Source organism: Agelaius tricolor, unplaced genomic scaffold, assembly GCF_023055355.1.
Source record: "Agelaius tricolor isolate 1412-34295 unplaced genomic scaffold, bAgeTri1.0.p SCAF_22, whole genome shotgun sequence".
Lineage (NCBI taxonomy): Eukaryota > Metazoa > Chordata > Aves > Passeriformes > Icteridae > Agelaius > Agelaius tricolor.
The window spans coordinates 6,240,422-6,297,819 of NW_027269282.1; the positions used below are offsets into that span (position 1 = coordinate 6,240,422).

Here is a 57,398-nt window from a genome sequence, read left to right on the forward strand (position 1 = left end):
AGTTTGCACAGTGCTAAATGCAGATAATTAATGTCACATATTGGCTGATTCATAACACTTACAGAGATACAATATGGAAATTACATTGGTACAGTAAATTCTGGTAGGATGTGTGAAGTTGTCTGCCCACATATGATAAATAAATGTCCTAACACTTTACAACACATTGTATGCTGCAAAACACCTCATTTTCTCCTAACACAGCCCCTCCTTGTCCTGCAAAGATTACCTGTAACTTCCCAGTAATATGCAGCTGAGTCACTTAACAGCCCATTTTAAAAAACCTACACTTAAATAAAGATTTAGGTTGTTTCCCTGGCTGCTAATTTGTGGCAGGTTCCTATGCTGCTCTCACTCATTAGTGGCTGCTAATATTTCCCATGGATTCCCAAACTTGACTCATGCTCTTTCTACCCCAGCATCTAGGAAGATGGAAATTGCCCAGGAGAAAAGCAAATCCTGGAAAAGAGATAAAGTTAGGTAAGGGAAGTCTCTATATTGATGTGAGGTCATTGAAGTTAAGAAAAAAGCCCATTGAACAGAAAGCACAAACCAGGGCACACAACCTCCACTTTTCTCCCAAGGGCAACACTCCTGAGAGCTGGGCTTGGAGCAATAAAGTGATCAAGAGAGCAGAGGTCCTGCAGGAGAATGGGTCCAGCCAGGGAAGGTTATCTGTGCAGTGTCCACCCTGAAGTGAGCCAGAGACAAGCTCTGTGTAATGTTTAATTCTCTTTTAGAGTCCCTTCAGCCTGGGGATTGGAGGGATATCTGTATATGTAATAGGGACATCTAAATAAATACCTATAAATTTAACAGGGGTATCTAAATAACAACCAGACATACTTCAGTGTGGCAGGAATTTCTGCAAAGGGAAGCAAAGAGGAGCAGCTGCAGCAAAGGGGAGTGATGATACCCTGCCCTCTGCAGAGAGAGTGCATCCGTGGTGAGCTGGGGACACCAGGTGCTTCATCTGTGTTTTGCCCCAGATTTCCTGGTGACCTCAGGAGGGCCATTTCCTCACACACACTCAGTAAAATTCAAGGAGTGGTTTCAGACACATTTGCAATTGTGCTGTCTCTTACCATGAATGTGATCTCCAGCACCACATTCTACACTAGGAGTTGCTTTAGCTCCCAGAAAATTCCCGGAGAAGCCTCCATCAGACCTGTATGTTACAGGCATGGGGTGGGTTCATCCATGCCCTGTGCTATGGGGAGGTGCTGCTGTGCTGGTTCCACGCCAGGGGAGAAGCCACCCTTGATGTCCTGCAGGAGCTGGCTCACCTGAGTCCCTCCAGGCACCTGTCCTGAGGGAATGTGGGCTGATGCTCCCACTGCCCTGCAAGGAACTGGCTCACATCACCTGTGCTGCTCGTGGAAAGCTGCACTGCAGGGATGTGGAAATCCTCCCAGCCACAGGGAATCCTCCAGCATTTCAGGCCCTTTAGGGGACACGCTGATACTTACAAAGGTGTTTCCCTGCTGGTGCTCCCTTGGTCAGAGCAGGGGCTGGAAAGTGCATGTGCTGTCTGGTTGGGTCTCTGGAGATGACAGGGTAATCTGAGATGCTCCAAGGGCTTTCTTTGGTTTGTTTCCCAGGGATGAGCACTCCTTCCATGCACATGCCTCACCACAGCCAGGCACTTCCCTCCTGCAGGCCGGCCAGCAAGTCACTGCAAGGAGCTTGGGGCATGCCAGACAGTTCCTAGAAATGCCACTGGAATTTGGAATGTTCCTTTTGGCCCCTTACCACCTTCTCATTGATTGCATCCCTTAAAGAAGTGGAGAAGCCAGACAAGGTTGATACAAATCTTTCATTCAGGAAAATCACTTTAAATGAAGCCATCCCTTCACTGTGGGGACCCTCAGTGACCAGGAGCTCTTTGCTTGCTGCTGACAGCTCCTTGGTGGCTCCATCTTAGAGCAGGACCAGCACTTTGGGGGGCACCAAGCTGCTCTGGTGACAGCAGGCCTGGTCTTGCCTCAGCAAGTGTCTGGCCATGTTCAGTTTTTCATCCTGAGTTGATCTGTGCCTGAGAATTTGTTTTGTTTATAACCCAGCAGTGGAGGATGAAATTGAAGCATTGGTGGGAGCATTAAGATCACAGCTATCAGTGGTGCTAATCTCCTTTTAAAATGTTGGATGTTTGTGATGTTCATCAGTAGGGACATCACTGAGCTACATCCTTTTTTATTTCCTGTCTCTGTAAGTTTTCCCAAGAAATCTGCTTCTGTTTCTGTCTGTGCCTGTAAAACATAGCATAAAGCCATGGTTTATGCCTCAAGGCTGTTGGAAGGATACTCCCTCCATCAGTGATGAGGGTTGCCCAATTTTTTTAACTAGGAGAAGCCAATGTTTTCAAGTAGTTGCTCCTCAGCAGCATCTACTGATCAGTCACATATTCTACACCAGGAAACTTTTTGCCAAAATAATCTCATTTATATGCTAAATGTCCTGAAAGTAAGTGCCCTACAGGAATTCTGGCCTTCTGTCCTCCAATTTGCCCCCCTTCTATTTTATTCAATGTCCAAAGTCATTCTTCACAGATGTCATTTTGCTTCCAAGCAATTGCCCTCGTGCTCCAGTTTCTAAGAATAAAAGTGAATTCTGGCAGCCTAACATTTCTGAGAAATCCCCAGTAGTGGAAAAGTAGCTGGGGGGGAGAACAAAGAGGAAGGAAAACTCAGTCATGAGGAACAACTATAAACAGCAAGAGGGACTGTGGATAGGGAAAAAAATATGTCAAAGATGGTAAAACAGGAGTTCTCTGCTGTAAGTACATTTTTGTTATATGTGGTGTTTTTTTTTTTAAAAAAAAAAAAAAAGTCTGCTTCAGGTTATTTCCCAGCATCAGACAAGTGGCTGTAAGCAGCACCTTCCCTCAAGGTCAGCTAAAACATTGAAAAAACCCAGGGTAAATATGTGTGCAGTCTCTCTGGCACTGGGATGAAACATCCCCTGCCCAGGGCTCTGCTCACCTGGGGCCTCTCCATCCCTTTGTGTTTTTAGGCTCTGCCAGTGCAGATGGTCCCAAGGCTGGGGTGATGACAGTGCAGGGGTGTTCTGGCACTGCAGCCAGGAGACAGGAGGGGTCTGTGCCTGCAGGACGGGGTGGCCCCTGCTGCCATCCCTGGAGGGGACCCACACCAGTGACACACAGGTGTCAGTGGGCTGTGGCACCTCGTGGTGATGTGAGCTGCCCCTTTGGTTGTGTTTGGTGTGGAAAATGGGTGAATGAGCCCATTGGAGCCCCTTTCAGAGCCCTCACAGCTGCTCCCACAGCTTGAACTGACCCTTTCTGGAGAAGTTCATGGCAGGTTCCTGCCCTGCTCCTCCAGGAGGGCCAAAGCCACAACACTGCCAGGGAATGGTGCCCAGCAAGGAGGTTTAGAAACGTTCAGAATGACAACATTCCCCTGAGTCACTCCAGCTGGAGTGGTGGGGGCTCTGCTGGTGTGGGCAGGGGGGATGCAGAGCCCCAGCTCCCCCTGACAGCAGCTCCAGAGCCATTCCCTGCTTGCCTCCCACCCTGCTGTCCTCAGCTTGACTTTTTCCATGTTCTGAGGCATCCCTGCTGCCCCTCACCTCACTGATCTGTTTGGGTAGTTAATAATTCCCTAATGAGCTGTCACTACCTGCACCACTGTCCTGCTGCATGCACCCCTCTCCTCAAGGCCACTCCTTGGTCAAATACAGAATATTTTGGGCTTATATGGCAGAAAATCAGGAACCTTCACATACTACTGGGAATGTTTGTCATGCCCTGGAAGCCCATAAAAGCCCTGCCATGGCCCACTGCCCCCCAGGCTGTCAGTGCATGCCCCAGCCCTTCTGTGGGTGCCAATTGCCCCTGCCTGGCTGCTGGCCCCACAGGTGAGCTCCAAGGAATGAGCTGGGCTGTGATCATGAAGGTGTTAGTGCAAAACCAGGCTCCTGCTGTGCTGCAGAGCTCAGTTCCTCAGATGGTCGCTGGGTAGCAGCACAAAGAACAGAATTTCAGCTTTACCTCCCTCGTTCAGGCAATAGATGCGACCGAGAGCAGGGCAGAGAGCCAAGTAAATAACAAGGTCTCAGTAACAAGAGAAATCCAGCCTGCCTTTCTCTGATTGAAGAAGCCCTGCTGAGATAAATGCTCCAATCCATCTCTTCTCTGAAACAGGAGCTGAAAAGTGGGTCAGATCCTGCTGCTGGCAGTGCTGCATTTGGGGAGGTCTCTGCCAGGAGCTGACAAACGACTGGAGCGATCAGAAAAAAATCAACTTTGCTTCTCACAACAGAGTGCACTGAAATCATGGCTTCTGCAGGGAGGAAGATTGTGGTGGACAAGGAGGAGGGGTGAGAGGCAGCAGGAGGCAGCACATGTAGAACCCCACAGCCAGCCCTGGTCTTGCTGAACTCCAAAGTCACCACTGCTGGCATTTGTGTCCTCGTGTCACCTTTTCTTCCAGGACATTGTTTGTCTCTTCTTCCCTGAGGTGGTGAACTTTCTTCCTCTCCATCCCTAACAAGCAAGGCAATGTACAGAAGCAAAAGGTGAACAAAGTTAATCTGAAATGCCCCAATGGGAAAGCTTAGAGGTTTTTAAGACTGCTTGGTTTATATAAGAACTTATTGGAAACTGGCACAAACAAGTGCCTATCTACTCTGAGATACCGGAGCAGATGTGACAGAGTGGAAAAGCCTTTTCCCTGCCAGAGTATTTGCTGGAGATTTGATAACAAGGTGCCATTGTACAACAGTGGGTAAAGGTCCAGAGTAGAAAGGAGAGAGAAGAGGCCTCCAGGCAGTGCAGGGCTCTGCCTGTGTGGGCTGCAGCTCCTGCACCGACCCTCCTGCCTGCAGACAGCAGGGAGAGCTGGTTGGATTCAGTGGGCAGGCAGCAGGCAGCTCTCCTGTGTTGTTTTCCTTCTCTGCAAGCCCTGACAGACTGTCTTATCCCTTCATTTCTGTTAGAGGCTGAAATCTCCTAGCTTTTCTCTGCACTGCTGGGGAGAACATTAAATTCAGCAATCCAAATGCACATTTATAATCTGTGCCACAATGTGAAACTTAAGTACAAGATCTTCAATTTTTAATATTGGTACTGACAAATTTCAGTATTTCCTGTGAATTTCATTCATGCTGGTCGTAATTCCCACTATATACTAATACTGTGTGGTTCACAAACATGAATACTGAATGTTTTTGCAAACACATGTGGTTTGGAATGGTGGCTATTGAATAAAATTTCAAATTGCATCATTTCACTATAAATCCTTAACACATGAAGAAGCCTGTGACCCACCCTTAAAAGTAATGGCCTTATTTGTCTTGGTTCTGAAATGACAAGCAGCTGGTTTTCTGTAGCCAAGGGAGGATGGGAATATTTGGGCTGCATTCTCTTGTTCTCAAAATTCACCTGCAGCTTTTTTTTCCCTCTACCAAAGAAAACTCAACAAAAGTCATTCAGACACAGAAAACATATCAAAGCAATAACTGCATCTTTACCCTGACATGGAAATAACTCTCCCACAATCCTCCCAAAGAACTTAAATGGCAATTTATCCTAAAAACCTTTACAAAGCTCATAGGAGCAGACAGGTTTGATCAAATAAGAGAAATATCCTTTAACCGTGTCAATGGGATCCCAGTTCCTTTCTCCACTCCAAGTTGCTATCAATTGTTATTTCACATCAAGGTTTAGAGAGATACCAGCACCTTGAAGTTCCCTTTAGCTGCTTGTATTCTGCAATATAATTTATTCTTCACATGTGCCTTCCCAGCTCCCTCCCCAGTGGTGGCCACAGGCTGTGGGTGCTTTCATTTATCACAGCCAGCCTGAAACCCAGTGCCAGAGCCAGAACAGGCAGGAGCTGCTCTCCTCATCTCCCCTCTCCCCTCCTGCTACCCTTTTCCAACAGAGTTGCTTTTAGCTCATTTATCTGCCTGTTGGGGTGATATGTAATCAGAGCAGGAGTCCTGATGGGAAATACAAAGTGATCCTTCAGAGGGGCTGCCTTTGGAAGCCAATCAAGCAAGTGCTGCAGCTGCCCCTGTCACTGGCTGTGCCCCCTGCCCTGAGCCTGGCAGCCCCAGACAAACAGGAAGAGCCTCTGGGATGCTCACAGCCCATCTTGCTTTAGTGAAATCTCACAGTATTTGTGTCAGTACAGGCTGACTCCTCCACCCCCCTGTCCAGGGGACCCTGGTTTAGTGTTTCCACAGAGGTCTAAGTCCCCGCCACTGACTGGGAAAAGGTGGCACCTTTGCTGTAGTCAGAACCCCCACTCTCAACCAAAATAAAAATTGCTTTAATTCGTCCATCTCTAATGCCAGCACTGCCCAAAGACTGAAAAAAAAATCAATTCTTCATTAGGAAAAGTAGAGCCAGACTCAAAGTCCTAATAAATGACATCTGTACAATAACATGGAAACCTGGTTTATCCCAGGTCTGCTCTCCCCAAAGGATTTAAACTGCTGAGATCAGAGAGATGTCCCTTGGAACCACCAAGACAAGGCAAAAGGTCACATCTTCCCACAAAATTCTTGTTAGTTATAGTTTTCCACATCTGTTTGTATGTCCTCCCACTCAACCTAAACCTGGAACTAATCTTATTATAAAGAGAACAAAACTCATTTATTCCCAAGTTTGGATTCTGAAAACAAGTTTTTTCCACAAAAAGGAGGCCAAATAAGTAGGCAAGATGGAGATCTCCTACCCTGAAGGTGGATGAAATGCTGTAGAATTCATCTACACACAAAAACCAGCTGGTGGAAGTGCAAATACAAACCAGAGAGGGAGGAATGAAAGCACCCAGTGGGCCCAGGCAGGAATACCTACAGCAGAGCAGGGAACTGGGAAAAGCCTCCAGCACTAAAGCCCTTCTGCTTTGCTGGCCAACGTGAGCCTGTGAGCACCTGCTTCATATCAGGGCAGGATTCACAGGGTCAGTCCAGCAGATGCCAGTGCCAGTTTCACCATTCCTGGGGTTAGTTTCAGAAATCAGTTTGCTTTTTAAAGAAAAAAGACCCAACCCCTCATTCTAGGTGACAGGCTAGAAACTGATAGCAGGAGGTCAAGAGGCACAGAGGGGTAACAGGTGCCTCACACTCATCAGGCTGCACTGAAAGTTGAATTTTTTGGGTTCAGGGTTACCTGTGGCACAAATGAGGGAATGCAGAACCAGGAACAGCATCAGCTCAGTGGGAGCCCCCCCACCACACAAACACACTCATTCTCTGTAGGAGCAGACATTCTTGAAAATGCAACTATGGAAGCAAGAAGATGTTAGAATTGTGACTAAGATTTGACTCTGGGGTGCTTATTCCAGCCTCTCATAGTCTGTGTAAAAATTAGGAAAAAGACCCTGAAGGCAAAAAAACCCCATGCATAATTCCTTAACAATCAACTGGTAAAATATTGCCTGCCAAATAGGATCCCCAAATTTGCTCTGATTTGTACAAGGCATTCATTCAGGTTTGGTTCTTGCAAAAGCCATAAAAGATCCTTCTTCATACACCTCCACAAAGGAGTGGAATCCTAGGAATGAGCACTCCAGTCCAAGACAGTTACCAGTCCTAGTGACAGCCAGCTAGCACTATGCATGATGTAAAACAAAAACTTCAGATTCCTTTAAATGCTTGAATTAAACTGAAGTATTTACAGTGCCTTATGTCAGTGAAATACTCATTCACAATTCTTTGAGTACAAAGAATCTTTTTGCCATCAGTTCCTCACTTATTTCTCTCACAAGACAAATAAAACAAGTGACTTCACATTACAGAGCTCGTCACTCAGAGACAAGGATCTGTTTATACTTGCATTGATCATTAAAAAAAATGTTCTTACAACATAAAATAGCACTGAGGATTCCAGACAAGCTACTCTGAGGGGCTGGGGAATGACTCTTTACATGTGATTCCACCCTGGAACTTTGGAAGAGTTTTTATTTTAGTGATTAAAATTTTACTAGGGTGCCTGCATGCATCCACACACTTCAGTACATAAACACCAGGCAGATGCAAAAAAAAGCAGCACTGGATAATCTGGTAGGAATTAGGGCAAAAAATGCAGAGTGAAATTTACCTTTCTGCTGCCAGTGCTAGTATTTGCCTTTCTTGTTTTTCCAGAGTTCAGGTGACAAACCTGTATATAAACAACCTGCAAACCCCAGTGTTTATATACAACCTGTATACAAACAACCCTGCAAACCCCAATGGAGATTCCAGGGTGAGGAACCACTCCTGTGCTCTGAACACCTGCTGAGAACTGGCACTGCAGAGGACACAGGAGCAACTTCAGACAAGCAACATACACAGCACATTCACCAAGGACAGTGCAGACAGGTTGCTCAGGTTAGCAACTCTGGCTCTGAAAGGAAATGCTTTTTGCTCAGAAAGAACACATAGGCATAAGATATATTCTTTATTTTAAAAAAGATCACTAAAAAAAAGAGCAAAAAACCTTGAGCAGAATGTAGAAGTGTCTTTTGTAAACAATTGTCTGAAGTACATATGCTGCAGGAGCCCACGTCAATACTCTCTCATAAGGTAAGTTTTTTTAACAATATTTAAATCACAATAGTCAGTTCTGCCTCATGAAATGAGCTTCTCTGAGGCCTGAGTAGACAGCATGTGACATAAGCTCAATATTGTCTCATTTATTACAATAACTTATTTTCAGAAATTATCCTGGAGACTGTTGAATCCCCAGCATTACACATCTGAGCATCTCCACAACCTGAGGAAAATTAAGAACAGGGGAAAGGGAGTAAGACAAATAACCTAAAATATGAACTTGCAAAAATGGTATGTTATGGGGAAGAAAAAAGTAGTAGATACACAAGAAAGCAAGGTGCCTTTTTTTCTTTTCCTAAATTTATCTTTCTTCAAAGAATGGCAGTTTAGTCCTCCCTAAAGAAAGCTTAATGGAAAAGGGAGATAAATAAAACTCAGGAACTCAATTCCCATTCCAGCCTACTTCCTTTGCAACATACATTCTTCTTCATATTTATTTTTGCCTATTGCCCTCGGTCATCCAGTCTCTAAAATGCATTTCCATCAAGCTTCTGTCTCTCCAGTCACCAACATTGACAGTGGGGATGATTTTCTGTGGCTTCAACCACTGAACAAAACGCTTCATTTCCAGGTAACTGCTGTGCTCACTGTAAGGAATCCCTGAAATGAAAACAAATCACAGCCATCTGTCAGGCCACTGAGCTTCCTCCAAGCCTTCCAGCTAAGAAATACTTTAGATAAAAGGGTTTTTTTCAATTCCTATTTGGGATCCAAAGTTTATAGCTAAGGTAAAACACCTCCCTCCCTCCTCCCTCCAATTTTCCCTTCTAGGAAAATTACCTTGCATTAAGTCACCAAGTCATTCATCAGTACAAGCTAAGCAACATCAGTGACCTGGTTAAAGGAATGTTAAGGGTTTTAGCTCCACCCACCAATAAGAACTGAGAGGAAGACACTCTCTCAGAAACAAGACACAGAATGAAATCTTGGCTCTGGAACTACACTGCCACCAGCATCACTCAGGCCAAGACTCCATCCCTGAAGTCTCTACCCATATCAGGTGAAACTTTTTATTTGCATAACAAGGACAGGTGCAAAATGTATGTAAAAATCTGCATTTAAGTTGTTCTTGATTACTCATTTCACAGATCTCTCCTGAAGAGATCTGTTGTTTCTCAATGAGTTACCAGAAAAAGCAGCAGTTACAAATTCAGTAGGAGTTTCCAGAATAAAAATAGGAAAAGCATCCACACAAAGCCAAATGTACTGAATCTTTGCCACTCTTATACCATATATAGTGATTTTTCCTCTTGTCTGAGGCTTGATATCCTCCAGAGAAAGGCATGAATCAGAGTAGGTCCACCCCGTAGGTTTGAAAGCCAGAATTTGATCAAAATTCTCAGAAAACTTATTCAAGTGATCTTGCAAGCTCTGTGGGGAAAAAAAAAAATAGCATATACTTAATCCCATTAAATAGCTAATTAGACTAAAGATTTGCCATTTCATGATGGAGAAGATTCAGACTACATTTTCTTTTCATGCGCTGGCATTTTTTAATTTTAATGAGCACCTACCTTGCAATTATTAATGACAAATACTGACATTTGCAAAAGAACTGGTCCCTTAGGATCTCAATTTCTTCATCTGAATTAGGAACATATGAACAGCTTTGCATTACAGATCAGAACACATAAGGAATAATCACACTTTCTTATAAACCTTGCTCCACAAATTGTTCATTTCCTCCTCTAAACCAGAGGTCAGCAGCTGAGTGGAGATGGAAGATGGTGAAATGCTGCTTCAGTGCAAAATCATCACAGAGGTTTTGACACCTGCTTATGCCCACAAGTAACCAGAGTTAATTAACCTACCCCAAAAAACTTAAGCCAGTGCACGAGCTAAGTATTGCTCTGAGCACTAAACCATGTTTTACCACCTCTCCAAGACAGGAAGGAAACCACCTCTCATCTTCTCACTCTAAAAAGGAAATTACCTTGAAAAAATTTCCAAGTATGTACAATCCTATGCCTGCATAAAGTGAAGTCAGTATTGCTTCAAGTTAAAAACAGAAAATCAATTTGATGTGTCCTGTATAAAATCTTACAGGCAAATTCCTAATCTGAAAGCCCTACAGGGTTACAGAACTGAAAATCAAACTTTATATTAGCAGGAGAGAGAGGAATACAAAATAAAGGCTGATTAAAAAGGAGGGTAGAGGGAGATAGATGGGCTGTGATAGAAAATTATCTAACCTGTCAGACACTTGAGAACTCTAAAACAGGGCAGCAGAAAGCTGCCACATTTAACAAAACCTTCAGTACAATGTCCAATAGCAACATTTAGAATCCATCAACCCAGGTACACAAAATAATTTTTAAAAACCCTACCACAGAAGACACTTCATTCAGCAACAAGAATTATGGCTCACTGCTGTGACTTTCAACACACTGTGAATGTTCAGTCCTCATTTGATTAAAGGTATAACTGTAGCAGTCTAATTCTCCTTCACCCTCCATTTTGGGAGTATTAACATAGATTAAGGTAATTACTCACAAATTTTCTCCCCTGCTCTAATGAAATCTAAATATAGTACTTCAAATGCAATGATTATTATATTAACAATGCTAATCTGCTTTTGAGTTTTGTTATGAATCAAGTGTGCAACAGTCACATTAAGGATGCAATTTCAAGCTTATAAAAAATTATTTGTGCATTTTAATCACTTTCACTTCTGAAAGTCTCACCTCAATGCCAGTACAAGACCTTGCTGAGTTAAACAACATGAAAGATTCACAGACCCACAAAAGTCAGTTCCCTGGAAAGTTTCCACCACATAGTCAAGTTAGGCAAAAGCCTCAATTTTTGAGTTACAAAAAAAATTGTTTGTTGCAAAAGAACCATGCATGCATTTTGGAAAAGATGGCCTCTTTCCCCAAAACAAATGACTGCTGTGTTTGCTCATAACAAGTCCATTTTAAATACACATTCCAATTTCTTCGTTTATTGCTTTAGCCAACACTGTTCTAAACCTTCACCCTTTTGAATGGAAAATGTATTTCACTGCTACACCAACCTCCTTCAATCACCATGACAGCCTGATATTCAGAGTGCCACTAAAGTCAGCAGTGTACACAAACAGATTCCATAGGATAGGAAAAGACTCAAGCATGATTAAATATTTAATTTACCACTAGCCCTAACACCACTTAAACTCATCTGGCTTATTCAAGAACAGCCATTTGTCAGTACATAGAGCAATCCCTGCATTTTACTGGGGTAAAACCAAATACTGCAGTGAAGTACCACATCTCTGGGTTTGTTTGGGTTTTTTTTATATTTTCTTAATATATACCAAATCCAAAAGTAAGATAAATGATCATATGAACATATGATGATCATATGAATGCTTAATCTTTAAGCATTTAAAATTCCTTTTCAGGGTCCAAGCATGGCTTTTGTCACACTGGAGATTGGTCTAGAGGCTGCTGATCTCAGAGGTGAGACCCTGCCTGACACAACTGCCTCCCTCTGGGGAGTAAAGCTGCCCTTGAGGATTTCCCCTCCACCTCCTGAAAGTCCAGTTCTGTCAGTGTCCATGCATGCTGGGACAGGTGACTTAGCAACCCAGAAGTCTGCAGAAGAAACTCAAATCAATTCCTGTTTAAGACAGCACAACACACTAAAAATAAATCCATACATATTTCCATTACTCATTTTCTGCTCCACCACTGAAAACATCATGGAACAAAGTTAAAGCATTAAGATACTAAGTTCCATCTCCTGCAGCTCCATCCAAACCATATAGCCTTTTTTACTCCTTTTTAGGTCAACTCTGACCTCCACTTGTCCTGCAGCTAAATACCATCTTGGTCTGAAGGATTTGCTTGAGATGGCACAGCAGGCCTGAAGCAAAACAGGAAAATTAATCCAAGCCTGTAAGGCATAAACAGCCACTGGTTTTTTGGTTTTTTTTCCTTTCTTCCTGGTTACTTTAATCTAGAGCCTGCTGCTTTACCTTACTGCCCTTCAGTATTTTGTCTATTTAGAATAACCTGGGAATAAGTCATCTTTCCAAACAAAGAAATTCCCAGAAAAAATGCTCAACAACAAAAACTCAGTGTCTCAAATCTCAACCAAATGTGCATTTGAAATCAACTTAGATGAAATCATGCTTTAAAATTAACTGGTTTACTTGCTTTTTTGACAAATATTAGAGAACTGGTTTACTTGCTTTTTTGACAAATATTAGAGAACTGGTAGTTGGCCATGTTCATAGGCTGCCTCAAAACAGAGGCTCATAGGCAGAAAATCCTTTTAGACTTTTCCTACACTGGACCAGGTAAAAGACAGGCTGAAAACAGGAACTCCATGTCACAATATATTAATTGCTAAGAGGACAGATCAGGCAGTCATTACATAAACCTACTTCAAAAAGGCCTGCAAAGAGCAGGTCTTTGAACAAGCCTCACCTTATCTTGAACAAGTACCACATCATGTTTGGATAAGTTATTAATGTTTAATTGCATTTCATTTTCAATGTATTGCTACATGTCAAAGCCCCACTAAATAAATATGATCTGACAAGAGGTTAAAAAGCACCAAACACAGCAGTGGCTGGGAAGAGCCAAGAGAATTTTACTGGCACGTTCATCAATAGTCCATTTTCTGAACTTACCTTAAAATTAATTTGCATCATGGGAAGAACATGAAGCAAAGTACCCTTCCAGTCCACACTGATGAGGGAATTGACAGCTGCTGACTCCAAGCACTGCAGGGTTTTGTATTTGTCACGGGACATACTTGCCTTTGAGCCCAGAACTTCAGCAATTGCTTTAGGATTCATTAGGAAGAAATCAGATAGAGAAAATTATAAGAGTTCTTTTTTGGCTTGTTTTGGACATAGTCCTGATTGTTGTACAAGGTAAGTTTTACTATTAGAAAAGAAATCCATATTCAACAGGATATAGTGTTTTGTACCCTTACATTAGGAAGAGAATCCTATAATGAGTGTTAAAAACCTTTGTCCCATACATTTTAGCAGCAGAATTTTGTATAACAATTGGAAAAAGAAGGAAAAGTACCTTGATAAATTCTAAGTCACATTTCTTTGGTAGAGTGTTACTGAGGTGAACTGGTATTTATTCCAAAGATGCCAGAAATGTGCAGTTTTTGGAATATGTGACAAACAGCCCACACTGAAGACAGACTAAATTTCAGTGAGAGTAGGTCTTGTATTGATGATTTTAAATATGCACAAATGGTGCACATCTGCCTGCTCTGAAGCAGACATTTGGGCAATCATGCTGGTTCCTGGTGCTGTAACTGACTGAAGCATAGCACACAAGATCTTCACTTAGTCAGAAAAGATATATAATATAAACTGGAAGGAAAAGCTCAAAATAGAAGTCTACTCTAAGAATAACATACCTTTGCTGTTTTTTGAAATTATTAACAACAAGAATGTCATAAAGACCTCACTTATTTATTTTTTAATTGCTCTTAGCAATTTTCTCACCACAGTCAATTAAAGAGGTTCTTACAGTTAGTATATAAACTGGCCACATGTATCTTCAGTGTGGGGGGAAGGTTGTAAACGTGGTAGAACACGATTTCTTTCAGAAAGTTAAAGCTTATTGATTAGAAAACTTAAAAAATAGCAGGAGGATTATTAAATACATTTAATTTCTTTACACTATATCTGAACATTCTGACTAAACAACCTTTTATGTCTTCAAGAAAGCCATTTTGTAACACTAAATTAGACATTAAATTAGTTCTTTGATCCAATACACTTCTTTTACATACCTAAGAAAACTTTTTCTTTTCCAATGGAGTAGGTGCCACAGACAACTAGAGTTCGTGGGTTTAAGGTCACTGTCTCAAAGGCAATGTTGACAGCAAACTGGATAACCTCTTGTTGTGCAGGAAAAGTGTACTCAGGGCTACAGTATCTGGGGCAGGGAAACAAAATAGATCACTTTGTTACAAAAGATAAAAGACATCTGGAATTGCCACGAAGGCCCTCAAAACTCCATGTACTCAGGAAGTGAAAAAGACATTACTCTTCTATATAATAGCAGTCTATTAGAAACACTGAGGTGCCCAGAAATTGTTGCAACAAAAATCACACTGAGCATATATCATTGTTTTCTCTACAACTATTCACTGTCTGGTACTGAATTCTACATTTTCTTCTCCATGAATACCAAGTGCTCTTGCAAGATTGATATTTCTGTCACATCCTGATTATATCCTTATATCTATTTTTTGTCATACACACAAACCATAATGTAAGTCATTACTCATTCACAGAAACATATGGAACAGAAATGAAAGTCTGCAGCTGGGCATTAGTCATCATTCACACAAAACCAATTTTATATAAATGAATCAGAGGAAGGTCTAATGAAAACTCCCAAAACTGATTCAGCCTTTTGGCATTCTTTCACCTTTGAATTCCTTCACACTTCTTTTTATAATGGAGTTGAATCCACTGAAAACTAGTGTTCCATAAACCTGAACACTTAATGTATGAGTTTTGACACCCTAAATTTAATACCACTTATAAATAATATGGTGACCTGAGCAAATACTTCAGCATCTTTTCCACCACTTTCCACTTTTATTCTCTAATGTAACAGCATAACCAGTGAACAAGCTACACATACACGTACTTTTAATAAATCTCTGCTTTTATTCAACACTAAATAGAGCTAAAAAGTCTTATCACAGCAATGTAATTTAAAATTACATTTATTTGGTTCAAAGCCTTACTAAACTGAAAAGACTAAGAACAAAAACAACAACAAAAAAAATCAATTTCCAGCCAACTCACGTGGTATCAAGGTAAAGGGTGTGGATTTTCTGGCCCATCAGAGCAGGGTAGCGCTCCATGGAAGGGTCTGCTCTGAAGTCCCCTGTGTGCAGAATAACAGCCCCACTTGGCAGGTAGAAGAGGATCATTGCTGCACCTGGACAACTGAAACAAACAAACAAAAAAGCCCAACACAAATTATGTCAACTCTCTATACTGATAAACTACTTTAAGAGATAGACCACACTTCAGCAGTAGAAACATATGCAGAATAGCATTTTAGATCATAGCTGCTATACAGACTAATTCAGCTAGGAATTCCTGATTTCTAAAGGAATTCTGCAGCTAACCCTATGGCCACACACAAACTTGAGTTCTCACCTGAGATGGAAAGAAGAAACAAAAAATCCACATCAACAGTAAAGCAATCAAATATCAACTGCCTTTTTGGGATGCCCCACCTTCCAGGCATGGCACAGATCCTGCCTAAGCTGCAATCATGCTATTATTTGGTTCAAAGAGGAAACAGCACACCAAAGAAAAGCAGCAATCTTGCTCAAGACAAACAGAATTGTATTGCTGCAGATTCATCTTCCTTCCTGCAGGACTTACTGGAGCACTTTCTGTTAAATTCTATTTGCAGATTTTAAATGTTGTTCTAGATCCAGAAGTCCCTGGTTACAAACACAACTCCCTTACTGCTGACAGTGATTCCATTGTGCCTTCTGCAGCTGCTCGCCAAAGCTTTCTGAAGGGCAAGACTGGAAAACCTGAGTGGGACTATTTTAGATATCAGTCACCTGCAAAGGGTAAATGAAATCTCAAAAAAAGAAAAACTGGCCTGAAACAAAGTGAAAAGGACAGAATTAGTGAACTCTTCAAGAAGCTGAACTTTGTAGCTAAGGTATGCACAGCTTTTAAATTGGAGCAGGGAATCAGAGGACAAACAGGAAAAATGAGAAGAATACAAATTACATAAGCAGCAAGGCTTCCTTCATTCCTAGAGATGGTTCTCAGAGGCCTTAATGGAGTTTTATCTCTCCAAGTATAAACAAATCTTACACTAAGCAATGTTCAAACCAGCTGTGACACAGTCCTGCATTTCAATAAATGTACTGCAGGGAAGGGAGTCTTCCTCTAGCCCATGGCCAAAAAAATGTACCAAGAGGCAGAACAAGAGCACAGGACTGGAAGTCAGGTGCTGCTGAACTTTAAATCCAGCATTTCCACACAGTGCCCGTCTAACAGACAAAATCTCACCCTTTATCACCAAATTCAATAGAAATCTTGTCCAGATTTCAACAGGCTTTTCTTCAAAGTCCAATTTTCAAAATGTTAGCTAGGTTGTGTCTCTCACAGGATCCAAAGTACCACATTTTTCTTTAGCTGAGGATTTCCCTATCATCAGTTCAAGCTACAGAAACCTAATGTATCTGATAATCAAATCTACTAGGTTCCCAACTAGACACCAAAAACCAGGAAGTGTTCAGACCACTAGAAAATCATTCACCTCTCAAACAAAAATTACAGAGCAACACGTGGTTAACACAACGTACACAAAAAAAAGTTAAATTAAATTCTAAAAAACCCTATTTCATTTTTGAAGATAACTCACCTATTTAAAAGCTAACTACCTGTAAGAAATTCTCCACCTGTAAGAAATGCAGTGATACCTACTGATTGGCATCAAGCAACAGCACTTTGATCCCATTGACCACACAGGGCGTGTCCATGGGCAGCACGTGGACATACTGCTCCTGCACTCGGAGCTTGCTCTTCACCAGATTGCCAGTTATCTGCAACACAGACAGGATTTAAAACAGGAACAAAGTCTGAAAAAATCATTGTTCAATATGGAAACAAAAGCTCTCAAAGCCAGACTGGCTTGGAGAGCAACTATAAGGCTCTGGGTGTAGCCAAGCCCTTCAGCAGCATTTCACTTCTGAAAAAGCAAACTGAGAAAAGCTGTCTTCAGGTAGCAAACTTTTAAAAGCCTGTCAACAGGCTGTGGATTGGAATCAGAGAGGAGGCAAATAAGGGGGAAGAAGATCTGTTGCACACTATCAAGTCAAGAGAAAGAGGTGGGTAAAACCTTCTTTAAACAAGTGAAGAAGTTTCCAGGTAACAGCTGGTTGGACCTACAACAGCTAATGGCAGTCGTGGCCATTCAGCAGCCCAAAGTACAGGACACAAATAATGAGTCTGAAATAATTCTACTTGCTTAATGTGGAAAAGAGGTGACTCATGCAGAATCTATTTCAGACTTCCATCACTGAAACAGTTTAGAGAAAATGGAGCCAGATTCTTCATGATGCACACATACAAAAAAAAAGCTACAATGGCAAGTTGCAAAACCAGATATTTCAAATGTATTATTAGGGGGGGAAAAAAACTAGAAAAGGTAAGCACTGCAACAGGTTGCAAGGAGACATAGTAAATTCTGGCCAATGTTCAAAATTTGACTGACAAAAGACTCCCTGCAGTCTGATCTAACTTTGAAGGTTCCACTGTGCAGGAAATTGGTCTATGTGACCTCCACAGATCCTTTTTAAACCTGATTTTTTTTCATGGTATCAAGGGAGGGAAGTTTCACTAATGCTCTTGATCAGTCAAATCAAGGTAAGGACTTCACACAAACAAAATGGACTCTCCCCTGTACATGTCCACTAACCCAATAAAGGGCCCCAACCACTGATCTTCTATTTACTTCCATCAGTACAGAAGTGATGGACATAAAAGTACAAAAGCATATGGATATAATGGTATCTAGTAATCTTGAAAAGCCTTACCTTATTACAGTAGATTGGAAACCTGAAGTTTTTTGTTAGTCCACTGTAGTGGTCAGAGTGAAAATGAGTAAGGAAATAAGCTGTGCAGCCTTCAATTTCCCCATACTGAAAGGCATCAACTGTAAAACCAGTTCCTACAGCAAAGAGGGAAGAGAATCCAGCCAGTAAACATGCGAAGTTCAAAACCAATTTCTAATCAGATATTGATTTGTTTTTTCCTTTCTTTCCAGTTAAAAGGTAATAGTTATTCTGCATACAACTGAAGGAGCCATTTAAAGATTCATGTGTTTTGTGTATCAGTCAACAGTGGCAAAAAGAGATTTTCACAAACTAAAATAAAATTTTCACAAACAAATACTTTCAAAGGCCTCCCATATGTTGTTCAGCTGCCCTCTTACACAGATGGCAACCAATTAAGCAAATAAGACACATTATGGAAAGCAGTTTTCAGGAGTAAAAATACTGAAGTCTAAAATTAGGACAAAAACACAACACTCCAGCAAAAATAAATTAACCTCTATGAAAAACCAAGTTACCTCTCACCTGGTATTTTCTTGTAGAAGGGGCACTGTTTTTTTCTTGCTCCTTCACCTGTAGTAGGTAATTCTTTAAATTTTTTTCTCCACCTTCGTTGGCCACCAGAAGGTACATCTGCAATGGCTTCATTTTTACCTGAACTTTCTGTAACCGCTTCCACATCTCCCACAGACCCCTCAGCCTTCCTTTTTTGCTGTCTGGGCCTCTTTCCATTAGGAGATACTGAAGCTGGTATCTGCTTTTTCTCCTTCAAACACGCCTCTCCTTTGCTTTCCTCCTTTGCTTTGGGTTTTAACCCAAAGAAAACACCAATGTCCATTTGTTTAAGTTCTTTGGCAGGACTGGACTTACTGTTCACAGATGCTGATGAAAGAGATGGCATTGATTTAGAAGAGATGGGGCTGGGAAAGCACACAGCAGCCGTACTAAGATTTCCTTTTTTCTCCCCTGCTGTCTGCAAACTCTCCTGGTGAGCTGTTTTATCAATTGCACTGGCAGTCTTTTTATGTGTACCAGTTAAAATGTTACTTGGCTCCCTCAAAACATTACACTTCTGTGTCAGAAGAGAGCCACCATCTTCTCTGTCTAGCAGTGATGATGTCCCAGTAAAACCCACATATGCAGAACCCAGAGCACAAGCACCAGCATCTTCTGGCTCTGTGGCTCCTGCTTTTGCAGCAGAGGAAATCAATTCTGGCTGTTCAGCCTCCCTGTCACTACAAGCAGAAGAGGATCCACTGGCTACCACCCCTTGCTGAGGATCTAGATGGTTCAGTGTATTTTCTTCCCCACAGAGGGGTTTTTTAGTTATGAAATTTTCCATTTTTGCATGCTCATACTGAGGCTTCCTCTGTAAGAGAAGTCCATCAAATGTTTTAAATGCCACAGAATTGGAGTCTTCTTCTGAGTTTTGCACTTCGAATAATTTATTCTGTGATACTTTTACTTTTTCCTCCTCTTCCTCTTCACTTTCCTCAAATGTACTTAGTGGTGAGTAAGAAATTCCATAGTCATTGAAATCCACTCCTGACTGTAGCAGACTTGGCTGACTTGCATCTTTCTCTACACACAGATGTTTTCCTGTCTCACTTTCTTGAGAGGATGCAAAATCAAAAAATTCAAATTTACAATGATTATCTGCTGTCTCTGGAAGCTGAAGTGTCTGCTGAGTTTTTTCAAGACCTGCAAAAAAGGAAGTGCTTCCACTAATTGTATTTAGAGACTTCATTTGTGGTGAATTCCATACCATTGATGCACAGTCATCATTTGGGGCGTGCTTTATTTCAGTAGAGGGTTTCTCATTCCCTGAGGTTTCCTCTGCATAACTTGGGGAGCAGCTGGGCTTTGCAGCAGGAGCACATGTCACCTTCATGTCCACAGTGGTTCCCAAAGGGTTTTCAAGGTACTCCCCTGCCCTGTTTGCTGCAAGCAGAAAATGGCTGTAACGCTTGTAGTGGGATGGGATGGTGGAGGTGCACTGCAGACCATCAGGACACTCTGTGGAAAGAGTCAAACAAAGGAGCAATGGTAACACCTTGGCAAGTATAGTTGGCATGGTTAAAATCAAAATCTCATGTGACACAACATTTAGGAGCTTTTTCTTATAAATACAGCTGCTGGAGGATAGAAGGCACAAATAAAAAGTAATTTTCAAGCCACCAAGGCCTCTTGCTCTGAGCTGAGCAATGAGAAGCTTCCATCCTGAAACCAAACACAGCACTATGACTGAATTTTACAGCCCATGAAAAAGAATACTTGACCCTGTTTCAATGCTGTGCTCCTGTAATCACACGGCTTCTGATTTAGAATTGTCTCACAGTCAAGCAACAAGCTCAGAGAAGTAGTGCCAGAAACAGCCAGTACACTACAAATATAAGTAACAAACAAATAAACCTATCTCAATTCTGAATTAACCTCAAAGTCCATTTTAAACTGTCTGATATTACACACTAGGAAAATAAAGAAAAAAAGTTGTGCATTTACCTATGAAGAAAACATTCAGTGTTGAGATGCTAGGGAAGAAAATCCATAGCACTTTCCTATGCCTTTCCCAGTAACAACCTGCCAGCCTAACTTTTCAGGCTTTTAAAGTGAATGCATAAACCCACCAGAAGGATTTTGCACCTGTTAATTATGGGAGTAAGACAGAAATGAGGTGTTAAAACACCTGCCTTAAATTAAAAGCACTGCCAAAATCAGCATGAAAGGACTTACATGTTATTGTTCCAAAGAGAAACTCGAGGAAAGTTATCAAAATATAAAAAGTTGATTGCATTACCTAAAACAGCCTTTACTTATGTTACTGTATGCTTTCTATTTTACAAAAGTTATGAGGTATATTAAGGACATAAATTGGATACCTGAATCTGTTTAGCTATAGTATTTCCCCGTGAAACTAGAATTTGGAAAGTGTCAGTTTTACTCTTCTTGTACAGAGCTCAAAAGAAAACAGTTGTCTTATGATACAGGAATGTTAGTCTCTATTTCTATATAAAATTTCTAAACCATAGTGGGCCACAAGTTAACATTTCAAGTAAATTGGCACATTTCAGCTTCCAAATGTCCATAGACACCTGAACAAATCACGTATCAACATGAATACAAGATAATAAAATCTATACCCAAGGAGATAGAAACTTCATGTCAAAGGTAGCACTCTAGTGCATGAAGGTTCTTTTCTGACACTGTCATTGTAACAGGTTTCATTACTTTAAATATACTCCTTCAGTTTGTTGAATGAAATACTAAAACTTGATAAACAGCCATGAAACTTTCTCAGAGATTAGATTCGGAAATTTTATTTTCATGTCAGATTTCCACGTTTTTCACAAAGAAGCAAAAATTTCGTATAAAAATAGAACTGATCAGCAACAACATAATAAAACATGATAAAAACCACACTAACTACCATTTCAGATTTTGAGCTGAATAAAAATGAGGTTTACAGCAACATTTCATGAGAAGTCTGTAAGTTTTCTCTGAAGGCTTTTTTATTATTCTATTCATACCTTTTTCAACGGATCCTGGAGTTTCCAAACATTCATAGACATGCCACTGAGGTGTCTGGACCAGCAGCAAAGAGAAGGGCATCTGGCAGCTGGGACAGAATCCATCGTGAACGGGCTTTGCACTTTGTGAGCTCTGTTCTGCCAGGCTGCCCACACTATCCTGGGAGTGCACACTGCCGTCTTCTTTACATTCATCCACATCCTGACCAGCCCGTGAGCTCTGCTTGGCTTTCTGAGGTGTACCAGTTTTTCCTGTCAATTTCTTTTTTCCATTTCTCTTTCTTTTTGGCCTGCCCTTGCCAACACTTACATCCTGCACAGGGGTGGAGATGCTCTGTGAGTTGCTCTGATGCTTTCGCTTCCTAATGGATTTGTACTCCCAAATGTCCTCTTCCAATAAAGCATCTTCAGACATGTCAACACATTAAATATTCCCCTTTCTTTTAAGCAATGGTTCACAAACCTGACTTTCCTCTCGCTAGTATATTTTCTCTTCCCTCCACTCTTCACTATCTGAGGAAAAGCTCCAGAAGTCCATGTTAAAAAAGCAACACTGGCCCACAAACCAACCAGCAGTCCCTGATGGGACAGGAGCATGGTGGATCCTATCCCAAAAATAATTCAATGAGCCTCTCTTCGTAGATTTGCAATTCCTCCTGTTACACAGGGCCCGGCTTTGCAAATCCTTCCAGGTTGAGCCATTTCTTTCAGCTTTTCCCCAGCATCGTCAGCTCCACCCGGCCTCGGCGGGGGCAGGAAGATTTTAAAGATTCCTGCCCGAGCAAGAAAAAAATTAAAACAAAACGAGGAAGAATTCAGCTATGGGATCATGGTCGGGGTGTCCCGGGATGCTCCTCCGGAGTGTCCCCCGGGAGTGCCCTGTGATGCTCCTCCTGAGGGTCCCGGTGCTGCTCCACGGTGTGTCCCAGTACCTCCGAGAGCCCGGGATGCCCTCAGGGATGTCCCGGTGCTCCCAAATGTCCCGGGATGCTCCCAGGGACGTCCCGGTGCTCTCGAATACCCGGGATGTTCCGTGGGATGTCCCGGTGCTCCCGAATATCCCGGGATGTGCCGGTGCTCCCAAATATCCCGGGATATACCCTGGGATGTCCCGCGTCCCGCCGGTCCCGCGGGTGGCGCCTCCTCGGCCGTTTCCCGCCGTGGCCGCGCATTCGCTTCCGCAGGTTCGTCACCACGGCTGTCGCTCAATTTCTCCCCTTCTCCCATACTAAGCCCCGCAAAAAGCCCCAGATCCCCCCGTTTAAATTAATGGAGCCCGGTTTCGACTTTTTCCGGTGCTGCTCAATTTTTACATCTTAAAAACGGTAAAGCAGCCGGGCGGGAAACACGGGCTGTGTTGAATCTGCTGCGCGGGAATCTCCACCGTGGGCTTCTTCTGGGAATGTGCTGCTGTGGAAACCAAGGATACGTAAAAACACGGAATACGTGAGGAGTTCCGGCTTTAAGACAGACGAGTTATTGCGTGTCTGTACTTTGTGCTTTATTTTCTTCTTGAGTCGCGGTTTTCCGCGCTGGCGCCGCGGGCGGTGCCGAATGTGCGGCGGTGAAGCGCCAGGCCGGTAAACAGCGCCCGGGTGAGGCGATGGCGGCGGGCGGGCTGGCGGGGCTCCTGCCCGCCCAGACACAGCTCGAGTACGCGCTGCTCGACGCCGACACGGCCCAGGAGAAGGAGAACCTGGTCTACCAGTACCTGAAGAAAATGGACAGCCGCGAGCGGGACCTGACGGTGCCCGAGCTCGGCGGAGGTGGGTGGCGCGGCCCGGGCGGGGCCGGGGGCTCTCCCCGTGTGGGCTTTGCCTGGAGGTGCCGCTGCCTGCGAGGCCGGGCAGGGCCGGCCCCGTGAGCCGCTGTTAAAACGGCACTTGAACTACAAGAATTGTCACTCCTGGGAGCACCAGGAGAGAAGGGCAAGGCAAAAGAACTCCTTTAATCATCCTCTCCGTGGTACTGGCTAGAAAAACACGTTCTGTAAAGCCTCTCTTCTAAATCTGTTCCCATCTGTGCTGTGTATTTATATCTGTCGCCTGTGGTCATAGTGAGAACTTTACTAACTCTGCCTGCGTTCTGTGAGCTCTCTTGGTTTCCCGGAGCATCCCTGAGGATGTTCCCCAGCTCTCTGCTCCATGACTTAGCCTTAGCGCCTGTCAGTTTTCATGCCCCGGGTAATACAAACTGTGCTGGAGATGTCGTTCATCCTCCTCCGGTGGTTTGCCCCTCTCACACATTTCTGTCTCTCCTTGTGGCAAGGGGGAAATCAAAATGTAAGATCTCACAGGTCCTGCTCGGGGTCTTTGTAACCTTTGAGAGGCTCCCTGCAGCTGTGGGAGCTCACATCACACTGCAAGACAGCTCAGGAGGTGAGCTTCAGGCTTAAAATCACACATATCATGGGAATGAATTGCAGATTTTATCCTGTGGAGCAAAAAGGAATGCTCTCTCTGTCTAGATTTGGGGCCCTAAATTGAATCTTAGCTTTTGCCATTAGTATTGTTTCAGTGTTCTGTCAAGGCTTATTTTCTCCTCTAAAAAGAGCTCAAAGAAGTGGCCAATATATACGAAACCTATTTTAATTCTAGTGAAAAGGGAGAAATGCTGTAAAATATATAAACTACCCCTTTCTCTTGAAAAGTGAACAGCAAAGCTCCTACACTGTGGGAATAATGCATATATTTGAATTATTCTCATTATTCTCACCTAAGCTAAACGTGTGTGCATCCATTTATGTTTATGAATATATGGAGGTAGAGAACAGTCCTCCTCTTAGTGAAACACAAAACAAGCCTCCTGCTGACTTGAGTAGGAATAGCTTCTGGAGCTGTAAGAGTTTATTTTCTGAAACTGTCAAAGTGAAAGTTCAGAAAATCAGTTAGCTTTGCATTTTATTATAACTGTCTTTTCCTTTTATAATTTTCAGAAATGCTAAGAGATAATACTAGCAGACCACATTCTAGATATTTATTCCTTATCTTGATACTTCTAATGGGATCAGAGGAGGAAAGAATGTTTTCATGTCTCATGTTAAGTGGTTAAAATAAAATGACCAGGAGTACTGTTGTGTGTATCTGAAAAAGTTGTCTTTCTCCCCATGTGATGGAATTGATACCTTTGACAATCAAGATCAAAGTTATAAGCACAAGAATATTCTAATGATCTCTGAAATTAGTTCTTTACAGAACTGTTGGAAAAAAACATTAAGAGTTTAACACTTTTAAATTGTTAGTAGCTTTTATGTGAGTTCTAAATAATTGATTGTTACCCAAATGGTATTGTTGGGAGTTGAATAATGTAGATCATGCTTTAAAATTCATGTTTTTCTGAGGCTTACATGTTCTTTCAATTAAAAAGTGCCTATATAAAGTTACAAACTATCTTTTCATATTACAGTGAATCTTATTGATAATATTTTAATTTACTAATTATGAAGAATTGTGGAACATAAGGATGAGTTGCATAAATAAAAGACCTTTTGTTTGCTTTTCTACCTGCATAAAAAGGGATGTCAAACTCTTTTTTTTTTCTTTTTTTTTCTTTTTTTTTAATTTTGTTTTTAGGTTAAAAGTACCTAGAACATTGTGTGGTGTTGGTGCCTTTCCCTACCCTTCCCCTAACTGTCAGTCACTGTTCTCTGAATTCCAGATCTGCAATGGTTAAACACTGAAGGTCCCATTTCTCTTCACAAAGACCTTTGTGGAAAAGTTGTGGTGTTGGATTTCTTCACTTACTGCTGCATCAATTGCCTGCACCTGCTGCCTGACCTCCATGCCTTAGAGCACCAGTACTCTGATAAAGGTAAAAGTGCTTTGGCTGGCTCAGAACAGAATTTCCTGGCACTGTTGCAGGCTGAGGAGCTGAGTCACTTTGTTGCTGGTTACTAAACTGCTGGCTGGATTTCAGGGCTGTCTAAAAATGTCTTCTAATCTTTTAAGTAGCCTAAAAAAGGTGACTGTGTGTACTTCCATCACATTTTTAAATGGCTTAAATAAAGTGTCTGTGTAGTTAGGCAAACGGGATACGTGCTTAAAGCCCAAATCTGATGCCTCTATAAATAAAGTGACTTTCAAAAAGCTACTCAAGAATGTGAAATACAGGCTCAAGGAAAGGTAACTTTTTTTCCTTCACTGAGGAACCAGCTCTGAGAAGAATATAGTGAAGGTGGTAGAGTGGATATAGACAGGTGGTAGAATAGGATGTAGATCACTTTTTTTTCCCCTTGGAACTGAAATAACAAAATATGTAAGCTTAATGTAGATTTTTTTTGGTATCATCATCATGTTGTCTGCCATTAATAGCCCTTCATTCTAGAGAGGGAATTATGGTCTTTAAAGTCACATCTGAAATGAGATCAGTCTCTCACTCTGAATAAAAATGAAGGGTAATTTCTGTTTGGAGTGCAGTGTCTTGTCATGATGGCTTGTCAGAGATAAGCTGTAGTCTTACACAGAGTGTGTCAGCTACTCACTTATCTGGGATATTTTAATTGGCTGAACAGGGAGATGAAGAACAGTGTTACTTTCAGTTCTGAAATATTGTATTAAATACAATCCATGTAGTAAATGCCATACAATATAATACAATATACGTAGTAAATAACATTATGATGTTTGATTCTCCATTGCTGTTTCTGATTTGTTCAAATGCCCTTACATGGAGCATGTTGAAACTTCAGCTGGGTGATCACCAGAGAGAAGAAGTTTAAGCACAGGAGGCTGTAATGTTAGGGTGATCCTAAATCATTATAAATGTTATAGCACATGTGCCATGGCTCTATTGTCTGGAAGTTCAGGAGATCTGTTTCAAAGTGAAGACTGCTTTCCATAGGATTGAATGTCACCCAGCATCTTTATCTGATATGCTCTTACTGCTATCTTCACTGGTGCTATTTCTGTATTTCAAGTGGCATTCAGAAAGTTATTTTAAACCCCAGTGCATATTCAGTTCATGTTATCAGCAGTCCAGAAATTACTTCTATAAGAGGAAGTACTTTTTAATATTCAGAAATAGCTTGGCATAAATCCAGTGTTGTGCTCTGCTATAATCCTTCAAAGAAAGTGTTTTAAATGGAGTGTATGTTGTTATTTCTGATCATAGCATCCATCATTTCCACAGCAGTTTTCCTCATGAGGGGATGTTGTACCCTATTGTGCTGTTCAGGTGTTGACTATAGAATTGTCTTTCTAGCTTTAATGGTGTTTTTGAAGGACAGATAGAAGCGCTGGTGCTGATCCCTTCAGACTTAAAATATTTGACCTGCTTTTTAGATTTCAGCAGTTAATGATTGCACAACTTAAGCTGTCTGATATTGCAACATTCTGTTCCAATAGAGTTCATAAGACTATATCAGTTATAGTGAATTTTTAATTTTTCATTGTGAAATTGTTATATTAAGCCTACCTTGTTTGTAATAAGTGTTGTTTGTCATTTTGTCATAGTTGTCAGTGCTGCCATTTTTATTTGAAATACAGAATATTGTATTGATTTTGGAGGCCCATTCATTATATCTTTAACTGTTTATCCAGAAGCAGATATGTCCAGGTAATTCTGGAATTCCAATATTTGGTGTTATTTTTGTGGCTTCTAGTTAACTGTGAAGAAGAATTTTCTAAAACATTCTGGTTGTAAACAGGAATTAGAAGACAAAGAGGTATCCTAAGTATCTTAAAAAAACCCCAAAGTATCAGTTGAACAGCTACAACTTACCCACAATTATTTTGAAAGTATTTTCTAGCTTAGTATATAGAGGTTCAGGAACTGAGAACAATTCATGTCAGCCAGCTGGAGAAGTAATGGTCCTAAAATTTGGTAATTTTACCTAATATTTATTTCTGAATTTCAGTATTTTCTATATATAACTATCTATATTCCTATAATGTAACTGCTTTCTATTTGTTCAAATCCTCTCTCCTTCTAGGAAGTAGTCAGTCAGATTATGAGATAACTGTTAATTTTTTCTTTTTCTTTTTTTTGTTTTATTATTACTCAAATACATTTCAGTTGCACAACTTCATTTTTCTTTGCAGATGGTCTTGTTATTGTTGGTGTCCATTCAGCGAAATTCCCAAACGAGAAAGTTCTGGATAACATTAAAAGTGCTGTTCTGAGATACAATATTGTCCACCCTGTAGTAAATGATGCAGATGCAACACTGTGGCACGAGCTGGAAGTGTCCTGCTGGCCAACTCTGGTCATTCTTGGGCCTCGTGGAAATATGCTCTTTTCTCTTGTTGGAGAGGGACACAGAGAGAAATTGTTCTTATTTACCTCTATAACACTGAAATTCTACAAGGAAAGAGGACAAATCAAAGAGAACAACATTGGAATAAAGCTGTACAGAGACTCCCTTCCACCTTCTCCTCTGCTGTTTCCTGGCAAAGTGACTGTAGATGATTCAGGAGGAAGGTTGGTCATAGCAGACACTGGACACCACAGGATTTTGGTGACTCGTAAGAATGGACAAATTCTACACACTATTGGAGGTAAGGACATATCTGTAAGTTTATTAGAGCAATTTCAGTTCAGAAGTAGAGGGTGTTTGCTGTGCCTTCTGGCTGATTCTTTTTCTACAGGACCTGGCAGTTTGTAAGCATTGCCAGAATTTTTTTTGTACTAAAATCACTTTTACTAGATTTGGGGGAATGTGGTGTGAGACCATCAGTGAGAGACTGTTAATGCAATTTTCAGAGATGCCTAATTGTTTTTCATTGCTTCATTCACTAAAGTTCATGTTTTCATGTGTTGTCCAATAAGAATTAAAAAAATGCATTTTGTATTCCTGTGAAGGAATTGCAAATGGTTTTAGGTGTAAAGGATATACATCTGCATCAAGCTGCAAGGCAGGGAAAAGACCAGAGACTGTAATGCCTCCCTTTCCAATAGAAGTGCATTTTGAGTTGTGGTGGTGTTGTGAGAAGAGGTTTTCCATGTGTGTTTTTTGTTTGTTTATTGAGTTTTTTCAGTGGAAGAGCATTCCTGTTTAGGTGCTCCTCTGGTTTCAAAAGCAGAGGAGAATTACTAAGAACAGTGGCATTCCAGTAAGTGCATAGGCACCTGAGAATGCAGTTGCCTTAGTACATATAAAAAGACCTTCTCCTCAAATCTGAGATGATAATGTATAAACAAGTTATGAAAATAGTGAAAATACTTCAAATTTAGTTACATTTGTTACAAAGTTCATATAAGTTACATTTCAGCTTTATAAAGCTAACATCCATAGTTGCTTTTGTGAAATAACAATGTGCTTTACAATGCAGATGAAGACAATTTGCATACACATTGTATGCTTTACTGTTTCACAAATGAAATTGTTCTTTTTTTAAACCTATTGAAATGGGCAGTTACATCTTAGTGCAGCAAGGATGTAACTGTTAGGACAACCAAAATAGACAGATTTAGGAAGCAGTTGAATCCTCAGATTATTGAAAACAATGGTTTGTTTATGTCTCAGAATCAGGACCTGTGTGCTGATGTGTCCTATATTACTTAGTCTGGAATTGACTAATGCCTGCCTCAGGGCAGGATCCTACAAATCCCATAGAAATACTCTTCTGTTTAAAGAAAGGATGTAAAATTCTCTTGCTATTTGAAGTAACACTGCATTGTCTAGACAGGCTATTTATCCAAGTTAACCTGATTTATCATTAAGGCATTAGCCTAAATACATTTCTCCTGTAGGATGTGCCAACAGAATTTCTTACAACAAATATGAGAGAATTTCTGCTTGATTCGTGAGAAGTCTCTGCCTACAAGCTACCCTTTAGTGTTCTGGGACAGTCACTAAACAGGAATTCAGGAGTGTCCTAAGCTCCAAACTGGTACCTTCCTTCCTGTGGCATTGTGTGCTATTCCCTTCCCTGGGAATGTGCACCCTCACACTTAAAGGGGAGCTGCTGGAATCTGACAGGAATCTGACACACCAGTGCTTCAGTCCTGTGTGTCTGATAAGGTCTAAATTGATTTCTGACAGGAGGTTGTAAAAGTTTGTGTGTTTCAGTGACTCAGTTAAATGATTCAGTGGGCAGAAAATAATGTAATGAAGCTGATAATGCAGTAATAAATGTGGGCATGCACAAAGGTTGAAATTGTTATTTGCATCATAAATCATGGTACACACCTAACTCATACCTAAATGTCTTCTGCTGACACATCCTGCTAATGCACTCTCAAGTACAGTGCTTACCTTCAGGCTATGTTCCTTTCTATTTCCTGACTGTTGTATGCAGAAGAATGCCACTCCATCATTCTTAGTGCTCTTTTGTGTAACTAGTTCCATAGCATCTTTTTCCTAATTAGTTTTCTTAATGAGAAAATGTTGCTAATCAAATATTAGTTTCATTTGTGATTACACCAAAATCTAAACCAATGATATGGAGTTGAGCTTTGGAATTTTTTTTTTCCTGCTGGCTTGCTTTGATGTAGTCAAGAATTAAAAAAAACCCTGTAGTTTTTTATTTCTGTCTTCCATTGTTGCTGTTGTTTTTTACTGCAATTTAGAGCGCTATTAGGACTCCTCTAGAACAATTTAGAACTGTATTAAGACTTCTCTTTAAAATATGAGCTTAAAAAAGCAGAGAACTTGTGCAGAATAAGTTCAGAGCTTAATAGCACCAGGTTATTTTGATTATATAGCACAGTGACTAAAATGAGACTACACCAAATAGTAATAATATAAAATGTATAAGGTGCTGCTGTGAAAGCAGCTCCTGGAATATGTAATTCTCCTAGAGGTTTAAATGTGTGCACTTTATTTTAAAGTGACTTTTCTAAAAAATTACTTTTGAGTTTGCTGTGTTTTATTTATAGGTCCAAACAGTGGAAGGAGAGATGGAGGATTTTCAGAGGCAGCTTTCAACTCACCACAAGGAATCGCTATAAAAAATAATGTTATTTATGTAGCTGATACAGAAAATCACCTAATTAGAAAGGTAAATTTTCCCTAAGGAAATTCAAAGTTTAATCTCTTTTACTGTACTCTACTCACACAGGTGAAAATTTACACCACATGAATTACTCTCCAAATAACATCAGAAAGGAAATTTGGTCCACTATCTTATAAAGAAATACTGTTGTGCAGGGTTTTTTTAAGGGCTACTTATATTTTTGTGCTTCCTTTCAAATGCAGTTGAGGTGATCTACTTATTATAGCATAACAGGGTTTTGGTTTTAGTTTGGTTTTTTTTCCTAGTCACTCTTACTTTCCTGTTTTGATAAACATCTATTCTTAGTACTGGAAGCAAAACTGGTTTTGTTTCACTTCCAGTAGTATCAGATTCTTATCTACAGTTATTGTAGTGCTGTGGTGCAGTGAATATCCAAACTTCCCTTGGCTCTTGAATCCAGGTAAGTGCCCAGAATTGGCTGCAAGTGTTTTCTTTCTGATTAAACACTTGCAAAGTTTTAGCATGTAGGAATTGGATCTTGCATTAGGTTAGGTCAAATTTAGGATAGTCAGAAGGTAAGTTTGGTGATGCCGTATAATATTGCCTTATTATTTAAAGTGTTGTGTGCATCTCAGAAGATCTTGGACTTGGGTCCTCACCAATATCCCATTTGTGATCAGAGGAGGTGCACTGTTAATGCATCTGAGGTGCCTTTGTACAGATTATTTTATATGGAGATGTTAAAGTATGTGAGTTATGTCATATTCCTATATGAATTTAAAATTTAAAAACCACATCCACTGTTTATCTGAGTATTTATCCAGGAATTTGTGATGATTTCTTCTGCACTTTAGCTGTCGAGCAAATGCTGACAGAGCAGGGTTAATTTTTGTTGCACATGGAGTAGAGTTCCATGTAGGTGTTTTTGATACTGCCTGCTGCTTCCCCACCCCCATACTCCCTGTCCATCAGCAAGCATTGTGGTAAAATTAATTTCCCTAAAAGAAAAAACCCAAATGCCTGATATTTGTTAGGATTTGACATCTATCTCAAATTATCTGTAACTTTGGTCAAGTTAATTTCATACATTCATTTAATGTTTTATTTTGCTTCACACAGATTGACCTGGAGTTGCAGGTGGTGACCACTGTAGCAGGCATTGGGGTACAAGGTGTTGATAAGGAAGGTGGAGCAAAAGGAGAAGAGCAGCCCATCAGCTCTCCGTGGGATGTGGTCTTTGGAAGTTCAAGTACTGTATCAGTTGAGCTTTAACATCTCATGTTTACATGTGTGACTGTTTGCTAAAGGTTTTCCTGTTTTGGTATTAATCTGAGACAGAAGAAGTAAAGATTTACTGTAAAACTCAGTCTAAAACACAATAGTTTCTATTGCAAATGGTACCTGCAATTCTGCCTTGGATCCCAAAATGTTACTTGATAGAAGAAAAATTCTTTTGTGTCAAGTTATGTAATTACTGGATCCAAACACAGAAGGAAAAAATGATTGCTTTTGTTAGGCCAGTGCCTTAAGCCAGGATCACTTAAGAAGCAGGTACATTTTACAGGAAGTGAGTATTGTCTAAAAGTTCCTTTCCTTGACTATACAGACATGTCCAACCACTTTTAAATATTTGAGTTTAGGAAATAAAAATAACTTTATTGGGGACCTCTGTTTATTCCTGTTTAGGTGACATAAAATTACTAGGCTCAAGATCACTGTGGAGTCAGTCAGACAGGAGAGGAATACCTTAGCACAAACCATGCAAACATCAGGAGGTAAAATTATTATCCTTTGCATAATAGGATGCAAGAATCAACTTCTGAGGACTTACTTAGCTTTCTTTCCCAATTCACTTAACACACACCTGAGCCTGGCATCTCATAGCTGCCATGTTGTTTTCAGCTCTTACTGATTGGGAGTTGAAGCACAGTTTTCTCATGTTTCCATTTCAGCCTAATTTAGAAGTTCCAGATGCCAGTTTATGAACAATGACAGAACAATGCTTTGATGTGCCATAAAACCCTTAGGTTGGTATTTCAGACATGAAAAATTGACTTCCAGTATTGAAATTGCTTTTATCTGCAGAAGAATGGGGTGGGGAAGGAGCATGATTTATCTCTAATATCTTGAAATTAGAGGTGCTTTGCAAGTTTAGTAACATTTTACTGATGTGGAAGCATTTGTTAAAATTTTGTGTCAGTTATGAGGGAGGAAAATACACTGAAGTGTGAAGGAACCTAGAATCACAGAATGGTTTGGGTTAGAGGGGACTTTAAACACCATTTTTCCTGCCATGGGCAGGGACATCTTCCACTAGACCAGGTTGCTCAAGGTCTGATCCAGCCTGGTCATGAACAATTCCAGGGATGGGGCATCCACAGCTTTTCTGGGCAACCAGTGTTAATTCATCACCATTCTCACAGTCAAGAATTCCTTCCTAATTTCTAATGTAAATCTCCCCTCTGTCAGGTTGAAGCCATTTCCCCTTGTCCTATCACTGCATGCCCTTATCAAAAGTCCCTCTCCAGTTCCTGTTTAGCCCCTTTATGTACTGGAGGGTGCTCTAAGGTCTCCTCAGTCTTCTCCAGGCTGAACAGCTCAACTCTCTCAGCCTGTCTCCATAGCAGAGGTGCTGCTCCAGCTCTCAAATCATCCTTGTGGCCTCCTCTGGCCTTGGTCCAACAGGTTCATGAAGCTGCTTCAGAAATGCTCATAGTGTAGAATCTTCTGGTACAAATACATTGTCAGTATAGACAGAGTACAACCTGCAGCCTTGGGTACTTGAGTGAGTAACTGGGATGTGTTTCCAGATTTAACACTTCTGTTAACCTGCCTTGTACAACAAAAAAGCACCTTTTCTCAAAGGTCTGCTCAGCAACCCTTACAGTCTGTGTTAAGCATATGGGATCCTACTTGGAAGGGCAAGGAGAAGCACCTGAAAGAGAATCTCACTAGATGTGGGCTGCTGCTAATGCAGGCACGAGTTGTACTGAATTTTGTACAATCTGATTTTCCTTTTGTGAACCTGGAGACTTGTGTGGCTGGATGGTGTCGTTTTCAAGAGATCTTGAACCAGAAAGCTGATCCCTGTGGGATGTTATTGCAGAGCTGTTTCACAGATCAACAGAGGGGACTAATAACTGATCAGTGCTTCAGAAACTTGAGCTGGTTAACAGAACTGTTCAAAGTATCCTATAATTTTAATTTTTCATGAGCTTTCTTCTGCTTCTGTCAGTAGTTAAATATATTATTTTTTTTTTTTTAGTTTTGAGACCTCTGCTTGTTAAATGTTAATTGATATGATAATTGTTATCAACATGAACATAGTATTTACTGAGTTAGTCACCTGTAGAGGATTAGTCATCTGTACTGTTCAACACTGCTGAATTTTAATAAGCATTTGCATAGAAATCAGATCTTCTGAATGCACTTTATTCAGACCTATGCAATTTTTTTCATATTCAATTAGAACCTACTAGTCAGTTTGCTATTTAGATTGCCACAAAATATAATATAAGCTGTCAGCTAAGCAGAGATTAAATAAATTAAATTTTTTTTTGAGAGGGTAATAAGCCTAATAGATAAAATGGGGGAAAATATACATTACTGTAATAGCAGTAAATTCTAAAATGCTTTAGAAAACTACAACTGGAGGGAGTTGTAAAAATGGAGAGTTATATTGAATGGAATGTTAACAGGAGTCTGTTTCAGAGCATAAGGAACCAGGGCTGCAGTGCATGTCCAGCAAGCTTTTATTACTGCCATAAGCTGCAGTGACTTTTTAAGTTTGTTACCAGCCACATCCAAGTACTTTGTCAGAAATGCAGCAGGGTTTGCCAAGGTTGCCTTGTCGAGTTGCAGATTGCAAAGTTGAGTTGCAGCTTGTTTGAGCATAGTGGGGTCTTCTGCTGCTCTGCAGGATAGCATTTATGCCATTCAGAGTGCTGTCCTACAAGCTTATACCCTGCTGTCAGAGCATTAAAACTGGTCTGCCAGTGGCTGTTTAGGCACTTGGATGGATGAAGTAATTTATGAGAGTTTCAAAAATTACTTTTGTTTACACCCACACAGCAGTGTCCTTTTTTTGATGTTTGCTTATATCCTTCTGTGCAGGTTGCAGGAGTTAACATGCACTTCAACAAATGTAGGGTCATTATTACAAATTTTAAAAGTTTGATTTTTGTGCTAAGTGGTGTTGCCTGTGGGAAATAACACCATACCTTCCCATTTTCCTTAGATCTATGTAGCTGAAACTCTGCAGTTTCAGAAGGTAGATTTTTAGTTGTTTATTTAAATATGGATTGTATAGTTTTTAAACAAGTGATACTTCTGGGAGTTTCCTTTCAGTGTCCAAAGCTGTGCTACCCAGAACATGAATAGGAGAAAAAGGAAGTTGAAATGTTTAAGCAAGTTATGTACTAAACCAGATAGTATTAAACAGCTTATGCTGACCTTTTTCAAAGTTTCAAAGGGAAAAGATGGCAATCTTTTAAGAGAAAGGTTTTTCCTCTATCACTGACATTTCTTGAGTTTACTCTTATATACAGCTTAGAGTATGTATTGACCAACTGAAAAAATTATTTTTTCTTTAAAACTTTAATATGTAGGTGGTTGAGAAATGGAAAATACTGAGAAAAACTTTGAGGACGTGGATAAGTTAATATTCAGAACTGTTGCTATGTAGCATTCTTTTAAGTATCCACATAGTATTTTCCTAAGTAGGCTTTTCTTGCCCTGTTCTATACAGATGCTGAAATCTGAGAGATTGAGTGAGTGTGAAACACCATTTAAACCAAGTTTGGCACAAATGTCTCCCTTTGAGGCAGGGGAATTAATGGAGACAAAACAGATGGTAGGATTCAGACAATATATTCTTCCTTGTCATCTTTTTTATTTCTTTAGTTGTGGCCACTGAGCTTGTGTTTTACCTTCCTGTTAAAATTCTTGAATGAACTCCATGGATTAAATTCTGGCTTTGCTGAGGTTGGTGCTGAAATTTGCATTGATATGGATTGTGTGGGAAGTAGAAGGGGAGGGACGGCAGCTTAAAAATACATTACAAAATTACTGTGTGCTTTTTTAGCTTTCTCTGTTGTGCCCTTCTATTTTTATTTAGTGGGTGTTGAAAGCAAGTGATACTTTAATGCACAGTTGATTTGAGCATGAAATGTTCTTGATAGCTGCATTCTTGCTGGAAGGAGCAGGACAATGACCTGTGCTTGGTGACATAACCATGTGTTTCACATTCCAAAATCTGGTCTTAGACTGCATGATTGGAATCTATTTATAGAAACTCCCCAATTTACTGACCATGCTTTCAGTAAATTTATTGGAATTTTTTACATCAATTTAAGTATTATGTAGATAGGATTTAAATGAAAGTACAGTACCTTATCATACTGGTGCAATTTTTATAGCCCTTAAAAGGCAAAAGTATGTAAGACATTTTTCATCTTTCTCTGTGCTTCTGCTAGAGGGTTGTTTGGTACCACTGCATTCCAGAGCAAACACTTTTTTTTCCCCTGTATTACTCATGGTGATTCTTTCATAATGTTAAAAAAAACTAAAAATCACTTAAGCAGTAAGCAATTAGCATTTCCTGCTTGAACTCAGATCATACATGAAGTGTTTATGTCTGAACTGTCTGTATCTTAAAGGGATGTTTTCTTCTACATGTCACCCTTTTTCCTTCTAATCTGGTCTCATTCTGTCATTGAGGCTGTGGTTGTCACTGTCCTATGGAAAGAATTTTCCTGGGTAATAGCTGAAAATAAAAGAACTGCTTTTGCTATCATCAGGCTTTAATTTGGAATCATTTTCCTGGACAAAGCAAAGCTAGAATTCTTCCAAAGATTTGTTGTGTATGTGATATGACTTCATGATGTGGCAATGTGGATTTACTTTGAATGCAAAAGGCCTGCTCATCTCTTTAGCAGTTTCCTGTGCAAAGTACAAGCTCAAAGATATCCCATTTGGCTTTGCCATTATACAAGTTTAGTTCCACAGAAAATCATGGTAAGAGACATCACTGACACAAAACTGCATTGTCTTTATTTTCTTGATGAACTAGATCCTAAATTACTTGTAAATAGCCATTATTTTTTGTTTTAGATTCTTGGAATTTCAAAGAAGAAGTAACTTCTCATTAAAGAGAGAGGTGAAGTAAAGTGAAGGTTTTATTCCTGTGTAAGAACTGTTTTAGGTGAAAAAGTCTTTAAAGAAATAAGAAATTGGGAAGTTATAGGGCAGGATTGCAGTGAAGCAGGACCTTACTCAGTCTTATTTTGGGTTTATGAGTATTGCTGAATAGTAATAGTAACACAATTAATTAGTATTTTGCATCTTCATTATATAAACAACTTAAGAAATGAGGTACTTATGTCAATATTTTGGTGTAAACGTGCCTGTGACATACAAAGGCTGAAGTCTTGATGTAAGGATATAATGGGAGTAGTGACTGAATATTCAACAGCAATCTAACTCAATTTAGTTTGACAGACTGCTTTCCTAAGTTGTACTTCTCTATGTCTTGACAAAATGTATAATGACAGTGATTACTTTCTGCAGTAAAAAAGAAGCAGTTGGATTAGCAGAGTTCCCATCCTAACTGGTGTCAAACTTAGAATTGTTTTGAAGTCCATGACTGGAAAGTGCCTTCTGTAAAAAAAGTATTATATTTGTACATGGAGTGATGGATCTCATTCTCTTTGTTCTACAGTCTATAGTCTGATTCTATTAATTAAATCTGTGTTCACAATAAAGAAGCTTAAACTACACATCAGATTTCTAAAGAATACTTGGTGTATCAGTTCTTAATTTCAGATGCAGAACTGCTGAAAATACACATCTTAGCAAGTCTTAGAGAGGCTTTACCAGGCATCCTGGGGTCAGAAGGAGACACATTTTTTTAGCTGTTACTATTTGAGGCTGGAAGTGCTTTTGAATATGGAATGCAGGTGTTGGAAGTAGAGAGAGACCATGGTGCTGAAGTACCCTCAAGTGTGTGTGTTTGCTGTGCTTAATTAGGAATGAATAAAACACATAACCAGACATAGCTCCTTCTGTAGTTAAAATGAGGTATCCCAAGACTAAATAATCCAAATTAGTTCTTTCATGTCTGCAAATACTATCTCTTCTGCTTGGGATTTTTTGAAATATTTACTGCCATTACAGTTAGAAGGCCTGAGTTAGAAAACTTGGGAAAGAAATAAAAAAGTACTTCATTACAGTCATAATTTTATGCTCCCTATTATCTCCACTGTATGAAACCCCCTTGGTATCTAAATCCAAGGATTTCCCTTAATGAGAGGGAGGGGATGGTAACTAAGGAGGAAAATTCCAGAAGCATTTTGTTGCATAAAGAGTTGTGCCATTTGCGTGATGCAACACTATGTGAAAGAGTGCCAGGTAGCAAAAAAAAAAAAGGAAGAAAATTGATTTTTAGTCATCAAAAAGGGTTATGTGTACTTGTAAAAGTCCAGGTTTCACTGATAAAGCATTCCTTTGGAGCTTTGCTGTTTGTGTCTCAGTGACAAACACTGATTCTCTATTCTTCTGTCACATTTGCATTTAATTTGCTGAACTTCCACTTACTGAAGAGCAGGTGAGATGTGCATTCACTGTGCATGTGCCTATCTGTGAACTGCAGGGTGTGTTGTGTAGCCCCTTTTGCTCCTTGAGAATTTGCAGAGGATGAGTTTACCAACAGACTTCTTCCTTGGTTCTTTTTATTTCTTCAAAGATAAAATTAGTAGACAGGAATAATATTTTCAGACTTTGGTCTATTTAGAAAATGTCAGTGGTGCCAGCCACAAAATGTAACTTTGATTCCCAGGCTTTTATTTCCCAGACTGGAAGTAAGCATACAGTCCCAGATAGGGAGGCTGAAAGTGTGGGTAGTCCTGGGAATGGAATCCCTTCAAACAGATACTGCTCATGACTGGTGCCAAGCAAAGTAATTTCTGTGCATTCAGATTGGCTCAGCAGTAATGGTCAGCAGTGTTCTGACTGTTTGAAGATGTGCCTGTGTATAGACAGGACTGTGAGTTCCTAACACACAGACACAGCAGAGGCAGATTCAGGAGCTGCAGCATTGTCCAGTAACTGAGGCATCATCTAATGAGGAGTGTTTGTGCACTCAGAGCTGCAGGTCACTATTAGTGAATGTTTATAACACAAGGATATCCCATGTGCAAGCCATACCTCACTTGGATACAGGCACAGCACAGATAAGAAAGCACATACCCTAATAAGGAGAAACTTCTCTGCATTTTTAAAACAGCTCAAGATGGGTTGGAATGTGGTGCTTAATTGAGTAAATGTAAGAGAATTGCTTTTTTCTCTTATGTTGTTTTATAATAAATTCTTTAGAAAGAAATACTTTCCATTCATGGATGATAAGGAATTATTATAATGATGGCATTATCATAATTGTAGCATTCTGGCTCTCCCTGGTCCCCTTCTCCTCTGAGAACTGTACAAGGATAACAGTGGTGATGTCCTCAAACTGTTCTGTTGTGAAAGAAAGTTCTTCTGCCTTTTGTGTCAGAACATGAAGTGTTAAACCCTGAGAGGGCTTATTTATTGTGTGATAAAATGCTACCTTAGCTGTGTAGCATTAGTTTTAATATTCTAGGTTTGTGTCATTTTTTTAAATTAAAGCTCTGACGTATTTTCCACAATTTCACAAAGAGCCTGTGCTGTTTCCATGCTTGCATCCATTCTCTTTGTTCTAACATCCATTCAGTAGAAAATATTTCTGTTAAAATCTATGACAGTTACAGAGCTCTTACTTATTTTTACTGCCTTATTCTCTAGTTGAAGAAGAGATCTCTCTATCAATCTTACATATCCAGTAAAATTTGAATTTAATATTGATACTTTTTTCTCATATTTTATATGTCTTGCTGGGTGCAGAATTAGAGTAAGAAGCCTTTTCAATTTTTCAACATCTAGCTGTCACAGGAGAGTTTTCAGTCTGGTATTAGAGAACTGGATATATGAATGGAACAGATTTTTCAACAGTACTCAGTTCAAGTCTTACTCCTTCATTTAATTGGTAGATAAATGAATATTAAATAATTAACAAAACTTTCTGAGATAACTCAGAATGAATTGCATAACATAGCAAGATAAAAAAGCTCACTTTCTGAATAGATCAGTGATTTTAACAGTTTTCATTCTGTGGTACTTGGAATAGTAACATCTGAATGTGCAAGATATGCATAATGGAAATAGAAAATCCTGAATCTGAGCAGTTTCCTATATAGGAAGGAGTGAAATGATTTCATAATCTCTTTTCTCAATATAAATCTCTTAGAAATGAGCTCTAAACAAAAAGTGATGGGGACAGGGAGGTGTTGTTTTTGTTTTTTGGGCATTGTTGGAACTTTGGTAGCATTTCTGGTAATTTATAAAATGTGTGTTTTGCAACTCAATTTGCAAACCTTTTTTGATCCAGAAAAAGCTTGTAGGTACTTTGCAAGTTTGACTTTCATTTTTAGAGCTCTAGTTTATGTAAAAACATGGAGCCACAGGGAGGTGCAGAAAAGAGTCACCAGAGTTACTTTGATAGCAGTCTTGGGAACTTGTATATTTATCCAAGAAACAGAAAATGGTGAAGAAAAACTCTGTTAAAATCATACCAGCACTGTTCTGAAGAGACCTCACAGTTTAAGGAAATTCTGGAGAAAGAAGGATGCCATCTTTCCCTTCTTGTGGTTTGTAGTGTAGAAAAGATTTAGAATTAGAAGAATGGCAGGATCTCAGTTGGGGGAATGGTGGTAATTTCATTTTTTGGACTGACTTGTCAGATTTAAAATGCTTGCAGGCATTTTGCATAACATTGCTTTTATTTTGAAGCTCCAGACTATTTTGGCTGGGTGGGGGATTATCCATGAGATTGTTTTCAGGAACAGCTATGAGATGCACAGTGCTTTACAAGTTCACATGAATACAAAGCAATTTCAAGGTATTTTTCTATTGAGTGACTGATGAATACCTAATATATTTATTTAGAAAAAAATGTGTTGATGTTGTCTATAATTACATGGGACAGTGTTAAAATATAATACAGTCCTTATTTTAATGCAGTTTTTGAATGTCAATTTTCTGTTCCTTAAGATTTTCAGGAAAGACTAAGATAAGTAAATTTCTTTTGGTTTTGGGCTGTTGGGAGTTTTTTCATTGTTTTCCACAACCTGCCTATATGCATTTTTTACTGCTGTACTGTGATTACATTTAAAGCTATAGAGTACAAATATATTCTTCAATTTCCACTTGTATAAATTTCTTTGTGAAGTCATCTGGGCAAGATTTGTGTAGATATTTATAGATTTGGATTGCTGAATAATAGTTTTATACTTCAAGAAAAAATATAGATGCTTGACACATGCTTGAACACTTCTTGATCAGAAGGTCACTGTTCCACAGGTCTGCATCTTGCATTTGTGACACCACATTTACATGTGCTGAGGGAGAGCAACTTGGAAATTGGGTGGTTACTTGAGGGGGAAATTAGGAAATGCCCAGATCACATTTACTGTTTGAATAAACTGCAGTTGGTGCTCTCCAGGGCAAGCATCAGTTACCTTCAGCTTAAAACATGATGTCCTTTGTTTATAATTGTACATTATATGCATGATGTCCTTTCTGTATTATGTGCAATGCTACTGCCACAGTTATTTCTTTCAAAACTTGTTGACAGCTCCATGTAGTTTTTTGGAGTACCTTATTTTGTCACTAGTGTAGTAAAAAAAAAAAAGAAAAATCAAGATTGTATCCCCCAAAACCAGGCTTACTTGTTTGGTACTTGTTTGGCTGGTATGAATCAAAAATAGCATGTGAAACGGACACAATAGTAGAATGTTGCAAAGAGCAAATCTCACTTGAAACAGTGCCTTTATCAGGTAGGGATATTAAAACCACAATTTTTAAACCCCTGGGAATAAAAGAGCAAGAAGAAAAGAAGAAAAATAGCAAATTTTGGTAGATGAAAGATACTCTCTCTCCCTCTCTCTATCTCTCGCTCTGTTTTTTTGGTTGTGGGGTATTTTTTTCCTTATGGGGAAGATGAGTAGGGTGATGGGGGGACAGCTGGGGTTGGTTTGATGATTTTTTTGTGCTATAAAACATTTCCAAAGTGGTTTTTTTTTAAATCTGGTTTTCTGTGTCCCTTTCTAAAAGTTTCAGGGACGCAGGAAGATGATGTGTTATGGATAGCAATGGCAGGCATTCACCAGATATGGGCACTGATGTTGGAAGGGGGAAAACTACCAAAGGGAAGGTAAGCAACTGTACTAAGAGAAATGTGAAATTGCTGCTTGTCTTGATAAACAGCTTTCACATCCCAAAGAGAGAGATAATCAAATTAAACTGAAATTAATTTAGTTTAAAGGCTTATGTGCTTAAAAGTCTGCCTCCTTTTCCCACATCTGTTAAACGAAATGAAGGATGCTACTTCAGCTATACAGCTATGACTCGGTAAGGTCCATTCATGTAATTGAATGTTATTTTTCCTTGCATTTGCTGAGTTACATAGTAATGAATGATGTGCTGAGATGATAAAAAAGCACAGAGGCATTGAGTAATTCCTCACTGCTGCATTACAGTTGGTTTACAACTCTCAAGTGCCTGTTCTGTAGCTTCTGTTTATGCATCTTGTCTGAGCTGTTTCAAGCTCCTGATTGAAATTGGGTGCTCTTTGCCTTTAGTGACTTAAAGAAAGGAGTCTGCCTTCGCTTTGCTGGGAGTGGGAACGAGGAGAACAGGAACAATGCTTACCCCCACAAGGCAGGCTTTGCCCAGCCCTCGGGGCTCTGCCTGGCCCCAGAGGAGCCCTGGAGCTGCCTGTTCGTGGCCGACAGCGAGAGCAGCACCGTGAGAACCGTCTCGCTCAAGGACGGGGCGGTGAAGCACCTTGTAGGAGGAGAGAGAGACCCATTGGTAATCACCTCAAACTTCCCCACACTGCCCTACTAATATTCCTCAAGCCTGACCTGGAGGAACCACTTTTGGGGTGAGAGGGTAAATCAGTTTCCGTGGCCATCGATTTCTTAACTTCACTGCTTGGAATGCAAATGTGTGGCAGTTGTGATGCTCAGGTTGTAGTGCAGACTGTTGCTCCTTAGATAAGAAATTACTTCACTTATTCTTAAAACAGCCAATTTGATTCAGCATTGTGTTGTCATTAAATCAGCTGGATTCATATTTATAACTTAGATGTGAGAGTTTCCATTTCTGTGGTTAGCACCCACACTTCCAGGTTTCAGTATCTTTGTTTTGAAATTGTCTTCATTTTTTTAAATTCAGTAAATTTCCATTTAATTACAATCATTTAAATTCACGTCCACATTGAATAATCAAATATATTAATTAAATAAAATATTTTTTCAGAATTTGTTTGCTTTTGGTGATGTGGATGGAGCAGGCATAAATGCAAAGCTGCAGCATCCCTTGGGAGTAACATGGGACAAGAAAAGGCAGCTGCTTTATGTGGCAGATTCCTATAATCATAAGGTAAGTGTGTAGTAACTTGTTATATACAGACTTGGAAATTTTTATTACTACAAAGAATTACTTTAGTAACACAGACAGGTTTTTGCTTGGTCCAGTTAAGCTGAGGAAATGAATTACACAAGTTCCTTTGGGGTTCTCTTTCTTTCCTTCCTTCCTTCCCTTCTGGGTCCTTCTCTTTACCATTGTTTTGCTGTCACATTCTTCTGTGCTGATATGATGGTCTCTTGGGGAAGGTGAATTTAAAGTGCCAAGTTTAGAGTTTACTATGGACCTTCTCTGTGCCTTCCCAAAGGTGCTGAACTACAATAAAAGAGCTGGAAGGGCTTATTCAGGAATTCTGCAGATTTGCTAAAACTGAGAGGACAAGAGGACTTGTCTTTCTCTTTAAAAAGCTACTTAAGTTGTGAGAAGTATTGTGGGTTGCCTCCATGGAGCTCTGGGATAAGAGCCATTGTTTTGCATGATTATTCTTATGTGATGTTTTGTAAGCATCCCTGTCTAGAAGGTTTTTAACTCAACACTGACTACATGCTTTAAAAGAGAAGTAACCTGTTTGATTTGAAGAGTAAGGTATATAACACTATATGCTTGTTGGAATTTTAAGGCAAATGGTATTTTGTTTCAGATCTTATATAAAACATTATAAAGTTTTTTTGCTATTTAGAAAAACCCCATCTATTTGTAGAAGAAAAAAATCTAGAAGTTAGCCTGCCAATTTTGTTATGTTCTCACTGTTTTGCAAATGTTTCTAGAAGGGCAGCAAACATTACAAAAACAAGTGATCCAGCATGCTTTTATAGCTGAGGGTTAGATACCTGCAAAATCATGGAAGGGAACCCTGAATGAAGACCAAAGGAAGAAGTGAAGTCCACGAGGGAGTGGGGAGAGGAAAAGATGGGATGTCACTTGGTAAAGAGTGATAAGACACCATCTAAAGCAGTGCTGGCTACTGGAAATGTGGGACATGAGATAATACAGAACATCTGAATCCTGCTGGGTTTTCTCAGAGAAGCTCTTTGTGTCTCTGTTGATCTTAGATTAAGGTTGTGGATCCCAAGATGAAGAACTGTGCTACCCTGGCAGGCACAGGAGAAGCAGGCAATGTTGTTGGTTCCAGCTTTACCCAGTCAGCTTTCAATGAGCCTGGAGGTTTGTGTGTGGAAGAAAACGGCCGCCTCATGTATGTTGCAGACACAAATAATCATCAGATTAAAGTGCTGGATTTGGAAACAAAAATTCTTTCCATGGCAAGTAATACTTATTAAACAGGCTGATAGTGGTGGTTCTTGTTATAAATTACTATTTCAGACTTCAGCAAGTGTGATAAAAATGAGACAGCTAACTTTGGGTACAGTAGCTGTATCTACAGGATGTTTTGTGATGATCAGGCAAATGAACATTGCCTGTTAGTAGTTATTGAAAGCTTCAGTCTTCAGAAAGACAACTTCTGCATGAAAACAGAAAGTGACAAACCTCTAGAAAAGGTTAATACAGAAACATCAGTCATTAAAATGTACCACCCAGTGTTTCAGCATGAAGGGCACTTCATGAGCATTTTGTAAAAAAAGGAAGTGAAATCAATTACCAAGCCATGTAATTACACTATAAGAAACAATTTTGGGAAGTCAACGACTTAAAGCAAGATGTATAAAGGGCTTTCATGTTGTCAAATCAAAACCACTGTCAAAATTCAATACAGCTTTATTGCACTGTAAACAAATCTGTGCTCACGTCCACCTTACAGTGCCACTGTATCTTACTAATTTTTTGAAATGTATATATACATATATTTATGACATAATGATCCTAGTGTTTTCTTATATGTTTCTTGCACTTACAATACACAGTCTCCAATGTGTGTTTAAATTTTCATATCATGTAACATGTTGGTGGCTTTTCTGGGAAGTTCTCCTCTATTTTACTGTGCAATGTGCATTGGTTAAAATCCTGGATTTTACTGCTGAAGCAGGCAGTTTAATACCAGAATTAGGAGGAAATACATTTACAGCTTATCTAAAGCAAAAATGTAATCCAACTGTAAAACTTTAAAATTAAGGGGTACTATAAAGTAGTTGTGGTTTTTATGGCTTTAATAGTAAATATTGCTTTTAGTTGGATTAATAAGGTTTTTTTTTCATTTTAAGAAAACATTTTGTCCTTTTTCTATTTTGTCATAGTATTGTTGCACACTGAAAGTTTTAGGTCAATAGCCATGATGTCACTTTGAAACTGTGCTTGTGATGTGACAGCCCATTTGTTTGCAGTACTAATAAAAATAAAAACAAATATTTTGTTTGATTTCTACTGATAGTTGCCTATCCTCAAGCCAGAAGCATGTGATGTTCCAGATAACCTGCCTGTGCAAAAGGATAAAATAACAAGCCTGCCAAGACTGCCTAAATCTGCACCAAATATTGAACTTCCTTCACTGACTGTAGCTCCTGGCCAGACAATTCAGTTTTTATTAAAGTTGACTCTTCCTCTGGATTCAAAACTGAATGAGGAAGCTCCCAGTGTCTGGTTTATCACAGCAGAAGGTAAAGTCCCTGGTTAGGGTGGGAAGTGGGATGGGTTAGGATGGGAAGTGCCAGCACATCCTGCAGGGCAGGGGAGCTCAGTCTGATGAGTCAACACGTCCCTCCCCATCCTGCATTCCTGTTTGACCTTGTGATGCAATAATTGATATTTAGAGTTGATGCATTTAACAGCTGGAGTGCAAAGATTGAAAAAGCCAAACACTTGGTAGAGTGCTTTTTGCTTGAATTAATACATGCTGCATTATTTTGTGGCTCAATGCAATGGGTTAGGTGTATGTAGTGTACAGTGGTTTTTAGTTCACATACACTCAAATATTTAAACAAAATGAAACTCAAGTTCCATTCTAACAATCAGCCTGAGCATTGCTAAATTGCACCAACCCATCTATAAGACCAACACTGCTGTTTGGAAATGCCATCATTTTACCTACAGTTTAATGCATTTATGGCAGATATCTTACCTGGTGTATTAGATCTCTGATGCAAATGTATGGTAGCCAATAATTTAAGAAGTTTTGCTTGTGCATATCAGAATGAATTTTAATATCCTTAAAAGACTGTATAGGAGAAACTGCAATTCCAGTATATTTAAATAAGATATACCATATATATATACTTATAGTGCTGATGCAGAGCCATGGATCTCTCCATCTTTAAATGACTGATAAAGCATTTTTAAATTACTTTCCTTTTTTTTTTTCTGTTCACAACTGGAATAATCAGGCAGGAAATTTCCTCTGATGTTGCATGTAGAAAGTCCTTGTTGTCCTATAGATAGAAGTAGTGTTTTCTGCAACTTTCAGACATGGTGTTAAATAGCCTAATGATAAAATCTGTTCTTCCTTTGCAGATAACACCTGGTTGCTGCAAGGACAGTGTCTGACAGGAGAAATAAAGGATGTTTCCTGTCAAACTGTCATTCCCTTTCAGTTGCCTGGGAGCTGTGTGTCAGCTGAAGCCACCCTGGCCATCAAAGCGTGCCTCTACTACTGCAGCAAAGGTAGCAGTGCCTGTATGATGGCAGGAGTCTCCTTCAGCCAGCCCTTGCAGCTCACTGGCACAGACCAAGGCAGCTCAGCCCAAGTGGAACTGATGCACACCTTTGTAACCAACTAACACAAAGCCAGCTGATTTCACACTTTATTTTGCTATCCATCATTTCTGTGGAGAAAGTACAGATAGATAACTTGGCTCTGTTTTTACCTGGAGCTTATGACAAAGCTAAGAAATAACTTGCTTGGTAAAATGAAGTAGTTTTTCCTACAGCTTAACAGGAAAATTTATCATCACAACCTCATTTCTTTACATTACAGTAGCAGCAATAACTTTGTAATACTGTAGACTCTGTTGCCAATTGTGAACACACTGGATGTCTGCCAGTCTTAAGAAGTGAGCAACAATTTTTAGAGTCCATTTGAAAGAGCTGGTGTTACTTTGTGATGTTACTGTAAGATCTTTGCACTGTAAATAGTGTTAGAGTAGATCATTTTGGACTAACACTTCAAAATTCCTTTTATGCCCTAATTGCATTTTAATAGAATGTCAAAAGGAAGATTCTTTCTCCAGTCTATCAAAGAAGTCTTGCTTATTCTTCTGTAATGACACTTGTGACGTGTATTTTGAAAATACACCTTAAACTGGGTGCAGCTCTAGTTTTATGCAAACTGAGCTTTTTGCTTTAACTCAACATCACCGCCTTACATGAGGAACAAAGGTTCATGGGGAATTTTCTGTGCAAGGAAACCTTCAAGCTCCTGCAGAAGAATTTCATGCTGATTTTTAACAAAGAATGTGCCTCTCTGCAATGTGCATATGTATATAAAATAACCACCACAAAGCAATGCTGGAGCTTTTCTGATACATACCAATTTTACATTTTATAGAAAGTGGTAGGTAATGGTTGAATATCTACACTGCAAAAATTAAATGTCATCCATTTCAAGCAGAGTGATTCATTCCCATTTTTATGATTTCTCTGCAAAGACTATTCTGAAGACTTCTGTGTTGCAGAGATGTAATATTGTGAAGAATATTACACTCTTGAAGTCTGATTCAGAGTCTTTTGAAGTCACTGTTAGTCCTGGGATTTGTTATAGTGGCCACTGAACCAGAATTGCATACTTGATAATGGATTATTTACATTCATGTTTAGAGCTTCTGATCTTTTGCTAGAACACTGGTAACCTAATCTTTGAGTAAGATGCTTTAAAACTCTGTTGCAAAACTCTGCCCTTGGTGGTTAAATGTTTTGCAAATAAAATTTCCTCAATTTGCCATAATAAGAAGGGGCAGGGTGATAGTGGTGGTGCAAGTTTATTACTTGAACTGGAAGAGTTTCCATCATGCTTAAGGGGTAATTGGGTTAGGCCATGTGCTCTGTTCATAATAATCAGTTCTGAGAAGATGATTTTGTTTTAAGTTGAAAGGTAGTACTGTCACACATATTATAAAGTGCAGTAGTGAAAGAATTTTTTTATATAGTCTTTTCTAAAACAATTACTCCTGACACCTGTCAGTAAATCCTCACTATCAGTTGTTGTTGCTTTTTCTTACTTAAAAGCTGACTGAAATGTTGGTCATGAACCCAAGAGGCTTTTGTTTTAAGGGAGTGGTGTGGTTCTTCCTTCCATTGAAATGCCAGTCTGTCTGAGAGTTCTTTGTGGCACCAGAAATGGTTGTTATCTCACCTGTCAGCAAAGCAAGGGCTGAAATGTTATTATTCTTATGTTTGGTTTTTAAGCAACTTTCCTAATTCACTGTTTCAACTCCTCTGGGTAAGCCTCTCCATTCTCACATGCCATTTTGAAGAGTGAAAAAGCTTTGCTACTTTGTTCACAGATAGCAAATGCTGTTGGAAGGATGAAGATAAAGAAACTGATTTGGGCATGTATTATTTTTTACACTTTAGTAAAACTCAGTCTTTCACAATTCCTTGTTTGTCTGTTTACCTTTGGATAGTAGCCAGGAAACCTTCAGTCAGCTTCTAGATAGCCTGCAAATTTTCTGTTGCTCTCTGAAAAAAACAAGCATTAGGTTCAGAAGTTCAGAATAATGAACCAAACTGTCACAGTTACCCTGAACATGTAATTCATCAGATGGATCTTTCTCTCTCATTTTGTCCCATCACAGAATGGTTTGGGTTGGAAGGGGACTGAGAGATCACCTTGTTCCAAGCCCCTGCCGTGCACAGGGGCCCCTTCCACTAGAGCAGGTTCCTCAGAGCTGCACCCAGCCTGATTGTGAACACTTTCAGCTTCTCTGGGCAGCCTGTGCCAGTGTCTGACCACCCTCACAGTAAAGAATTCCTTCCCAATGTTCATTCCAAATCTGCCTTTTTCAGTTTGAATTCATTCCCCAGTCCTATCCCTACGTGCCCTTGTCAGAAGTCTCTGTGCAGCTCTTGTAGCTCCTTCAGGTGCTGGAAGGTGCTAGAAAGTCTCTCCAGTCTTCTCCGGGCTGAACAAGCCCAGCTCAAATTGTCAGCTAGAATGACATTATATTTTACTATTTCAATTAGATCACTTTATCAAATTCTTCCTGTACTCCAATATTATAAAAAAAAAAATCAAAAATCTGACACTTTCGATTAATGTATTGCTGTAGGGGAAAGACTGTATTCCTCACTTTATTAAACTATAGTGTATAATTTCTAATTGCAATATTGTAGTTATATTTTCTATCTAAATGTTCTCTCCTTGCTCAGTCTCTGTGTTCACTGTGATTGGCCTTTAATCCTACAGTCTAACATAAAGTTTTCTTTGTCCAAGGGATAAGGATGCACATTCCCAGAGTCACTACTTCTGTTTCACTTGTAGTGTACAGATAATCAAATGTTCTGTGATTAGAAAAGCACAGATTTTTTTACAGCTTATGATATTTAGGGATACTATTTCCCTTTCTTCCTCCAGGGTTTCCAAGCTGCTCTTACAGTTAATAACAAGTGCCATAAATTTCACCAGACAGGCAAACTGAATAGCATATACAAGCTACAAGAAATTTATTTGAGTACCTGAAAGTATCTTCCAAATATGATGCAGACAAATAGGAAATGTTACTATTCTGTAAAAAAAGAATCAGATTTATTGATGCTACCTCTTTGTATGAGAACTAAGTTTTTTGATGTTCCCTGATATAAAAATTCTGAGCAGATTGGAATGGCTCAGCACTCCCAGAGTTGTTTGTCACAGAAAAAGTTTGTAAATCAAGACCTTTTCCAAACATGACTTTCTACTGGCTTTAACAGGTTTTGCAGCAGACCTTAAGGAAGAATCAAAAGACAATAGCAAGTCTCTAAAGAGTATTGGTCATGGTTGACTTGTATAATGGAAACAAGTTCAGTGGCATTTTCAGTTTTTAGTTGTAGTGTTTGCATTTCTGGGACAGCTTTTGGTTTTGAATGTATGTATTGATAGTTCCATAAGATGTTTTTAGTAATTGTATTCAATTGCAGTATAATATTTTTTATTAGACTAGAAAAAAAAGATAAAGTGGTTTCAAAGAGGGAGCATAATTTGTTTTAATAGCTCTTTCATGTTGTTTGAATTCAGTAATATCTTTGTGTAGTTTGCTCCCTTCTGTTGAAGGAAGGGTAGGGATGATGACTGTGTAAATCTATTGATGGGCACATATTTAATGCATATATTTTTAGCTGATTTCTTTTTCTGTTAGATTCTTACATTGTTTTTAGCTTTTCTATTGGATGCAGTTCTTCACAGTTTGTGTTTGGCCTCTCATATCTTCCAACTGTAGAGCATTATAATGTTTGTACTGCTGTGGTAGTGTGGTACCAAGCAAGAGAAAGTAGTTTTATAGCATCAGGTAAATGCCTTATCTGCTTATCCTGAGAAAAAGTGCATATGGCTTCCAGTATATTGTATATATTCTTAATGCACTGATTTATTTCAGTAGGAAAATATTGTAGCTGAAACCATGGGTAAAACTATTTTGTTGAGAGAACATAAAGAAAATTATATTCCTTATCTGTTGCTCAGAGGAGGGAGAGGATGAAAATGAAGAGGCTTTCCTTATAATGTAGGGCCATGTCCTTCTGTTCCTTTAATTATTGACTATTTATTTTAGCAAAGCTAGAGGCATTATTGACCATGAATTGTCTTGAATTTTATTCCTAACAAGGTTTTCTGTGTACATGGAAGCTTTAAATGTCTGACTTTGTAGAGTTGAGTGATGGATCTTGTTTTAAATTGTTTTAGTTTAGCAGAAGATAGCAGAGATTTATGTACATTCTTAAGATTTGTAATTTTTTTAAGATCACTGGTATTAATTGACTTACCTCAAAGACACACTGAGGCTACACTCTCACAGAAGTGTGAACCCAAAATTAAGTTTTCTTTGTTGTACATGTGTGAGATGTGCTGTGACCCATTGTGTTCTTCAGGCTGCAGTTGTGCTACCTAAGGAGAATTTTCCACACACAGCAGCTCATCAGTCACCACCAGTAATTCTCCATTGAAATCTGCCAGGTCACTTGCTCATGTAATCAATTAATATTACTGATTTAGGTTAGCAAACATTTAGCATTCAGAATTTATCATTACAGTTTTCATTGAAGTTGGTTTGCCAGGGATTAAAGGAGCTTCTCTGTCCCAAGCAAACAAAGCATAGGAATGGTGATGAGTAATTGGAGATCATTTTTGAAAATGTGAGACCTGGTTATTTTTAATTAAATCACAACATCTGTTTTTGCATTCAACAAGAGGTCATTAATTTAGAAACAATATTCTAGTATTCTAAAATAGTCTAATATTTCACATTCCATTATGTTCATGGAACCAAATTTGACTACTGTCTTCCATTAGAAGCAGCAGATCTATATTATATAGTTTTTTACTCTTATAGATAAAGTCACTGCTCTCATTTAGGATTAGGATTCATTCCTGTTCAGGACTCATCACACCTATGATTCAGTTTCCAAATTTATCCTAGTTTCTTTGTCAGACCATTTTGGGGGATTTTGGTTAGGTTTTTGGGTCTGTCCTTTCCTCCTGTAGTTTCCCCAGTGAAATGCAGCCCATATCATGTTATGTGGAGTGATCCAAGTAGGAAGGATAATTCCCTCCACCACCTCCTTGCCCCTCCCCTGCTTCAGGAATGGGGATGTAAACAGCAAGGAATTCTAGATAGCATTAGAATAAGATGTCCTCAGGTCAGCTTCATCAAGCTTTGCACTGATGCAGCTGCTGTCAGAAGTTTTCCCTTTACCTCTGGCCCTGTCCCCTGAGGTCCTGCAGTTGTTTGCAGCTGTCCCAGAGCATCCCATCAGACTTGAGTAGGCTCTGCAGGGATTCTGATGGCTCTTGCTTTCAGGAAACTTTGATGCTAGAGATTAAATACTTTAGGTTGAATATTTTAGCTCTTAAGTAATTTGCTGTCTTGTTGCAGGTTATTTAATTATTATCAGGTAATGCAGTCCTGCTGCAGATGAGAAGCTGGAAGCTTGGGTGTGAGTTGAGGAATGTTTGTGTAGCTATAATTAAATACTGCTTAGTTTACCTCTTTGGTGGTCCTTTACTTTCAAGCATACCAGGGAACTCTGTCCAATTGCAGGCTCTTGGGCTAAGCAAAAGAATTGCAAGTGTTTTTAAGTCTTGCCTAGTTCCTTTGAAACATTGACAATTTTGAGCTAAAGAAATCCTGTTTGAAGAAAACCTGTTCATACATCTGCCTTAACTTAATGCTCTGTACTCAACATGCCAGAAGAGAGCTATTCCACACTGTATTCTTTCCCATTTTGACTAAGGATTGAGAAATTCAACCCATCTGGCCATTGTCAGACTTCATAGAAAGCAAAACAGCAATTCCCAATTTGATTTTACATCCATTTATTAAAAAAAAAAAAAAAAAAAAAGAAAAAAAGAACCTATTTTCCAAGCTTTTGATTAAACTGACATACTGAAATACTGGGTTTGAACCATATGTTCAAGGAATCTGTCCTGAGAGTTGCTTGAATCATATTTCCAAATCTGGTTTCCAGATTTTAAAAATTAATTGATAGTAAAGTGGAAAAGTGGAGAAACAAATTGCTAAATGTTTTATCTATTGAATGCTTAACTTCATAAATCTCCAATTTCACTTTTAAAATAGAATTAGAACAACTAAAATGTTTTCCTCTCTGTCATTACCATTAATTTACCATTAATCATTGTATCATTAAAACCTGTGATGGATCTATGTGATTTTTTTAAGAAAATCAATAAAGAAAAAGAAGATGGTTGTTAACCAGTGGCTGGGTGAAATCCAGGTGCTCTAAGGTTAGTGGCAAATACCTTTAGGGCCAGGAGTTTGGCCCAATGTGACAGAAATTCTGTGGTTTTATTACATCTTGATGGCTGAAGGAAAAAATCAGTGCCTTTTGTAACAATACTTGAAAGTGTTTCTTTACAGAAATACTGGAGTACTGATTGAAATAAGCTATTTGACCTTCATGGTTTGCAAGCTTCAGAGGGATTTAATTCTACTAATTCTGAAACTGTGAAGAATTTTCCTTCTCCATCATGTTACTGAATTAATTTGAAATTAAGGTGCTTATTTGTCAAACTCCTTACAAAATACTTCAAGACGAGGTTGATTCTCCATCTTGTGAGGTTCGTTCTGAAATTATTGTTACCTCTTTTGTACACTCCAGATCAAATGTGGCAGGGGGACTTCAAAGGGCTTGATGAAATTGTGATTTGAGTGAGATGGAAGGCAAAACATGCGCTGATCTAAAGGGGCAAAGGAGACAATTCTTGGTATTTGAGGGATGGAGAGTTGGTCTTTGTTTTGGAGTTGTTTTCATCTGTTCTACAGATCAGCAAAGATGCTTTACACAGCAGAGGGTTGTGTGTAGGGGCAGTGAAGAAGGGTCAGGTTATGTCACTGAAAATGTGTAACTTCATTTAGGTTCTGCTGCTGGGATATCTAAAAATCCCAGCAGTATAATGCTAATGAGGGAGGTTATATTTGAGCACTTAATAAATGTCTCCAGGTGGTTTAACGGGAAAGACATGAATTTCATTTTCTTCCTGGAGAATTTCAGTGATGCTTTGTAGGCATTGAGATACTAAACCTTTGTTTCTCCGTTGCATTTGATGCAAAGCCTTTCACATATCTGAATATTTTAAAAATGTGGTTTACATTTGTTGTTACAAAATATGAGAAGAACTATAATGAAAGCACTTCATCTACAGCTGATCTAGGTCATGTAAATTCTTCACTGAGTGTTGCCTAACTGTTCTTAACAATATTCATAGATGATGCTCCTTTTTAAATAAAGGGTAAATGTCCTGTAATATTATGAGAACAAATAAATACACTGTAGAAGAAATGTCAGCCTTGGCTATCAAACCAACAGATAAACAGTGATTAAAGAATGTATGCTTTCTCCTGTGCAGCCTCTTTCTCCTTGTAAAGCTTTTTCATGGAAAAATAAACATTAAAAAATTTTATGTTTTCTTTCATGGCTGGGTTTTTCTGTCAATCTTTGTGTGAACATAGATCTAGAAGTTATGAAATGTGTCTGCTGTGAGGGGTTGCAGCTTGAATAAAAGGCTTTAATTAAGAAGTTCTGTTTGTTTCCCACTCCCTTTGCCACAGGCTCCGCAGCCGTGGGTGTCAGTCGGCCCTTCAGTGACCAAGGGTCTGTAAAACTGAGAGTCGTGAGGCCTCCCCCCTCCAGGGCTCTGGGAACAAGAGATCTGCTTTTATTTTCATTTCTGCACGTAAGAGACATTAGAAATGGTGCACTGCATGAGTCACAGGCTGCCTGATTGTGTCCTTCACTTCATTGCAGAGATCCCAGAGCAAATTTAGCTACGGGATGAGATTCTGCATGGAGCTCCACTTGACTCAGTGTTTGTTAGTGTGGTTAGACTTTGCCACACTTTGCAGCATGTGGGTGCCTGTTTAATTATAATTATGGCTGAACTGTATTTTAGCAGCAGCGTCTAAAAAACAGAATTGTTTTACTCAGGTAACAGTTTTTCAGCTTTGACCCAGAACCTGTGGGTACAGGGCAATATTGCAGGCTCTCATTGCATTCTCTCAGGAGAACTGGAGATGGACACCAACATGCCTGCAGAGATGATCTATTATTTGTGCTGCTCATCATGTTTTCATTGACACAGTGATTTCTCATTAATGAAAGCATTGTGTGACAAATATTCTGGAATGTCTACTGTAGGTCGGCCTCATAAACTGTAGTGTAACTATGTTGAATTTGTGTAATTCTCACCACACCACTAAAGATTATTCCTTGTGTTTATTCAGCTATTCAAATATTTAAAATATTTATACACATTGCTTATAAAACTCAGCTAACTTTCTTTGATTTCCATGCAGATGTAATATATTCAGCTTAGCGTGATGCAGCAAGTCTAGATTTGAGAGACACTCAAGTTCAATTGTAATTTCTGTTTTACTAAGAAGTTCATCAAAAGCTTCTGCCAAGCTAAACTTAGCAAGTTTAGGCCAGGTCACAAAGTCTCTCAGCATCTTAGTGGGCAGGTCACAAAGCTGAGCCTTGGCTGGCTTTCAGTCATCCTCTCTGAAATGACACCTTTACCCCCAGGTTCTGAGTGTTCTCGGAACAGAAATCCTGTGTGAGCCCAGACCTGCACATTCTGCATGCAAGCCAGGCTGTGATGTTTTTGTGGCTAATGGCATTTGTGGGACTGAGCTGGGCTGGTGCATTTTGCCAGAGCCCCAGAGGCACTGCCTGGTGCAGATTTCTGTGATCACTGCTCTAGGAAACTATTAATTAGCTTGTTTCTAAAAGCAAGGGAAAGGGGCCTTTCATGTTAAAATCACTGACAGAGCCAAGATATTTTCTTGTTATTGCAAGGGATTCTGCCATCTCCTGCCAAGAGCAATTTATCTGGAGATTGGGTAAATGGGGCTTTAAACAGGGCTCCTCTCCCCGCCCTGTCCTTCCCATTCTGAAGTCGTTTCCTGTGGCTGTTCAAACTCAGGACTCTGCTGCCCCATCTGAATTTTATCTTTTCTGCCTGTCACCCTGGTATTTTGTGCACACAGTCCCACCAGGAACTGGAAACAATACCTGCTGGCTATTTTACATGCCAGTGAGGGTAGCAAAGTTCCACCCTTGCTGTGACTGAGCTTTGTAGAGCGGATTTGTGCTCCTCTGCCCTCTGCTTTAAGCACAGAAGTCAAAGCAGAGGTGAGGATTTCAGCCTTTGTGTGTAAAGGAGTAGCTTTCTGAAGTGTTGCTAGAGCAGCACATACTGTTTCTTTTCTTGGGAAAGCATTAGCAAGTTATAACCCTTAGTTAAATCTCTCCATAATTTTACTCAGACATTTCCTTAAGCAAAGTATGTGGGAATGCCAGTGCTCAGGGCTCCTAGCTCAGGCTGTAAATTCTGGGTATATTTTCCAAACACTGAACAAAGCTGTAATATTAAGGAGTAGTTAGATATTAATGAAGATTTTGTTTCACTGAAACCAAATACTTAGTCAAACTTACCCTGGTGCTGCATAACTTTTAAAATCCATTCACCATGGAACTGCAATGTTATTTTTGAAGCTATCATTGCACTTACTGTCCTTGATAACTAAATAGTTGTTGTAACACCATCTTTATTTTCCAGCAAGAAGGCAGCACATCAAGTTTAATATCCACTTTAGACTGCAGGGCTTGGGTGAGTGCATTGCTTCTGGAGTGAAGTGAAGCCTGTGTCTGAGTTGACAGCACGTAAAGTGTGACATGTTTTAATCAGAGCAAAGCAGACTCAGCAGTTTAATGATGTTTTTATTGATACAGTGATTTATCATTGATGAGAGCATTGATGTGTGTCAGCAGCAAGCGTAAGCAGTCGTTCCATCAAGGTCTGTGCACCTTCCCTCCTCCTCCTTGTGCACACTGACACACTTGACTAAAGCTGTGATGTTTTCCAAGTTATCTGGGGTTGATACTGAGACACAGAGATCACCAAGAATGAGAGATAGAACCAATTTTTTTCAAAATCTTAATACATTCAGCAAGTGGAACCACAGGATAAAATATAACATTGAAATGCACCAAGCAGTGTGTAGGTGCATCAATGCCTAAGTGGCAGTTAAAATCCAAAGGAAACTTGCTGGGGGCTACTGAGAAACCCATCATTTAAATTTTTCTTTCTTTTATGCAGTTGAGTGAAGAAGATGGATTTAATTTGCATTTTTGCCATGCTCTTAGCAGTGGAAGTGCTATAAAGTGCTGTTGTTATCATAGACTCAAATCAGACGTGCATGTGGCAGAACTTCTGAGAGCTTATGAGGAAGATGCAGAGGGTGTAATGGAGTCTCTAGCAGACAGTGACAAAAATTTGCCTCACAAATTCACTGCTAAGTGTAAAATGAAACATTTACTGAATCATAACTGGATTAGTTATGAATTTAAACTATCAGGGGATTAAAATTCTTATTTACTTGACTGCTGAACAGAACAATTCTCTTTACAGGAGGCTTAGATTACATGAAAGTACATGAAATAGAGAAAAAATACAGAACTTAGCCAAGAGAAGTGAAACAGGATGGATGGTATATTTTATAGAGAAGTGTGTCTTTTTTCCAATATATAGCAAGTTTGCTGATTTTTAAGTAATACCTTTGTTCAAATGTTAGTGGATGGAGGTCTCAGCAGTTTTGAGACCCGTTTCTGGTCTATGCGAGTGCATCACCTGTAATCACAAGATTGTGGTTTTCTTACACACTTGGTACAGGATCTTTATTCAGGGGTGGCCTGATCATCCTCACACCCTCTGGGACCCTGCCTTTCACAGCTTTTTTCCTGGTGGTATAAGAGGGAGTGC

At 39.5% G+C, this 57,398-nt stretch overlaps 2 protein-coding genes across 2 annotated transcripts; one reads left to right on the forward strand and one right to left on the reverse strand.

Annotated features, from left to right (window-relative positions):
- Nucleotides 1-8,388: 8,388 nt before the first annotated feature.
- Nucleotides 8,389-22,799, reverse strand: DCLRE1A (DNA cross-link repair 1A). The gene is made up of 9 exons (XM_071446202.1): nucleotides 21,648-22,799; nucleotides 18,646-20,136; nucleotides 18,103-18,236; nucleotides 16,991-17,109; nucleotides 15,335-15,478; nucleotides 14,305-14,450; nucleotides 13,175-13,329; nucleotides 9,789-9,930; nucleotides 8,389-9,159 (listed from the first exon to the last, which is right to left on the reverse strand). Exons 1-9 carry the CDS (start codon nucleotides 22,060-22,062, stop codon nucleotides 8,993-8,995), a joined length of 2,913 nt encoding a protein of 970 aa, XP_071302303.1. The 5' UTR covers nucleotides 22,063-22,799; the 3' UTR covers nucleotides 8,389-8,992.
- Nucleotides 22,800-23,072: 273 nt separating this feature from the next.
- NHLRC2 (NHL repeat containing 2) lies at nucleotides 23,073-54,050 on the forward strand. The gene is made up of 11 exons (XM_071446120.1): nucleotides 23,073-23,413; nucleotides 25,305-25,457; nucleotides 27,686-28,141; nucleotides 30,465-30,586; nucleotides 31,661-31,790; nucleotides 41,726-41,825; nucleotides 42,253-42,484; nucleotides 42,935-43,057; nucleotides 44,095-44,304; nucleotides 45,369-45,594; nucleotides 46,445-54,050. The coding sequence occupies exons 1-11, from the start codon at nucleotides 23,251-23,253 to the stop codon at nucleotides 46,708-46,710; spliced, it is 2,181 nt and encodes a 726-aa protein (XP_071302221.1). The 5' UTR covers nucleotides 23,073-23,250; the 3' UTR covers nucleotides 46,711-54,050.
- The last annotated feature ends 3,348 nt before the right edge of the window (nucleotides 54,051-57,398 follow it).

What these genes read in the sequence shown, in the direction of transcription:
- DCLRE1A (XM_071446202.1), bottom strand. Translation starts at nt 22,062, where the DNA reads ATGTCTGAAGATGCTTTATTGGAAGAGGACATTTGGGAGTACAAATCC. An exon ending in TTCCAATCTACTGTAATAAG is followed by an intron (nt 17,110 to 18,102) that starts GTAAGGCTTTTC and finishes TCTGTGTTGCAG; the next exon opens with ATAACTGGCAATCTGGTGAA. An exon ending in AAAAGAAAAAGTTTTCTTAG is followed by an intron (nt 13,330 to 14,304) that starts GTATGTAAAAGA and finishes TGAATCCTAAAG; the next exon opens with CAATTGCTGAAGTTCTGGGC.
- NHLRC2 (XM_071446120.1), top strand. Translation starts at nt 23,251, where the DNA reads ATGGCGGCGGGCGGGCTGGCGGGGCTCCTGCCCGCCCAGACACAGCTC. An exon ending in GGAAAACTACCAAAGGGAAG is followed by an intron (nt 41,826 to 42,252) that starts GTAAGCAACTGT and finishes CTTTGCCTTTAG; the next exon opens with TGACTTAAAGAAAGGAGTCT. An exon ending in CTGGTTTATCACAGCAGAAG is followed by an intron (nt 45,595 to 46,444) that starts GTAAAGTCCCTG and finishes CTTCCTTTGCAG; the next exon opens with ATAACACCTGGTTGCTGCAA.